Source organism: Callithrix jacchus, chromosome 8 (assembly GCF_049354715.1).
Source record: "Callithrix jacchus isolate 240 chromosome 8, calJac240_pri, whole genome shotgun sequence".
In the NCBI taxonomy this organism is placed as follows: Eukaryota; Metazoa; Chordata; class Mammalia; order Primates; family Cebidae; genus Callithrix; species Callithrix jacchus.
In genome coordinates, this window is record NC_133509.1 from 141,564,369 (window position 1) to 141,636,457 (window position 72,089).

Genomic DNA, 72,089 nt, shown 5'->3' on the forward strand with positions numbered 1-72,089 from the left:
TCCTTATTATACCCAAAAACTTGAAATGGCACAAAATGAACTGTTCATTACACATTATTGAGAGGAAACGACAACAAAAACAACCAAAAAGAAAAAGGACCGACTAATAGTTCACAAAGGGATTAAACGATTCTGGAAAATTGAGCAGGAAATAAAAGGCGGGTGTGAGAGAGGACAGGAGGGAGAAGAGCAAGCCAGCAATGGTTAACTGTAAAATCTTCATGAATTAAAAGACTGTCATATTTGACAGCTGCCTATTGGGCAGGCTTTTGATGTTAACTGTGTAATATAAGCCATGAACAACCTTTTAGAACACACAGTGGGAGCCCCTCAGAGAATCCACTCCCAGGAGAGGTCCCCCATCCAGTTGCCGTAGGGGCTGGGAATCCTCCCATGCTGTTCTCTGGTTCTCGCTCCTGAGGATACAAACAGCCAGCGATTCCTCCCTGGGGGGAATGGAGAGGGCCCTGGGGAGGGTGTCTCTGGCAGCTCCCTCTGCACCTGCTCTGTGGAGGGTTTTAGATGGGCCCAGTGCTGGTTTCTCACACTGTGTCTCTCGCACAGTAATACATGGCAGCGTCCGAGGCCTTCAGGCTGCTCCACTGCAGGTAGGCGGTGTTGCTGGACTTGTCGGCTGAGATGGTGACGTGGCCTTGGAAGGACGGGCTGTATCTGGTATCAGAGTCACCAGGATAGATCATCCCCATCCACTCCAGGCCTTTCCCAGGCATCTGTCGCACCCAGCTCATCCAGTGGTTGTTAAAGCTGTATCCAGAAGCCCTACAGGAGATCTTCACCGACTCCCCGGGCCTTTTCACCTCTGCTCCAGACTGCACCAGCTGCACCTCAGCACAGACACCTGTGTGGGAGACAGAACATTTGAATCAGGGAGTCCCTGTGCCCTCAAACCCTTCTTCTCGGTGACCTCAAACCCTGGGCAGGACTGACCTTGGAGAACAGCCATGAGAAGGGCGAGGACGGTGGTTGACCCCATCCTGGAGGAGGACAGGAAAGGAAGCCCTGAGATCCCAGCTGGGCGGTGAGGGAGACACACTGTGGAGGGGAGCCCTGAGTTTAAGAGGGGAGCCCCCACTTGAATTTGCATAGTTGACGCCCTGGCCTGACGGGAAGAGTCTACAGGGTTTATAACCCAGAAATGCGATTGCAGACAAAAGGCCGACTGTGCCTCCCGGGAGAGGCAGAACAAGGTCTGAATAATTCCTTACACCCTCCTCGTGCTCCTCCCACTCTGTCCGTGCTTCTGGAACAGCCATACAAGGGCAACCCTTCTTCCATTCTTCTCTGTGACATCGAGAAACTGGCAAATCTAGATGAAACTATGTGCATTTAAAAATTAGAAATTAAACCAGAGGCCATGAAGAGAAAATTCAAAGGCACATATGCCTGATAACAAGAACAACCAAAAACTACTCTATTCCCTGGCAATTTCCCATGACTGTGACTATGGCCTGGGCGCACAGTAAGGGCAGGACCACCCCAGGCCCACAACAGTCCTCAGCTTGATTAACTTGTCAGACCCTCACCCATGCAAAATCACACATCTTTCCTGGTCATTTTGTCTTCTGGATTTTACACTCTGCCAATTCACCATAAATAGGGAGACTTGTTTGGGTCTCTGAATTGCTGATGGACCTGAAGGGATTCCCATGGCTACACCCACTCCTGGCAGTGCTGTTTTAAGTCCTTTGTGTCAACCCCAGCTCCTTCTCGTCGAGTTCTTTCATTCTTTGCCTTTTATTTTATGGTACCCACATTGTGTGGAGGCCCTTAACTCTCCCCTGTGTCTGCCCCATTTTCCTGTGAACCACACTTATTTCCTTAGCATCTTCTGATCCAAATGGAAAGCCAAGGTGACAGAAACTGCACAGGTTCTAAAATGTTTGCAAGGTTATTCACAGGAATTGCACCTGGGGAGCAGAGCAAAAGGACTTCTCTTCAGCACAGCACAGGCCACGACCTGTGTAAGGTGCAGGCAAAGCAATGACCATCAGCATCACCAGAAACTCCCAGCAGCAGGTGATGCAGAATGTGCAGCATTGGCCTCCCCATCTGCAGAGCCCACTTTGTATTTCAAAGAGGGGAAAAGCAGACTCATCCTCCGGGCAGAGAAATTACACAATCTGGGATCCAGTGCACTGGGAAAGCTGTCCCATCCAAAGCATCCACGGGAGGTTGGGATCAGCTAAAGTCATGTGTGATGTTACTGTTTTGAGCTGTGGATCCAGCCTCCTCCCAGACATGCCCCTCCCTTCTGCAGCACAAGAAGCCAAACAGAATCTGCTATGTCAGCTCAGCCACTCGCAGTCCATTGGCTAATGTCATTCATGTTCTGATGAGAGTAATTAATGATATTAATCATATCACAAACAGCACCACTTTCTACACTGTCCTCCCTGTTCTAGTTGTCTAGTGGATTCCCCTGCCCATCCCAACCCCTGGGCTGCCTTCAGTGTGGCTACTGTGTGTTGTGTGTCTTTCTTCTGCACAACTGTATTCGGTGGTGGTGGAGGGGAGTCTAGCAGCCTTGGCTCACAGGGTACAGTGCAGGGCTGGATGCGGCATCTTTGTGTTTCATTTTAGCTGTCACAGATATGAGTTGCATAGTGAGGTTGTTCTCCTTTATTTTACTTTTCTTTATTCGGGGATCACCTCCTAGGGAGCTGTGTCTATCATTTCAAATTTCCATGGATTCCCTTTTCTTTCTGCTCCTTACTGGAGTGCACATGCCATCTTATGCCATGTGACTCAGTAACCATCCAGGCATTGGATGTCTTTTATGCCACCCTTTCTCATCGTTTGATATTATAAACAAGGCTCTAGCCATGTGTCAGTCATCACGGTCTTCCTAGGAATTTCCACCTCTGATGTAATTGTGCTGAGTGTCCCAAAACCGTCCTCAGGACCCATAATCGGTACAAATAAAGGACCCAGGACAAGCTGTTATTCTCATAGGTACAGCTTTACTCTAGCAGAGGAATATGAATTTTAATGAGCAAAGGCTCCAGGAGGAAGGTTCTGAGAATCCGGCATGAGCTCCCAGGTGTTCTTTCCCTGAGGAGTCTCTTGTCCCCATTTCTCCCAGAGGTGATGAATGGCAGCACATGTGAGGCATTGTTCACAGGGACGCTCACCTGAGTGCTGGTGCCCAGTGCTGTTTATTGAGGCCCTTCACAGATGTGTGTGGCACCTGCATACCTGACCTCCAGCACTCAGACAAGAGCTCCTTCAGCAATGATGGGTACTCACCATAAGTCATTATGGAACAGCTAGGGTACTGTGCACCCAGGATACACACACACACACACACACACACACACACACACAATTTTTAATAATAATAATAATAATAATAGGAATACAGGACTGCTTTGGAAGTGATTGCTGTGGTTACGTGTGGTTACGACCTTGATGGTGGTAATAACTTTGCAGGTATACACTTACTCCAAACTCAATGAGGTATGTTAATTAATGTATAGTTTTATAGATGTAAGCGTTTCCTTAACAAATTGGCTTCAAAAATATTACCAGGAGAGTATGCCAGAAAAACGGATATCATCTCCCAGGAGCTGGATGCGGACCTGGCTTGAGAAAGGACATTTTCAGGAATGTTCAGGGTTTGAACACCCCAAACCTGCTCAGTAAACCTTTCCTGTACACAAGTCCCGGTGAGATGTAAACAGGCTGCTGGGATAAAAGGCTCAGAAGGAAAGAGAGAGGAAGTGGTGGACAAGGTCTGACCCCATGTAGGGTCAGCGTGGATGGGAGGCGCTGCTGAGAGCCTGCGGATGGATAAGAATGTGGACCAGTGGCAGGAGAAAAACAAGGCAGGGGACTCTTCCTGAGCCAGGAGGAAGTTTCACGGAGGGTGTGGGCATGGGCCATGCACAGGCACAGGTGGTGTCATGGAGCAGGGGAGCCATCGGGGTATAGACTCAGGACAGAGCATAAGAAATGTGGACATTCCCAAGGGAGCAGGCACAGAAACAGCGACTGACAAGCCTCTGTCTTTGGCTCTTATCCATCTAACAAAGATGAAGTTAACTGGTGTTCCCACCTGGACAGAAATGACTGAATCTCAGACTGAGGACAGATATAAGTGGTGCCACCAGGGGAAGAAACACTGGACCTTCTGTCCATCTTCCTTTCTCACATTGCCCACCTATCTCCCATCCCCAGAGCTTGGAGGTTCTCATCCTTGTCCAGTGTGGGAGCCACACTCAGTCCCTAAAACCCTCAGGGGACTTCCTGACATGCTCAGCTAAGTCTAACAAAAATATGGCATTTACAAACAAGTTCTCTATCTGCATGTAGTCAATGTGTTTATGAGGCTTTAGCGTAAATGAAATAAGCTAAAAAGAGACTTTATAAGACTACAGAGAAATCAACAAATCTAAGAGTTTTTTTTCCAAACAAAAGAAAACAGACAAATTCTTATCTAGATTAAGAGAATAAGCGAGAATCCTTTAATAACCAAGATCTGAAACAATAGAGAAAGCATTAGAATTGATAAAGCTGACATTTAGAAGCAATTACAGATGATTGCTCTGACATTGTTCCAAGTTGTCTCAGTCTGCCAGGTCCTAATGGAATTCCTTGTCAGAGAAGCCAAGAAGGGGCATGAAACTCACAGTTGTTGGTGCTAATGGGTCTGGACAAAATATCAACAATGCAAAACACAGCAGCATAGAAATAAGGAAGAATCTGCTTCTGTGCAGTTTGCAAGTGTTCTAGACCATTTCAGGAGATTCTGACACTAGATTTATGCAGATTTATGGTAGCAATTTTGTCCTCCAAGGTACACTCCAATAATAATAATAAATGTGACAACAATTAGTGGTGTATTATTATTTCTATCTAGAATGATGGTAATTTTTGAGGCATGATAATTTAAATGTTCTAATTCTGAACCCACAATTCTAACAGCAGAATCACTGGCAGCTGAGCTCCCCCACATGGAGACACACCTGACTCCATAAAGCTGCCCTCGGGGGTCTCTGAAAGCTGTAACGTGTGGAGAAGCAGCTTTCAGCTCAGACACAGTCGGAAAAATCTCTGCTTTTTATCTGAGGAAGGTGAGGTTTAGCGTGTGCAAAGGACAAGATTTGCTCTACTCAGGATCTCTGAAGCTGAATGAAAAGCAAGGAGTGAGAACCACGTGGCTTCAGCTGGGACTGAGCAGTTTCTTACGAGAAAGCCCATGCTCTGCTGAACCCACACTCAGACTCAGACATAACGCAGTTACTCAGGAGAAATGTGGACACTGCAGTTGTTTGAAGACCGTCTTCTTGCTCCTCTGTGTCATCTGAGAGAAGCAAGAAAAATCATGGTTTCCATAGAAAAATACATGGACGGTGTGTTGGCCCTGGGACTGCACCTCCCGCTTCTCCACCATCAGGAAACCCATAGACCAGGTTCCCAGAGTTGATCTGTGACACCCACGACCTGGTTAATGCAAAGACACGTGTCCTGGGAGCTCCTCCAGGCAGTGACTACACACAGTGGAGACACTGAGGTGCGTCTGCTGCTGGGACATGGGACTGAGCCCTGATGGGCGGGTTTGGCTCAGGGAGGCATCGGCGGCTTTACTGGACTTAGAGTGGATCACAGGTAATTAGGAGGTTTTATCAGACTCCTCTGAAGTTTATGTCTCTGTCATCAGTTCTGCACCCACATCCCACAGTTTCCACAGCCCCTCAGCCTCCTGTGACATCTTCTGCCTCCATTAGTGATGCAGTCCTTAGGGGCATCCGAGAATGTTTTATTTTATATTTTCTAGTAATGAACTTTTCCAATCCAGAGGCCTCAGTGGTAGTCAGAGAACCATAAATACAGAGCGGCTCCCAGGAGAATGCTTTTGATGCAGAAGAACCACAGACCCTGACAGGAAAGCAGCCCTTGGAGTTTACCTGCCCCTGCCCCTGCCCCTGGGCTGCTCCTGTCTTCTCTGGGTGCTGAGCGCCCCCTGCAGCCAAGCCGCCTCCTGTGTCCTGCCGGGCAGTCTGGACGTCCCATCACGATGTCTCCCGGACAGTTATCCACTGCCGTGTTTTTGGTTCTCAGGCTGCTCATTTGCATGTACAGCATGAACTGGGTGTTGTCTCTGGAAATGGTGAGTCTGCCCCTAACATAGTCGGTTTCGTATTGATGACTTTTTCCACCCCAGGTAACTGCGACCCACTCCAGCCCCTTCCCTGAGACCTGGCAAACCCAGTGACTCTCATAGCTAGAGGTGAATCAAGAGGCTGCACAGGAGAGCCTCAGGGGCCCCTCTAAGCTGTACCAAGTCTCCCCCAAGCTCTGTAAGCTGCATCTCACACTAGAGGCTTTCTGGTTCAAAACTCTCACATAGCCACTATTTCTTTCACAAACATCCACTTGGCTTCCCAGGATGTGCTGGAACTCAAGGTCCAAGGTCACCTTTGGGGGCCGTGGTCTACTGCGAGGTCATGGCACTTGCTCTGTCTCCAGGAACCTGCAGCTGTGGGGAAGGGTCAGGAGAGTGGCTCCTTAATTTTTCTCACCAGATCTGATTTACATAAATTCAAGTGGACAGTTGGACATATTTAATTATGTGCAGGCACATGATAATATGAAAGAATACAAAAGTACACATATAAGGATTGATGAAAATAAAAGTTAATACTTTAAATTTTTAAAATTACATTAAAAACAATGCCATTTGGATTTAATTTTCTTTGAAAAATTAAAGGCAAATATTGGAAAATTACTATTTTAAATCATATGGGAAAATATTCCTAACCAGCCTGTGTTTGTGTGTGTGACAGGCAGAGAGAGAGAGAGAGAGAGAAAGAAAGAGACGGAGAGAGAAAATACAGACAGAAGGAGAAACACAAAAAAGGAGATACATCTGACATAAATATTATAATTTATAAGGTCCTTGAATAAGGTGGGACATGCCATCTTTAAGGGTCACATAAGGTGGCAAAAAAATTGTTACACTAAGTATGATTATACATCTATATAAATTCCATTTTCTAGTTGTACTATGCACGTACCTCAGCATAGACTAATGGTGAAATGTGAGGGTGACAGGAAACCCATTCTCCAGCTTGGGCCCTGTCTTCATGGAGCCCGAGTGCCCTTGGTGGTCCTGGGCCCCTCTCCAGGGAAGTTTGTGTCTGGGGTCACACTCATGTCTTCTATGTGTGTCCCTCAAAGTAATACAGGCTTTGGCATTGTTGGTCACAGAGCTCAGTGGCAAGAACATTTGGTTTTTGGACGTGGATCTGGAGATGGTGACTGAGCTTCTGAGGAGGGGGTTAGAACTTGTGCTCCCTCGTGACCTATGCCCGATCCACTCCCTTTCCTGAGGACTGGCGGATCCAGCTGCAGCAGGAAGTGCTGGTTGTGATGGAGAATCCAGAGACAGCACAGGTGAGGGAGGGGCCTTGGAGGCTGCACCAGGCCAGTAAATGACCATGACCCACAGTGGTCAGTGTGCATGGGTTCTGGACAATGCACTGAAGTTCCTACATACACATGTTTTGGTAAGAATGAAGAATTTACTTTTGTTAAACTTGTGAGATTTCTAGACAATTCAGTAGATTTGGAGAATAAATTCAGGCACATATATTGTATACTTGCAATCACGTTTTTAAAAACTCCTTTCAGAGGAATGAACATTGAACTATTTCCTTTTAGCATAAAGAGGGTGATTTTCAGAATAGAAGTGAAGCATGATACCCTAATAGCATGTTAACTCTGAAATCACAGGTAATCTTCAGCAGAAATCAGAGGCAGTGGAGGTCACCCCTCCTGAAGGAGAAAACCCCTGAGTCTATAAACCTGACTTGGCGGTCTCTGCAGGCTCTGAGTGTGCAGGACCAGCCCCTACCCCAGACTCAGGGATAGTGAAAGACTCTGCTCTTTCTGTGGGGACGTGAGGCTTAGTGTGTGGAAAGGTCCAACTTACTCTACTCTCAGTCTCTGTACATGGACAGAAACCAAAGAATATGAGAAACATGTGGACTCACTGTAGATGCAACAATTCCTCATGAGAAAGGGGACTCGTTGGTTGGATCCTGCACAGAATTAAGGATGAACCCATTTGGGGTCATTGTAGAGATTGTCATTATTTGCGGACTGTGTGCCTGCTTCTCTACATCCCCTGAGAGAAGCAAGTAAATTCGTGGTTTCTAGATAAAAATTTATAAACAGAGTCCTGTCACTGAGAATGCTCCTCCCATTCCTCCAACGTTAGGAGCCCATGACCTGGCACCGGCTGCTGCTCTCTGACGTCCATCACCGGGTTTGAGCCAAACACACACGTCCGGGGAGCTCCTCGCAGACAGTGACTGAGCACAGTGGGGATGAAAGGGTGCGGTGGCTGCGGGGCACACGGCCGATCCCTGATGGGCACCTATAGCCCAGGGGGGCCTGCTGGCCATGCTGGACTTAGTGTGGACCTCGTGGTGGTTAGGGAGCCCCATCGAATTCCCCATTTCCCCTTCTCTGCTTGTGAAACTTGAATCCGGGGCGGACACTGTCCACAGCCTCACCCGGCCTCCTGCACACTTTTCTTTCTCCCTCAGTGGCACCGGCCTTGGGGCATTTGGTCATGGCTGCTCCTATAGTTATAAACTTCACAAACGTAGATGCCACAGTAGCAGGGACATAACTGTAAATGCACAGACCCTCCCAGGGAACGGTAGATGCAGAGGAAGCCACAGGCCCCGAAGGAGAGCAGCCCTTGACCTCCACCTGCTCCTGCCCTGGGCTGCCCTGGTCGCTGTGTATCCCGAGCGCCCCCTGCTGGTTCCAGGCGCCCCTGCAGGAGGTTTGTGTCCGGGCTCACGCTGACTTCCCCTCACTGTGTCTCTCGCACAGTAATACACGGCCGTGTCCTTGGCTCTCAGGCTGTTCATCTGCAGATACAGCGAGTTCTTGGCGTTGTCTCTGGAGATGGTGAATCGGCCCTTCACGGAGTCTGTGTAGTATGTGCTACCACCATTATAACTAATATATGAGACCCACTCCAGCCCCTTCCCTGGAGCCTGGCGGACCCAGCCCATGTCACTGTTACTGAAGGTGAATCCAGAGGCTGCACAGGAGAGTCTCAGGGACCCCCCAGGCTGAACCAAGCCTCCCCCAGACTCCACCAGCTGCACCTCACACTGGACACCTGAAAACATAAAGACATTCTGGTCAGAAACTGCCACCCACATTCAGTTTCTCTCACTCATATTCACATACATTCAACTAATTTTCCATGAATCACCTTCTAAAATGGCAACGAGGAAAACCCAGCAAAGCCCAAACTCCATGGCGAGTCTCCTTTTTCAGCCCTGAAAACTTAGTGGAAACAGCTGTGAATTCTGGGGCTGGGGCTCCTCTCCCAGAGCTGCAGGGTCAGGGCTGGGCTGCTTTTCATCAGTAGAGGGAGGGCCCTATTTGCATGTCTCCTGCTATATAGCAGGTTCTGGGGTGAAACGCCTGAGGAGAGGGCAGGGCCCAGACCAGGTGAGAGTGTCCTGAGGGAGTTTGGAGATATTAATAAAATTTTGGCAAATGTAATTTCTTATTAAAACTTTGTTCTGTGATACACCCTTTAAACCTATAACTGTATTTGTATTTTTAATTTAAATACAGTTTTATTGAGGTGCAATGGACCTATGAAAACGGCATATATTAAACCTAGCTAGCACCAATCATCTTATCATGCTGTGTAGTATCAATGTTTTTCCCATGTTAAGATGTAAAATTACCAGCAGAAGCACAGATGGCGGATACAATGTTACCGGAACTCACATGTTGTCAGGGTGAGCCCGGGTATCTGGGCCTGTGTTTCTCACCACTGGGCCCGACTGCTCCCTTAGCCAAGCCCAGCACACGATGGGTCACCCGTAGTGACATTTTCAGAACTTTCTCCTTGTAATGAAAGTGTGGTGTGATGTGTGTGCGCTATTGTGTTTACATAATGAGTGTAAAGAGAAGCACATTTTATCCAGTATTTTCATACATGTCAGACTTTCTTCATGTTAATGTCTATTTTTCCATCATGCCATACTGAACAAATTATCCATTCATTTGTTTGTGACACTCTTCTTGAGATATTGTTGCTGTACGTAAATATTGCATAAAGTGTGCTGTTTAGTAAGTATGCAAGCTGAGCTCGGTGGCACAAACCTGTAGTTTCAGCTACTGAGATGGCAGATGCAGGAGGATTGTTGGGATCACAAGTTGGAGGATACATTGATCTACGATCCCACCACTGCAGTCCAGCCTGGGTCACAGAGTGAGACCAGATGTCTAAGGAGAAAAACAAACAAAATGGAACGTGATTCCACCGGTTCTCACCTGTGCCTCCACAAGAACCATCCAGATAATGAACAAACAATCCACACTTAAGGGTTTCCTTGTGCTCCTCTGCAATTCCTCCTTCCCAATTACTTTCTTCCCTCACCATATTCTGAATCAGTATTTCATATGTATTACTTTAGTTTTGATTTTCAAAAAATTATTATACAGAAATTATATAGTATGTGTTTTATCTGTGTGGCTTCTCCCTCATCTTGTGATACAACCGTGTTGACCCTCAACAGTGTGTTGATCCTAATGATGGATATTATTGCATTAAATTAGCGTGTCGTTACTGTTTATCTGTGTATCTTCTCTATATTTGTGTGTTTTCCAGTTTCTGAGTATTAAACGTAAATGTGCTACTTGGCTTGGAGATGTAGGCATCCTATAAAAATATGTTATTATGGCTGGACGCGGTGGCTCACGCCTGTAATCCCAGCACTTTGGGAGGCCGAGGCGGGTGGATCACAAGGTCAAGAGATCAAGACCAACCTGGTCAAAATGGTGAAACCCTGTCTCTACTAAAAATCCAAAAACTTAGCTGGGCATGGTGGCGCGTGCCTGTCGTCCCAGCTACTCGGGAGGCTGAGGCAGGAGAATTGCCTGCACCCAGGAGGCGGAAATTGCAGTGAGCCGAGATCGCACCATTGCACTCCAGCCTGGGCAACGAGAGCAAAACTCCATCTCAAAAAAAAAATGTTATTATTCTTACAACAATTACCAAATTTAGTCACCTGCAAATTAGTCCATTTTTTTTAAATACAACAGAGTTTTGATGTTATAGGACAAACAAGATGTCTGAAATCTGAAGAGAGATGAGGAATTGGAGGGAGAAAAAACAGGAGCAGAGTATAATCATATCTGGGGCAGAGGCTGCCAAATATCATTTAGGTTAATACAAGACTAAAGTAGACATGTTCATTGGATGGTCTAAATTTGAGTATGATAGGTGAATTATTCTTTAAATTCTCAGACTGTATGCAGTTGAGGAATTTCTCCTGCTACTGAAGTCTTTTTCCTCAGTACTGGGGAACGATCAGAAAATGGGGCAGTTCTGTCTGGGAAAACAAAACAGCAACTACAGCTGAAATGCATCCAACACACTCTGTGTCACCACTGCATTGCAAGAGAAATTATCAGAGGAGGTGAAGCACCGAAACCACTGTTCCAGAGACACCGGAGAGAGCAATAAGAACTAGGAGGGGAGAGAGGAATCCACCAAGGCTGTTTCCAGACCCACCTCCCGTCTTCCCTGAGGAATAACAGCTTTATTCTAAAGGAAAAGGTAGCACAGAGGAAACTGAAGAAATGAGTGGGAAGACACAGTGGCTGCTGAAGGAACATCTGGGGAACAGTGAAGAGACCCTCTTCCCAGGAATGGGAGTAAGATGCATGGATCAGCATCTCACCTGCAGGGGAAACAGGGACACTGGAAGGGCACACCCTGACTCAGGACTGTGATGCCTGCCTGGGTTTGGTTCCCCCAGAAGGACAGAGAATATCACATTCAGTCAACCCTTCCTGCCAGGCTGACAATTCCCATGTCCATGTGGCTCTAGGATGAACTGGGGAAGCTGAAAGATACAGACTCTCTCAGGTCAGCACAAGGATAAGGCCCAAAGCCAAGCAGGAAACAAAACCAAGGTGTCCCTGTGGGAATCTGAGTGTCCGATGGCTGCGGCAGAAATGCACTTTAATTCTGGCAGCCACTGCAAGAATGAGTTTCAAGTCACTGAGTCTCATTGATTAGATTCATGCGATTGCCCACAAGAAAGGCTTAGAAAAGGTAGAGTATAATCATCTACAAAAATCAAAATGTCATAAAATAAAATAATTATCCGATGCAAGAATTCCATAAAGATATTTGTGTCAACCACAATTTTGTAGTAACCTGGATAAGAACTTGGCAACATTTATACCTCCTAACACCACCATGTTGGGCTTAGAATTGCAACACAGGCATTGTGGGAGAAACAAAAATTCAGTCTATAGCAGCACATTTTATTAATCAATAATATTTATTTGCTGTATTTTCTCAGAATAATTCACATTGATTTTTAATGGTTGAGATTTTCATTTTTTATCCAGATGTGATTGTTTCAATGGAAAGGTTGGGGGTCCTCATGCCAGCACTCTGCTAATTAAATAACTCTGTTCCTATTTGTGTTTGAAGCTTCTCCACATTCTGAATGTTTCTCTCTTAAGCCGATTGCCGTGGTGGAATTAATCTGTCCTCCCTCTTTGGTGTCATCACGTGGTTATAAATACACTTCTCCAGGTTTAAGGTAGTGAATCCACCTGTCCTTTACTTGGCTTTATTATGGTACCTTCCTGTGTATTTTATACCCTTTAGGCAAATGATTTGTGTACATTTTGTTAGTTTCAGATTTTGAAGCGAGCTCCCTCTATTAGAGTGTGTCCTCATGTCCAACCTTCCCTGTCTCCCACTCACTGATCTGCACTCTACCAAGCCTGGGTCTCCTCCTGCCATCTGCGGGGCTCTCTCTCTGAACAGTGTTCTGCCACCCACCATGTTCTCTGGTCTTCACACATCTGGGCCTCTCTGGATTTCCAGCTCCCTTTCCTCAACTCCAAATCTACCTGGTTCTACTCAAACCCTGTGGCCTGGAGACTCCCTTAGGGAAGTGTCTGAGTGTGCATTCATCAAAGGGCTCCTTTCAATCATTTTTCCTCTCATTAGTCACTGCCTTTGCTGTCTGCTGTCAAACAGCTTAAAATGTGTTTAAGAAATTTTACTGTGAAAGAAACAATCAAACCCATCAAAAAGTGGGCAAAGGATATAAACAGACACTTTTCAAAAGAAGACGTATATGAAGCCAATGAACATATGAAAAAATGCTGAGCATCACTGGTCATTAGAGAAATGCAAATCAAAACCACATTGAGATACCATCTCACACCAGTTAGAATGACGATCATTAAAATCTCTGGAGTCAACTGATGCTGGAGAGGATGTGGAGAAATAGGAGCACTTTGACACTGTTGGTGGGAGTGTAAATTAGTTCAACCATTGTGGAAGACAGTGTGGCAATTCCTCAAGGATCTAGAAATAGAAATTCCATTTGACCCAGCAATCCCATTACTGCGTAGATATCCAAAGGATTATAAACCATTCTATTATAAAGACACATGCACATGTATGTTTATTGTGGCACTGTTTACAATAGCAAAGACCTGGAACCAACTCAAATGCTTATTGATGATAGACTGGATAGGGAAAATGTGGCACATATACACCATGGAATACTATGCAGCCATAACAAATAATGAGTTTTTGTCCTTTATAGGGAAATTGGTGAAACTAGAAACCATCATTCTCAGCAAACTGACACAGGAACATAAAATCAAACCCACATGTTCTCACTCATGGGGTTGTTGAACGATGAGAATGTGGACACAGAGAGGGGAGCATCACACACCAGGGACTCTTCTGCAGGGCTAGGGGAGGCATAGTGGAAGAGATAAAATGGGGAGAAATGTCAGGTATAGGTGATGGGGGAACGGAGGCAGCAAACCACCTTACCATGAATATACCTATGCAACAATCCTGCATAATCTGCACATGTACCCCAGAACCTAAAGTACAATTTTAAAAAAAGTTTTCACTGTGGTTTCCAGCTATTTCATGTGGAAAGATACATCTGTTCTCAGTTGTTACAACTTGTATGAAGGTGATCATCTTCAACACAGATACTCAAACTAATGTTATGATGTCTACTGAGGTTTATCTTGCAATATTTACATATAGATATCCAACAGACACTTTTGTAGAAATCATACAGCTTATATATATTATACATACATTATATATAACATATACTATATAGATAGTATTTGGCAAAACGGCCACATGGTTAGGGTTACACACGGAGGCTCTGCCCCATGTGGGTCCCTGCTTTGGCTGGTTAGGGTTAGTGTTTCCATCCTCAAAGACACTGGCGCCGTTGATGTTCATGGCCTGCCACACCCTCTGTCTGTCCCTCAGTGTCCAGAATGGTGAAGCAGCTCCACAAAGGAGGGATGATCTCAAATTTTCCTATGGAGGAGACAGAAAAATATACATGGTCTTTGGTAAAATTAGCTACAGACCAATATTCCTAATATACAGAAATAAACCACCTGCCCGATAATAATCGACTATCTTCCACAAGACTTAAAAATAATCGTGCACCATTACCAATTCAAATTTACTTTTTATATGAAGCAATAATTCAACGTCCTCAAATCAATAAATTTGGTACGCCAAATTAAGAGAATAAAAGAAAAAATTCCACTAACTTCTCACCAGACCCAAAAAATTACATTTCCAAATTCAAAGTTTCATGATAAAAACTCTATACAAAGTAGTCATACAAGAAAATAACCTGTAAATAATAAAAGTCATTATGAAAAACCATAGCTATTAACCTACTTACTGGTGAAAGATTAAAATATTTTGTTCCAATATTCATAACAAGGCAACAATAAACTTGGAGACATCTTACTTCTAAATTTCAAAATTAATGACAAAATTGAGTAATAAAAACAAGATGTTATGGGCATAAATATATGTAGAGAGGTCAGAAATAAGCTGATATATTAATGACAAATTAATTTCCAAGGTGAAAACCAAGAATATATAATGGCTAAGTCATAGTCTCTCCCAAAGAGGGTATTGGAAAAGCTGGATTTACACATGAAAAGAATTAAGAATTTTGGGTTAGAATTCATAAAAAATCAATTCTAAATGAGTTAAAGTGTTACATGTATGGCCTGCCATTGTAAAATTTTCTCTCCAGCCAAAAAAAAAATAGAAATGATTTTCTAGATTTTACCTTAAAAGCACAGACAACAAAAGCAAAATTGAACAACTGGGACAACATCAGAATAGATCCTACAAAGCAGGGAAAACATTCCAACCTACAGAAGGAAGAACATGGTTGTAAGTCACGCAACTGAAAAAGTGTGAACATCCAAACTATAGATATACATTTTAAAACTCGAAGGAAAAATTATCATAGCCTAATTGTAAGGTGTTCAGTTTTACACCTCACAAAACTGTAAGAACATAAATCTCATGTTAAAGCTCCTCTCCCTGGGCAGGTGTACATTTGAGGGTACATTTGGCTAGGTTAGACTTTGTAGTTAGTTAATCCAACACTAACCTAGGTGGTGCTGTAAATACACTTCATCAATGTTATTAAAAGTGTCATCAGCCGACTCTAGGTTAGGAAGATTGTCACTGATAACCTGGGTGGGCCTGATTCCATCAGCACAGAACTGGAGTAGGTGACATTCCATGGTGATTGTCACTTCAGCTCTCTCTGTGACGTCCAGCCTGCACTTACTGATGACTTGTCTCATGGACATAGTACTTCCCTTGCCATCCCCTCAAACTGTCATCCTCTTCATCTCACAGAAAAGTGGCACAACCATCAGTAGTTTGTCAAACCTGAAAAGTAGACAGAAATAAAAACAAAAAAAATATTTATTTGAGGATGGCCTCACAATGGGAACCTGCATGGTGCATTCATGGAAAGGAAGACTGGGGCTTTGAAGGAAAAATGAGGAGGGTTACATGAACAGTCTTGAGATAATTATCCTGAGCTAAAAGGACGAACAACAAGGGTGACGTCAGTGTGAGGTAGGACAGGCAGTTGCTGGGCAGATGTACTTGGAGAAGAAATTACTTTATAGCTGTCTTGGCCTTTGTGCAGGGTTGTGGTTTTGCAGTCTATTTACAAAAGTCCTTGTTATCAGGGATGAGGGTGAGAACCCTCCATCATGGCCTTCTCCAGCTTCATTCACTGGTGGCTCCATTTTAATTCTGACAACATTGACGCCCACTTCATGACGCTACTGCTGAAGAAGGTGACTCAATGAGAGTTTGCCCAGCACAGGATCAATCCCAGATCCACATCTCATGTTGACCGAGCAAGCTTATCCCCTGCAGTTTCCACCAGCCAAGTGGACTCTCTGATGAGTCTAAGCACAACTCAGTGCAGGGTCCTGAGCAATGAGGATGACTAAAGTCCCATCAGGCTTCCACATGTGGCTGCACGAGCCACAGCCAGAGACTCACCTGAGCTCCAGGAAATAGAGCATGAGCCCTGGAATTTAGACCATAGAAAGCACATTTTACTTTGCGGGAAGCAGGAAAAGCCAACGATAAAGGAAGAACAACAACTAAAAAGAAAGAGGAAAAACAGACGGCAGGCAAAAGCATCGCCAGATCAGTGCTGATTGTGATTTGCATACTTTACTGTCAGAAGGTTTGGAGGTGAAACCTGTGAGGGTCTATATGACACTGACCCTGGCCCAGCCTCTCTCCTGGCTGTAATCAGAATTTCTAAAGACTGTTCTAGTCAGAGAATCTTTCTGAAGTTCCTATCCTGACTCTGATTGGAGAAGACTCCCCAGGAAGCCCTGAGCTACCTCAGGACTCTGATCGTGCTGACTCTGGTGGAGGACTTTCCATCTCTGAAGGCGTCAATCTGCATTTTGTGCATCTGAGAACAGCTTCTTACAGTAAAATAATTATTTAAAAAATATGCAGAGATGACACTGGTAAGCACAGAATTCTGAACTTAGAGAAGTTCACTGAAGAAACTGTAAAAAGACAAAGTCCCACATCCTGACGGGAAATCAGCCTCCATCTGCACCCGCCTCTGGGGTTCACTCTGATCAGTGGCTCCTGAGCGCCCCCTGCAGCTCATTTCCCCGAGTGTTCCTGCAGGAGGTTTGTGTCTGGGCTCACACTGACTTCCCCTCACTGTGTCTCTCGCACAGTAATACACGGCCGTGTCCTCGGCTCTCAGGCTGTTCATCTGCAGATACAGCGAGTTCTTGGCGTTGTCTCTGGAGATGGTGAATCGGCCCTTCACGGAGTCTGCGTAGTATGTGCTACTACCATCATATCTAATGGCTGAGACCCACTCCAGCCCCTTCCCTGGAGCCTGGCGGGCCCAGCCCATGCCATAGCTACTGAAGGTGAATCCAGAGGCTGCACAGGAGAGTCTCAGGGACCCCCCAGGCTGAACCAAGCCTCCCCCAGACTCCACCAGCTGCACCTCACACTGGACACCTGCAAACACAGAGACATCCTGGTCAGAAACTGCCACAAATATCAACCGTTTATCTCACTCTTATCACTCACACTCAATTTCAACAGTTCTCCATGAATTACCTTTTAAAATAGCAACAAGGAAAACCCAGCTCAGCTGAGTCTTCATGGTGAGTGCTCTGTGTGCCTCCTGATCAGCAAGCAGAAGCACCTGGGAATCCTGGTGTGGGCTCCTCTCCCAGAGCTGCAGCGTCAGGGCTGTGCTGATTTTCATCAGCAGAGGGAGGGCCCTATTTGCATGTCTCCAGCTATATAGCAAGCTGTGGGGTGAGACACGTAAAGAGAAAGCAGGGCCCCGAGCAGATGAGGGTGTCCTGAGGAGAACTGGTGACAACACTGGGGTTTGAGAAAATGCACTTATTATTAAATTGTACTGTGATAGAAACTTTGCACTGATCACCTTATTTCAGTTTTATCTATGTGTGTAAATTATGTTCCCCAGGAGTCAATGTTCTCTATTTACAGATGTGAAAGTAAGCCCACACATGGACGGGCTTCGTATGTATCTCAGGGTTCATGTCTGGGATGAGCGAGTGCTGGTATCTGGGCCTGCGCTTCTCACCACCAGCCCTGACTCCTCCCTTAGCCAACTCCAGGACAGAGTTGCACATGCCTAGTGTGGTTTGCAGAAGATGCTGCTTGATCAGAATAGATGTGATTTTGCTGTATTCTCCTGTTTACCTAAAACTATGGGGAGAACTAGGGTTCAGATAGATCTCTGACAACGAACATACTGGCATCTATCTTTCTGCCACTCCTTCCTTGTCTGATACTCAACTTGTTTCTTTGTTATAAATTTTATAGGGTTTGACTGACAGATTATACACTTTACAGATTTAAAGTATAAAATTGATAATCATGACATAACTATTACCATTATCAAGAAAGTGAACAAGTTAAATCATCTCAACTTTTCTTCTGTCCTTCTACATTTTCTTATCCTTTCTCTTTCCCTTCTTCCAACATATTCACAGACAACTACTAATCTTTTTTTTTTTTTTGCTTTTTTTTATACTTTAATTTCTGTGGTACATGTGCAGATTATGCAGGATTGTTACCTTGGTATACACATGCCACAGTAGTTTGCTGCATCCATCTCCCCATCATCTACATTAGATATTTCTCCTGATGTTATTCCCTCCCCAATCCCCCACCTCCTGTTTCCCCAGCCCCCAGTCCCCCATCCCCTCCCTGTTTCCATATGTTCTCATTGTTCAACACTCACTTATGAGTGAGAACACGCAGTGTTTGGTTTTCTGTTCTTGTGTCAGTTTGCTAACAATGATTGTTTCAAGTTTCATCCATGTCCCTGCAAAGGACATGAACTCATTTTTTTAATGGGTGCATAGTATTCCATGTTGTATATGTGCCACATTTTCTTTATTCAGTCTATCATTGATGGGCATTTAGGTTGGTTCCAAGTCTTTGCTATTGTAAAAAGTGTCGCAATGAGCATACATATGCATGTGTCTTTATAATAGAATGATTTATAATCCTTTGGGTGTATACCCAGTAATGGCATTGCTGGGTCAAATAGTATTTCAATTTCTAGATCCTTGAGGAATTGCCACACTGTCTTTCACAATGTTGAACTTATATACACTCCCAGTAACAGTGTAAAAGTGTTCCTATTTCTCCACATCCTCTCCAGCATCTGTTGTCTCCAGATTTTTTAATGATTGCCATTCGACCTGGTGTGAGATGGTATCTCAATGTGGATTTGATGTGCATTTCTCTAATGACCAGTGATCATGAGCATTTTTTCATATGTTTCTTGGCCTCATAGTTGTCTTCTTTTGTAAAGTGTCTGTTCATATCCTATGCCCACTTTTGAATGGGTTTGTTTTTTTTCTGTAAATTTTCTTTTAGTTCTTTGTAGATTCTGGATATCAGCCATTTGTCAGATAGGTAGATTGCAAAAATCTTTCCCATTTTTTGGGTTGCTGCTTTCCTCTAATGATTGTTTCCTTTGCTATACAGAAACTCTGGAGTTTAATTAGATCCCATTTGTCTATTTTGTCTTTTGTTGCCATTGCTTTTGGTGTTTATACTCACTGTCCTACCAGACTCACACAATGCACCTGGTAACTCGTTTGGAATTGTGGAGACCACTCGGTTTCTGCACCTCTCTTGCTGGGAGCTGCTTTCTGGAGCTGCCTCTTATTCAGCCATCTTGGAATCGACCATTTCCTTTCTTTATAATTGGAACAGTCACAAAAATCTTCCCTTCCCAAAGTGTCTGTCTGAAAGAATATGAGAGACACTTCTGAAATGTGTCCAAGCCCAACTGTCTTGTCTTATCCCCACTACAGAACTAAGAAATTCCTCTGCAGGGGAAATCCACCAACACACGTACCCTAAAGGCACTGCTGCCACCTATCAGGAACGGAGATGGGAACGAGTTCCCCAACAAAATGGTACTGGGAAGCAGTTCCCCTGTTTCTTATGGGATCAGAGCCTTAGTCTGCAGGGCAGGGAAGTAGATCTGGAAGGTGATGGCACAGGTGGAGAACACTGGAGCTGTGGGAGGAAACACCTCGGGGAAAAAGGGAGACTCTACCCCAGGGGAAGGGGCAAGAAAACACAGACCAGCATGTCATCTAGAGAAGGGTCAGGAACAATCGCAAGCTCAGGCCCAGACACAGGGTCACAAAGCCTTCTTAGGAATATGGACCAAGGAATATGGACCTAGGGATATAGAGCCTTTAGTCTAATGCCTTGCACTGATTTAGAAATTGTCAGTAAACAAAACAAGTGCATGAACCTGAGGGAGCTGAAAGAGATTGTCTGGAGGACACACAAGGTGAAGAGACAAAGTCAGGTAGAAAAGACAAGGAAGATGCCATTGGAAGATCTGTAGTCTCTGGTGGACATAGAATAACAGACTTCAATTAGTTCTGAAAATTTTATGTCAGTCTTTAGTAATTTTATGTGATAAAACAGTCAGCCTCATCAATGGAATTCTTTTATGCCCATAACAGATGAGTATCTATGTGGCATGTGGTGAAGTTCTAGTCATGAGGACAGCAGAGATGGTCTGTTGAGGTGTTCCTAGACCTTCAGAGGAGAGTTGCAAAAATGTGTCTTCCCCACATCCAGCCAATATTTAATGCATGTGTGTGACCCCTGGGAATGCTGTCACCATTCAGTGCATAATGGGAGTCGCCTGGGAAGTGAAGCTGACTTCCGGATATATCAGTGTGGAAAGTTGAGAAATGAAACTTCCTGGGCACATGAGCTGTCAAATTATTCAATCCTGGAGGCTCTCACATCAAGCTTCGTGGATTGGCATAGTGGGCTGATACTGTCTACAGCCTCGCCTGGCCCCCTATGCCCTTTTCTGCCTCCTGCCTCTTCCCCAGACTCCACCACCTGCACCTCAGCCTAGACACCTACAAACATAGAGACATTTTGGTAAGAAACTGTTGCATATAATCATGTTTTTTCACTCATATCCACTCACACTCAATATCTCTAGTTCTCCATTATTTGCATTTTAAAATAGCAACAAGAAAAACCCAGCTCAGCCCTAACTCTGGTTAGCCATCTGTGTTCAGAGCTGATCATCAAATCAAAATTCCTGGTAATTCTGACTGGGGCTCTTCTCCAGAGCTGTAGGGTCAGGGCTGGGCTGGTTTTCATCAGGAGGGGGAGGGTCCTATTTGTGTCTCCTCCTCTGTAGCAAACTCTGAGGAGAGAGCGAAGCCCAGAGCAGACGTGAGACTCCTGAAGGAGTGTAGCGGTGATGGCATCATTCGGGAAACATAATTTCTTATTATGTGATTTTCCCATTAAAATTACTAAGCAATTATTTTATTTCTATTTTACATACTTGTAAAAATAGAAGTAAAAGTATATTGATCAGCTTAAAGAGATATGAAGGTAGAAATAGAAAACAATAAAAAAGAGGAGACTCCAACACCTCACCCTCAATAATGTATAGAACATCCACAAAAAATTCTTAGGAAGCCAGTGGATTTACCCAACGCTATTGAACAAACTGACATAATAGACATCTACAGAACCTTCCAACTAAGAGCAGCGTAATATGCATGCATCCTAAGCACACAATAAATATTCTTCATGATAGGTGTATGTTAGATAAAAAATGAATTTCAAAATTAAAAGAATAATAATGCCAACTATTCTCTAACTTTTTCAAAAATTGGTGAGGCTCCAACCTTCTCAACTCTCTCTAAAAGGCTACAATAACCATATTACCAGTAATAGACAATGGCAAAAGAAGAAAGTTACACTTCAAATTTTCTTAATATGCATAAATAAACTACTCCCAGTAATAGTCGATTACATTCTAGAGGACTTTAAAAGGATCATACACTGACTGGGTGCAGTGAGTCTCACCTGTAATAATAGCACTTTGGGAGGGTGAGCTGATGAACCACCTGAGGTCAGACATTTAAGACCAGCAGGGCCAATATGTTAAACTTGTCTCTACTAAAAATACAAAAATTAGCCAGGTGTGGTGGCACATTCCTGTAATCCCAGCTATTTGGGAGGCTGAGGCAGAAGAATCACTTAAGCCTGGGAGGCGGAGGGTGCAGAGAGCCAAGATTGCACCACTGCCCTCCAGCCTGGGCGACAGAGCAAAACTCTGTCTCAAAAATAAAAAGAGGGCATTATACATCATAGGAAACTAAAATTTATTTTTGAGATGCACAGATGACTCAACATCCTCAAGTCAATACATTTGGTGTGCTTATTTAAGAGAAAAAAGAAAAAAATTCCATTAACTTCTCACTAGACACAGAAAATAACATTTAAAAATCAAGATTTCATGATAAAAACTCTAAAAAGTAGAAATAAATGAATATAACCTGTACATGATAAAAGTCATCATAAAAAGCCATATCTGTTATCATACTTAATTAGTAAAATGTTAAAATATTTTGCTAGAGTATCTGTAACAAGGCAAGAATAAACTTGAAGGCATTTTACTTCCAGATTCCAAAAGTAATTACAAAAGTAGAGTAATATAAACAAGATGGGATAGGAAGAAATATATATTGAGAGTTCAGAAATAAACTGATACACCGAGGACAATCTGATTTTCAGCATGAGAACCAACAATATACAACGGATAAACCAAAGTCTCTCCCTAAGAGGGTGCTGGCAAAACTGGATTTACACATGCAAAGAGTTAAGAATTTTAGGTTAGAACAAACACAAAAATAAACTCTAAATGGGCTAAATAGTTAAATGCCTAACCTGCAGTTGTACAATTTCCCTCACCCAAAAATAATGTTAACAGAGATTTCCTATATTTCACATTAAAGGCACAGACAACAAGAGCAGATTTGAACAAGTGGATCTTCCAGCAGCCACTAAGACTTCCCACAGATGTCTTCAGCTTTCTATTTTCTGCCCCTCCCAGTAGACGAGGCTACTATTCCTGAGGAAATGAGAGGACATGGGAGATGAGGCTGTCATTCCTGAAAGAATGGACAGAGCTTTGAAGCTTTTCTTTCTTCTATCTCGATCTTTAAAAAATAAGGTAGAGATAATATTAGGAAGCACAGAATTCTAAATTTAGAAAGATTCACTAGAGAAACTGTAAGAAGATGAAGTCCCACATCCTGACGGGAAACCAGCCTCCATCTGCACCTGCCTCTGGGGTTGACGCTGATCAGTGGCTCCCGAGCGCCCCCTGCAGCTGATTTCCCCGAGTGTTCCTGCAGGAGGTTTGTGTCCGGGCTCACGCTGACTTCCCCTCACTGTGTCTCTCGTACAGTAATACACGGCCGTGTCCTCGGCTCTCAGGCTGTTCATCTGCAGATACAGTGAGTTCTTGACGTTGTCTCTGGAGATGGTGAATCGGCCCTTCACGGAGTCTGCGTAGTATGTGCTACCACCATTATAATTAATGTATGAGACCCACTCCAGCCCCTTCCCTGGAGCCTGGCGGACCCAATTCATCCAGTAGTAACTGAAGGTGAATCCAGAGGCCGCACAGGAGAGTCTCAGGGACCCCCCAGGCTGAACCAAGCCTCCCCCAGACTCCACCAGCTGCACCTCACGCTGGACACCTGCAAACAAAAAGAAACCCTGGTCAGAAAGTTCCATAAATATCCACCATTTTTCTCACTCTTATCACTCACACTCAATTTTAATAGTTCTCTATGAATTACCTTTTAAAATAGCAACAAAACCAACCCAGCTCGGCTCAAACTCTATGGTGAGTTCAGTCTCTGTCTTCAGTCGTGATCACCAAATGCAACCACCTGAAAATCCCATGACTGGGTTCTGCTCCCAGAGCTGCAGGGTCAGGGCTGGGCTGGTTTTCATCAGCAGAGGGAGGGCTCTATTTGCATATCTCCTGCTATATAGCAAGATCTGTGGTGAGAGGCGTGAGGAGAGATCGGGGCTCAGAGCATGGGACAGTGTTCTGGGGGAGATTTGTGACATTGATAGTATTGGGAAATTGTGGTTTCTTATTGTAAGTTTGTTCTGTGAAAAACCCTTAAAACCTATGAAACCTATATATTTTAATTTCTATTTTGAAACAGTTTTATTGAGGTACAATAAATCTATATAAATCACATATATTTAAATTTAGCACCAATCATCTTTTATGTTTACATATGCAGAGAAAACATGGTATGTGGTATCAATGTTATTTCCATGTTACAGGTGAAAAATTACCAGGAAAATCACAGGTGGGTGGCACAATGTCCCCAGAGCTCACATTTGGTCAGAGTGCACCTGTGTACCTGGGCCTGTGCTTCTCAACACTGGACCCAACTTCTCCCTGAACCAAGCGTAGCACACGGTGGGTGGCACCTAGTGAGGTTTGCAGAACCTTTTCTCTGTAATGAAAACATGGTGTGATGCGTACTCACTGCTGTGACTACCTAACAAATGTAAAGAAAAGCGCATTTTCTACAGTTGCATTTTCTCAAGTGTCATACATATTTTATATTTGTGTCTATCTTGTCATCAATCTTTAACAAATTACCCATCCGCTTATTGGCAATACCCTTATTGAGGCATTATTGCTTTAGAATAAATACTGCATAGTTAGTGTGTGCAGTTGAATGAGCACTGAAGCCGAGCCTGGTGGTGCACATCTGTGGTCCCAGCTATGCAGGGAAGAGGGAGCAGGATTGCTGCAGATCCAGGGTCTGAGGGTGCAGAGAGCTGTGATATCACCACTGAGCTAGAGCCTGGATGACAAAGCAAGACCATGTCTCCAAAGGAAAACACGTCACTTCACATGTGCTCACCTATGCAGCCCATATAACAATCAAGATACCAATGAACTACACTTAAAATCTTCCGTCTCTTCCTTTGATTCCTGCCTCCCAGTCATTTCCCTCTTATTACACTGAGACAGACTTTCATCTTTGTTACTTTAGATCTCTTTTTCAAGATTTGTTAAAGTGAAATCTTGTAGCTTCAATTTCATTTCTGTGGCTTCTTCCTCAGCCTAATTACATGTGAGTCAGTAATTTGGTTGTGTATAAAAAAAATGTGTCGATCCTAATGAGGAGCAGCATTGCAGTTAATGAGAGCACCCCTATTATTTCTTTATAAAGCACCATAATATTTGTGTTATTTCTAGTTTTTAGTATTAAAAATAAAGTTTATACTCAGCATGGAGATACAGGCATCCAAGAAAAGTATGTTATTTTACAACCGATCTTACCGAGCTGCAAATTGGCGTGTTTTCTTTGGTACATCAGATTATTGATGTTATAGGACAAACAAGAGACCTTACATCTTGAGAAACTCAGTGATTTACAAAAACAAACAGGGAGAGAATATGACCGTATGTAGGGCAGAGGCCAGCAAATGTCATATAAGAGAAAACAACATTAAACTGAACATTTTCTTTAAATTATTTAAAATTTAGTGCGGTGAAGTTATTGTTTAAATTTTCAGAGCACGCACAACTGAGGGATTCCTACGGCTACTGAAACCTTTTCTGCCAGGATTGAGGATATGTCACAGAAATCTCCACCCTCTACCTCCCGAGATGCTTCTGTGTGGGAAAACGGAAGAGCAGCTGTGGCTGAAATGCATCCAGACCCACCTCCCCTGCCACCACTGCATTACCAAAGCTCTCACCTGCAGGGGCAAAGGCGCTAACACCTCTGTGTTGCAGGCACTGGAGGAACTCATAGAAACTGGGATAGAAGAAAGAAAAGCTCCAAAGCTCTGTCCATTCTCTTAGAAATGACAGCCTCATCTCCCACCTCCTCTCATTTCCTCAGGAATAGCAGCCTCATGGAAGGGGCAGAAAAAAGAAAGCTGAAGACATCAGTGGGAAGACTTTGCGGCTGCTGGAAGATCTGGAAAAAAAAACAACCAAGGATAGACTCTCTCCAGGGAAGAAAGGAAGCCACATGGATCAGCATTGCACCTGCAGGAGGGGCAGGGATACTTGGAAGGACACACCCTGAGCCAGGACTGTGATGTCAGCCCGGAGTTTGCCCCCTCAGAAAAGCAGAGAGTGCCCGTTCGGTGCAACCCTTCCCACCTAATTGTCAACACTCAGGTCCACATGCCTCTGGCACGACCTGGGGGATCTGAAAGACAGAGTCTCTCTGTTTAGCACAGGATTAAGGCCCAAAGCCAAGCAGGAAATAAAATTCAGGTGCCACTGGAGGAATCTGAGTGTCTGGTGTCTGCAGAGGAAACACACTTCAGTTCTGGCAGCCACTGGGACAATGACTTTCAAATGTATCCCTGATTAGTTTCACACAATTTCCTACAATAAATGCCTAGATAAGATAGGGTGTGATCATCTACAAAAATTGCAAAAATCATAAAACAAATAATTAGAGGATATAAGGAATCTGAGAGAAGTATCTGGGGAACATTAATTTTAAATAATTTGCCTAAGTACTTTTAAACATTTACACTTGATCCCTCAGTCTATATGTAACTCTGTAAGGAATTGCCAATATGTGTTTAATTTTATTCATACTTTATTAATATCATGCTTGTGAATATATAAAAGACCAGAGAGTAGCTTTTCTTAGAAGTATTGATAAAAGTCCAACTTTGCAAAATACTTAGAGAGATTTATTCTGAGCCAAATGTGAGGACCATGCCCTGCAACACAGCCCTAGAAGATCCTGAGTAGCTTATAGGAACCTGTCTTTGCCAGGGTATTGGAAATTATTTGCTGAGGTAACCACATTGAAGTGGAGACTTGAAAGATGCCAGATTCCTCTCTGAAAACCTTTTCTCTTGACGCTAGAAGTAAACTTACCAGAAACAAATGTTAGCATTTCTTCTGTGTTCAAAATTGCCACCCATTGGGAACATAATTAAACGTGGGGGGCTTATCTTTACAAACAAATAGTCCAGTAGATTTCTAAAATCCATTACAAACCCAACGATTCTGATTCATTTGCAGATTATGCAGAACATCCCACCTAATAGGAATCTGCAGTTAACTGGATTCCCCTGCATTGGGGTTTTGTAATGTTTAAGTTATGTAGATACAGAATACTACAAAACCTGTAAGGGGTACATGTGATATTTTGATAAAAGATTATTATGTGTAGTGATCAAATCTGGATAACTGGAATATGCTTCAACTCAATAATCGATTATTTCTTTGTGTTAAGAACATTCTAAATATTGTTTTCTACTTTTCCTGAAGTATACACTAAAATATTAACTGTAGTTGTCTATGTGCCATTTCAGAATTTCCACCAGCAAGGAGTGAAAGTTCCTAGCAGTTTCTCAGCTTCCTCCTCACCATTTGGTATTTTCTATACTGCGTGTTTTACTCATCCTAATAGGCTGGTAGTATTTTTTGAATCTGTCTCGATAAATAACATGGTTTTTGTATTTAGTTTTGCTTACATGATGAATAACATTTACTGATTTGCATATGTTGAACCAACCTTGCATCCCAGGAGCAAAGCCTACTTGATCATGGTGGATTAGCTTTTCGATGTGCTGTTGTGTTCAGTTTGTCAGTATTTCCTTGAGCAGTTTTGCATTAGGAATACTGGCTTAAAGTTACCTTTTCTTTTTTTTTAATCGAGTCTCTGTCAGGGATTGTTATCCATACTCTTCCCATAGAATAATTCAGGGAGCGGTCCTTCCTCCTCAGTTTTTGGAAATAGTTTCAGTAGTATTGGTGCAACTCTTATTTATAAATCTGAAAAAAAAGTGGCTGTGAATCTTTCTGGTGCATGGCTTTTTCTGGTTGCTACCACCTGTCTATCTTGATGTCTGACCCCCACCTGAACCAGTAATAATCACATTGAATTCAGATAAAACTGAATCCAATCCAGTGTTTATTGTAGTTCTTAACAACTTTACTGGCTCACTTAACTTCAGGAACGTTTCTTCACCAAAAACAGTTTCGCTTCCAATAATATTTAAGAATTTCTGTTGGAAAATTTTTCATGTGATTTAGTGATGCAGTTTATTTTAAAACAACGTTGACTTCTCTACATGCCATAATGATCATTCCTACTATTGTTGAACCGGCCAGCAACCCTCTATTCCTGCTGCTTCCCTCTGCATACCTTACTGTCTACAAGACCTCCCTGGACCTCAGTTCTCTATTGTAGAGGGAAGCTTTGAGAAATGTCGGATCTACTCAGTGCTCAAAATAGAAAATGCTAATGGAAGCTCCTTTTCCCATTGACATGCTAGGCATGTATTCCAGAGGCTGCCTTTATCTCCACACCTGTCCCAGAGCCTCAATTAATGTCACTTCCAATGAATTTTGTGTTATTTTAAATATAATTATAATAGACAAATAATAATTGTAAATGTTCATGAGTCACACAGTGATGTCTTGATACATATAATGTATAGGAGCCAGATTAGTATAATTAGCATATCCATCATCACAATCCTTTTCTTTTTATTGAGAATAGTAACATACTTCTTTTAACTCTTTGAAACTCCATATTATTGTTAACTATATTCATCCCACAGTAGTAAATGACACTATAATCTATTCCTTCCATCTAACTCTAATGTTGCATTTTATAACAAATCTCTGCCTATCTCCCCCTTTCCACTACTTTTCCCATCCTCTAGAATCCTCTGTTCTACTCTTTACTTCTAGGAGATCTTTTTTTGTTTTTTTGGGGACGGAGTTTCGCTCTTGTTACCAAGGCTGAAGTGCAATGGCGTGATCTCGGCTCACCGCAACCTCCGCCTCCTGGGTTCCGGCAATTCTCCTGCCTCAGCCTCCTGAGTAGCTGGGATTACAGGCACGCATGACCATGCCCAGCTAATTTTTTGTATTTTTAGTAGAAACCGAGTTTCACCATGTTGACCAGGATGGTCTCGATCTCTTGACCTCTTGATCCACCTGCCTTGGCCTCCCAAAGTCCTTGGATTACAGGTGAGAGCCAACACGCTTGGCTTCTTGGAGATATCTTTTATTTTTTTTTTCTTTGTTTTTTGCTTCCACATATGAGTGAAAAAACAAGGTCTATTACTTTCTGCTCCGGGCTTACTTCATTTAACATAGTGTCTTCCATTTCCACCCTCATTGCCACAAATAACAGGATTTCATTTCTTATGGGTGACTAGTATTTATCATGTATTTGCACCGCATTATCCTGAACCATTCATCTCTTGTTCAGCACCAGGGTTGATTTCATATCTTGGCTATTGTGAAAGATCCTGCCATATACATTGGTGTGCAGAAATCTCTGACATAATGATAATGATTTTTATTTCTTTGGGTGAATTTGCACAACTGGAATTGCAGGATCATAAGGTAGTTTCATTTGTAGTTTTCTGAGTTACCTCCACACTGCTCTCCATAGTGACTGTACTAATTTACATTCTCCACAGCAATGCTTAACAGTTTTTTTCTCTGAATCCTTACTAGCATTTGTCAGGATTTGTCTTTTATTTCTGACAACAGCCATTTAAAGTGAGGTGAGATGATATCTCCTATCATTCTGCAGGTTGATTTCTCACCATGTTGATTATTTCTTATTCTGTGCAGAAGCTCTTTAGTTCAATTTAATCCCATTTGTCTATTTTTGTTTTCCCTGTATTTGCTTTTGAAGTCTTAGTCATATTTTATTTGCCTAGGCCAATGTCCTGAGAATTTTCTCCTACATTTTGTACAAGTACTTTTACAGTTTCTCCTTATACATTTAAATATTGAATTCCCAGTCAATTAAGATCTGTCTGTGCTGAGATGGAAGTCTGGTTTTATTCTTCTACATGTGGCTATCCAATTGTCCCAGCACCGGTTATTGAGCAGAGGGTTGTTTCTCCAGTACCATGCTGTGTTTCTGAGTATATCTGTGTAGTTTTATTTGAAGTCAGGCAATGTGGTGCTTCCAGCCTTGTTCCTTTTTCTTAGGATTCCTTTTGCTATTCAGGCTTTTTTTTTTTGATTCCATATATATTTTAGGATTTCTTAAACAACAGGTAAGCAATTATATTTGTTACTCAATAAAAATGCATTGCATATGCTTATTGCTTTGGGTAGTGTATTAGTCTATTTTGCATTGCTCTAAATCAATACCTCAGACTAAATTATTTACAAAATTAAGAGGCTTATTTGGCTTATGGTTCTGCAGGCTCTATGAGAAGCGTGGCCCCAGCATCTGCTCCTTGTGAGGGCCTCAGGAAGCTTACAATCCTGGTGGAAGGCAAAGGGGAAGCAGGGTGTGTCACATGGTGAGGGAGGCCCAGAAGAGTGGTGGAGGGTTGGCAGATGGTGTTGAACAAGAAGATATCACAGTAGTTAATATAGAAATAATTCACTAATTACCATGGGGTAGATACCAAGCCATCCCTGAAGGATGTCTCCCCATGACACAAAAACTCCTAGTGGGCCCCACCTCAAATATTGTAGATTACATTTCACCATGAGATTTGGAGGGGACAATCATCTAAACTATATCATTTTACCATTATGCCCTATCATCTCAAGTCCTTCTTAGATTGCAAAATCATCTTTTTAAAAAACAGTTCTCAAAACCTTAACTTGCTCAACCTCCAACTGAAAATTCCAAAGTCTCGTCTGAATCTTAAGGCAATTTCCTCCAGCTGTGAGCTGGCAAAATGTTTTCAAGAGTTATTTACTTTCAAGGTGCAATATTGCCACAGGCATTGGGTAAATATTGTCAATAAAAAAGGAATAAATTGGGCAAAGGCACAGTCAACAGGCCCCTCACACACCTAAAGCCTAGCAGGACAGATATTAAATCTTGAAGCTGCAAAATAATCTATCTTGACTTTATTTACTTCAATCAGGGCACACTGGGAAATAGGGGGTCCTAAAAACCTCAGGCATCTCATCCCTACCGCTGGGCACAGCCCATGTGGCCACTTTCACAGGCCAGAGTAAAGTGCCAGGAATTGCTCCAGGCTAAGAGTGCAAGCTGCATCTGTCTCCACCATTCTGGGGTCTTGAGGGTTGTGGCCACATTCCCACAGCTTTACTATGAAATGCCCTAGTGGAGACTCTGAATGGGGGCTCCAGCCACATCTTTCCCCATCTTTGGCACCGCCTTAGTAGAGGATGTTTGAGGTGGAACCAACCCTGCAGCAGGCTTCTTCCTGGGCATATAGGATTCCCTACACATCTTCTAAAATCTCGATATAAATTGCCCAGCCTCTTTTACTCTTGCATTCTGCATATTAGTTAGAATCCAGCTATCCCAACATCATTTACTGAATACAGGAGAACGTCCTAGTGCTGTCTGGTCTCGCACACACACGTGGGACTCACGGGTGGGCCCAGGTCTTGACAGCCCTAGCTATTGGTGCCCAGCTTGGGGAGGCCTGGGCGGAAGTCGGGCGGGTCATCGAACTTCCGGTCCAGCAGCTCTGGGAAGTTCTTCGCTTCCACCTCCAGGTGGCGCTGTGGACGTTTGCTCTCCTCAGTGTCTTTAGGGAGCAACCTCTGTCTTCCGGGTTTTCTTATTTGAGACGGAGTTTCGCTCTTGTTACCCAGGCTGGAGTGCAATGGCGCGATCTCCGCTCACTGCAACCTCCGCCTCCTGGGTTCAGGCAATTCTCCTGCCTCAGCCTCCTGAGTAGCTGGGATTACAGGCACGCGCCACCATGCCCAGCTAATTTTTTGTATTTTTAGTAGAGACAGGGTTTCACCATGTTGACCAAGATGGTCTTGATCTTTTGACCTCGTGATCCAGCCGCCTCGGCCTCCCAAAGTGCTGGGATTACAGGCTGAGCCACCGCGCCCGGTCCCGGGGTTTTCATTGTCTTGGCCGCCTCGAGCCTCTCAGAGACACAGCCGCGCTCTGACAGAAGCTGAGGTGGGATTTCACTTTGTTTTCAGGGACCTTTCAGCTCCGTCTCCTGTTCTCGGAGCTCCGCCTCCAGCTCCTCCATCCTCCTCTTGAGCAGCGTGTTCTTCTGCTCCTCCCTGCTGGTGTCCCGGCCTCTTCCCGGCTCCGTGCCGGCCGCGGCCTCCTGCAGCGCCGTGGTCCGCGGGGCGTGGCTCTCCTCAGGGGCTGCAGCTGCAGCTTCCGCTCCTGCGCGGTGGCCGCGCTCTGCGTCACGGCGATCTCAGCGCGTCCTTCTCAGACTTCCGGTGCGTGTCGGCTGCCGCGGCTGAGAGGCCTTTTCATCGCGGCCCTCGACACTGGATGCCGCAGCCGCAGATGGGGCTTCACGCCCAGATCACTGGGAACCGTGACTCCAGGTCTCGGTTTTCTCCCGGGCCTTGTCTTTGGGCATCTCGGCAGCTTCCTCCAGCTCCTGGAATTTCTCTGCAAACGTTGTCAGCTGCTGCTCAGAGGAAAACCCCAAAGCAAACACCGTGTGGGCTCCGCTGTCGGCCCTGCCCAGACTTCTGTGGCGTTTTGGGGAAGGTCGTATTTGGTGCGATTGTGCTGTTGATGGTCGCCTTGGCTCCGCCCACGCTGACGATCTGACGGCGGTTCCTTGTGATGTCATAGAAGGAGGAAACGGTGACCGCTGAGCTCGCAGGATCCGGTTCTTTCTGATGTTGGGGTCGATCTGGAAGCCATGGGCTCAGGTGAGAATGGGCTGTTCTGTCTCCGGCGCCATCAGACCAGGCGTCTCATGCTCTCTCTCCACCACGTCTGCATCTGCTCCCGGCATGGAAGATGTGGCGGCTGGCTCTGGGGTCAGCCCGACACCGCCCCATTCCGTGGGGTGCACTGGGTGGCCAGGGCTCTGGATACAATGATTCTAAGAGATAAATTAAGAGTAGTCTCCAATAAGGAGACGTCCTCTATGTCATCTGAGAGAAGCAAGAAACATCATGGTTTCCATATAAAAATGCATGGACGGTGTGTTGGCCCTGGGACTGCACCTCCCGCTTCTCCACCATCAGGGAACCCACAGATCAGGCGCCCAGATCTGATCTGTGACACCCACGACCTGGTTAATGCAAAGACACGTGTCCTGGGAGCTCCTCCAGGCAGTGAGTACACACAGTGGAGACACTGAGGCGAGTCTGCTGCTGGGACCCGGGACTGACCCCTGATGGGCAGGTTTGGCTCAGGGAGGCATCAGCGGCTTTACTGGACTTAGAGTGAATCACAGGTAATTAGGAGGTTTCATCAGACTCCTCTGATGTTTATGTCTCTGTCATCAGTTCTGCACCCACATCCCACAGTTTCCACAGCCCCTCAGCCTCCTGTGACATCTTCTGCCTCCATTAGTGATGTGGTCCTTAGGGGCATCTGAGAATGTTTTATTTTATATTTTCTAGTAATGAACTTTTTCAGTCCAGAGGCCTCAGTGGTAGTCAGAGAACCATAAATACAGAGCGGCTCCCAGGAGAATGCTTTTGATGCAGAACCACAGACCCTAAGAGGAAAGCAGCCCTTGGAGTTTACCTGCCCCTGCCCCTGCCCCTGGGCTGCTCCTGTCTTCTCTGGGTGCTGAGCGCCCCCTGCAGCCAAGCCGCCTCCTGTGTCCTGCAGGACTGTCTGGATGTCTTATCACGAATGTCTCCTGCAGTTATCCGCTGCCGTGTTGTTGGTTCTCAGGCTGCTCATTTGCATGTACAGCATGAACTGGGTGTTGTCTCTGGAAATGGTGAGTCTGCCCCTAACATAGTCGGCTTCATATTGATGACTTTTCCCACCCCTTGTAACTGCGAACAACTCCAGCCCTTCCCTGAGGCCTGGCAAACCCAGTGACTCTCATAGCTACAGGTGATTCAAGAGGCTGCACAGGGGAGCCTCAGGGGCCCCTCTAAGCTGTACCAAGCCTCCCCCAAGCTCTGTAAGCTGCATCTCACACTAGAGGCTTTCTGGTTCAAAACTGTCACATAGCCACTATTTCTTTCACAAACATCCACTTGGCTTCCCAGGATGTACTGAAACTCAAGGTCCAAGGTCACCTTTGGGGGCCGTGGTCTTCTGCGAGGTCATGGGACCTGCTCTGTCTTCAGGAACCTGCAGCTGTAGGGGAGGATCAGGACAGTGGCTCCTTAATTTTGCTCATCAGATCTGATTCACATAAATTCAAGTGGACAGTTGGACATATTTAATTATGTGCAAGCACCTGATAATATGAAAGAATACAAAAGTACACATATAAGGATTGATGAAAACAAAAATTAATAATTTAAATTTTTAAAAATTACATTAAAAACAATGACATTTGGATTTAATTTTTTTGAAAAATTAAAGGCAAATAATGTAACATTACAATTTAAAATCATATGGAAAAATATTCCTAACCAGCCTATATACTGCCAACCACTGTGTGTGTGTGTGTGTGTGTGTGTGAGAGAGAGAGAGAGAGAGAGAGAGAGAGAGAGAGAGAGCGAGAGAGAGAGGCAGAGAGAGAAAGAGAGAGAGGGAAAGAGAGGGAGAAAGAAAATACAGACAGGAGAAACACAAAAAAGGAGGCACATCTGACATAAAGTATTATAATTTATAAGGTCCTTGAATAAGGTGGGAGATGCCATCTTTAAGGGTCACATAAGGTGGAAAAAAATTGCTACACTAAGTATGATTATACATCTATATAAATTCCATTTTCTAGTCGTACTATGCATATTACAACTCAGCATAGCCCTAGTGTATTGTATCTAATGGTGAAATGGGAGGGTGACAGAAAACCCATTCTCCAGCTTGGGCCCTGTCTTCATGGAGCCCGAGTGCCCTTGGTGGTCCTGGGCCCCTCTCCAGGGAAGGTTGTGTCTGGGGTCACACTCTCGTCTTCTGTGTGTCCCTCACAGTAATACAGGCTGTGGCATTGTTGGTCACAGAGCTCAGTGGCAAGAACATTTGGTTTTTGGACGTGGATCTTGAGATGGTGACTGAGCTTGTGAGGAGGGGGTTAGAACATGTGCTCCCTAGTGACCTATGCCCCGATCCACTCCCTTGCCTGAGGACAGGCGAATCCAGCTCCAGCAGGAAGTGCTGGTTGTGATGGAGAATCCAGAGACAGCACAGGTGAGGGAGGGACCTGGGAGGCTGCACCAGGCCAGTAAATGACCGTGACCCACAGTGGTCAGTGTGCATGAGTTCTGGACAATACACTGAAGTTCCTACATACACACGTTTTGTTAAGAATGAAGAATTTACTGTTGTTCAACTTCTGTGATTTCTAGACAATTCAGTAGATTTGGAGAATAAATTCAGGCACATATATGGTAAACTTGCAACCAAATTTGTAAAAACTCCTTTCAGAGGAATGAACATTGTACTATGTTCTTATACTATAAAGAGGGTGATATTCAGAATAGAAGTGAAGCATGATACCCTAATCGCGTGTTAATTCTGAAATCACAGTTAATCTTCAGCAGAAATCAGAGGCAGTGGAGGTCCCCCCTCCTGAAGGAGAAAAACCCTGAGTCTATAAACCTGACTTGGCAGTCTCTGCAGGCTCTGAGTGTGCAGGACCAGCCCCTACCCCAGACACAGGGATAGTGAAAGACTCTGCTCTTTCTGTGGGGACGTGAGGCTTAGTGTGTGGAAAGGTCCAAACTTACTCTACTCTAAATCTCTGTACATGGATAGAAACCAAAGAATATGAGAAAGATGTGGACTCACCGTAGATGCAACAATTCCTCATGAGAAAGGCAACTCGATGGTTGGATACTGCACAGAATTAAGGAAGAACCCATTTGGGGTCATTGTAGAAATTGTCATTATTTGCCAACTGCGTGCCTGCTTCTCTATGTCCCCTGAGAGAAGCAAGTAAATTCGTGGTTTCTAGATAAAAATCCAAAAACAGAGTCCCATCCCTGAGAATGCTCCTCCTATTCCTCCAACGTTAGGAGCCCATAACCCGGCGCCAGCTGCTGCTCTCTGACGTCTGTCACCGGGTTTCAGCCAAACACACACGCCCTTGGAGCTCCTCGCAGACAGTGACTGAGCAAGGTGCGGTGGCTGCGGGGCACATGGCTGATCCCTGATGGGCACCTATAGCTCAGGAAGGCCTGCTGGCCGTGCTGGACTTAGTGTGGAACTCGTGGTGGTTAGGGAGCCCCAGCGAACTCCCCATTTCTCCTTCAATACTTGTGAAACTTGAATCCTGGGCAGACAATGTCCACAGCCTCACCCGGCCTCCTGCACACTTTTCTTTCTCCATCAGTGGCACCTGCCTTGGGGCATTTGGTCATGGCAGCTCCTATAGTTATAAAGTTTACAAACGTAGAAGCCTCAGTAGCAGGGACATAAGTGTAAATTCACAGCTTCTCCCCAGGGAAGGTTAGATGCAGAGGAAGCCACAGGCCCTGAAGGAGAGCAGCCCTTGACCTGCACCTGCACCTGCCTTGGGCTGCCCGGTCCTCTGTGTATCCTGAGGTCCCCCTGCTGGTTCCAGGCGCCCCTGCAGGAGGTTTGTGTCTGGGCTCACACTGACTTCCCCTCACTGTGTCTCGTACAGTAATACACAGCCGTGTCCTCGGCTCTCAGGCTGTTCATCTGCAGATACAGCGAGTTCTTGGCGTTGTCTCTGGAGATGGTGAATCGGCCCTTCACGGAGTCTGCGTAGTATGCGGTACTATCACTATTAATGTATGAGACCCACTCCAGCCCCTTTCCGGGAGCCTGGCGGACCCAGCTCATGCGATAGTTACTGAAGGTGAATCCAGAGGCTGCACAGGAGAGTCTCAGGAACCCCCCAGGCTGAACCAAGCCTCCCCCAGACTCCACTAGCTGCACATCACACTGGACACCTGCAAACACAGAGACACCCTGGTCAGAAACTGCCACCGACATCCACTGTTTCTCTCACTCATGTCCACACACACTCAGTCTCTGTAGTTTTCCATGAATCACCTTCTAAAATAGCTACAAGGAAAACCCAGCAAAGCCCCAACTCCATGGCGAGTCTCCTTTTTCAGCCCTGAAAACTTAGTGGAAACAGCTGTGAATCCTGGGGCTGGGGCTCCTCTCCCAGAGCTGCAGGGTCAGGGCTGGGCTGCTTTTCATCAGCAGAGGGAGGGCCCTATTTGCATGTCTCCTGCTATATAGCAAGTTCTGGGGTGGGATTCCTGAGGAGAGGGCAGGGCCCAGAGCAGGTGAGAGTGTCCTGAGGGAGTTTGGATATATTAATAAAATTTTGGAAAATGTAGTTTCTTTTTAAAACTTTGTTCTGTGATACACCTTTTAAACCCATAACTGTATTTCTATTTTTAATTTAAATATAGTTTTATTGAGGTGCAATGGACCTATGAAAACTGCATATATGAAACCTAGCTAGCACCAGTCGTCCATCATGCTGTGTAGTATAAATGTTATTCCCACATTACAGATGTAAAATTACCAGCAGAAGCACAGATGGCGGGTACAGTGTTACCGGAGCTCACATGTAGTCAGGGTGAGCCCGGGAATCTGGGCCTGTGCTTCTCACCAGTGGGCCAGACTGCTCCCTTAGCCAAGCCCAGCACACAGTGGGTCACCCCTAGTGACATTTTCAGAACTTTCTTCTTTTTTTTTTTTTAATTTTTTATTGGATTTTAGGTTTTGGGGTACATGAGCATAGCATGCAAGACAGTTGCGTAGGCACACACATGGCAGTGTGCTTTGCTTTTCTTCTCCCCTTCACCCACATTTGGCATTTCTCCCCAGGCTATCCCTCCCCACCTCCCCCTCCCACTGGCCCTCCCCTTTTCCCCCCAATAGACGCCAGTGTTTAGTACTCCCCTTTCTGTGTCCATGTGTTCTCATTTTTCATCACCCGCCTATGAGTGAGAATATGCGGTGTTTCATTTTCTGTTCTTGTGTCAGTTTGCTGAGGATGATGTTCTCCAGATTCATCCATGTCCCTACAAACGACACAAACTCATCATTTCTGATTGCTGCATAATATTCCATGGTGTATATGTGCCACATTTTTCCAATCCAGTCTATTATCAATGGGCATTTGGGTTGATTCCAAGTCTTTGCTATTGTAAACAGTGCTGCAATGAACATTCGTGTACATGTGTCCTTATAGTAGAACGATTTATAGTCTTTTGGATATATACCCAGTAATGGGATTGCTGGGTCAAATGGAATTTCTATTTCTAAGGCCTTGAGGAATCGCCACACTGTCTTCCACAATGGTTGAACTAATTTACACTCCCACCAACAGTGTAAAAGTGTTCCTTTTTCTCCACATCCTCTCCAGCATCTGTTGTCTCCAGATTTTTTAATGATCGCCATTCTAACTGGCATGAGATGGTATCTCAATGTGGTTTTGATTTGCATCTCTCTGATGACCAGTGACGATGAGCATTTTTTCATATGATTGTTGGCCTCATATATGTCTTCTTTCATAAAGTGTCTGTTCATATCCTTTGCCCACTTTTGAATGGGCTTGTTTTTTTCCTGTAAATCTGTTTGAGTTCTTTGTAAATTCTGGATATCAGCCCTTTGTCAGATGGGTAGACTGCGAAAATTTTTTCCCATTCTGTTGGTTGCCGATCCACTCTAGTGACTGTTTCTTTTGCCGTGCAGAAGCTGTGGAGTTTGATTAGGTCCCATTTGTCTATTTTGGCTTTTGTTGCCAATGCTTTTGGTGTTTTGTTCATGAAGTCCTTGCCTACTCCTATGTCCTGGATAGTTTTGCCTAGATTTCCTTCTAGGATTTTTATGGTGCCAGGTCTTATGTTTAAGTCTTTAATCCATCTGGAGTTAATTTTAGTGTAAGGTGTCAGGAAGGGGTCCAGTTTCTGCTTTCTGCACGTGGCTAGCCAGTTTTCCCAACAACATTTGTTAAACATGGAATCCTTTCCCCATTGCTTGTTTTTGTCAGGTTTATCAAAGATTGTATAGTTGTATGTATGTTGTGTTGCCTCCGGTGCCTCTGTTTTGTTCCATTGGTCTATATCTCTGTTTTGGTACCAGTACCATGCTGTTTTGATTACTGTAGCCTTGTAGTATAGTTTGAAATCCGGTAGTGTGATGCCCCCTGCTGTGTTCTTTTTGCTTAGAATTGACTTGGCTATGCGGGCTCTCTTTTGGTTCCATATGAAGTTCATAGTGTTTTTTTTCCAGTTCTGTGAAGAAAGTCAATGGTAGCGTTGATGGGGATAGCGTTGATTCTGTAAATTACTTTGGGCAGTATAACCATTTTCACGATATTAATTCTTCCTAACCATGAACATGGAATGTTTCTCCATCTGTTTGTGTCCTCTCTGATTTCGTTGAGCAGTGGTTTGTAGTTCTCCTTGTAGAGGTCTCTTGCATTCCTTGTGAGTTGTATTCCAAGGTATTTTATTCTTTTTGTAGCAATTGCGAATGGCAGTTTGCTCTTGATTTGGCTTTCTTTAAGTCTGTTGTTGGTGTAGACGAATGCTTGTGATTTTTGCACATTGATTTTATATTCTGAGACTTTGCTGAAGTTGCTTATCAGTTTCAGGAGTTTTTGGACTGAGGCAATGGGGTCTTCTAGGTATACTATCATGTCGTCTGCAAATAGAGACAATTTGGCTTCCACCTTTCCTATTTGAATACCCTTTATTTCTTTTTCTTGCCTGATTGCTCTGGCTAGAACTTCCAGTACTATATTGAATAGGAGTGGTGAGAGAGGGCATCCTTGTCTAGTGCCAGATTTTAAAGGGAATGCTTCCAGTTTTTGCCCATTCAGTATGATATTGGCTGTTGGTTTGTCATAAATAGCTTTTATTACTTTGAGATACGTTCCATCGATACCGAGTTTATTGAGGGTTTTTAGCATAAAGGGCTGTTGAATTTTGTCAAATGCCTTCTCTGCGTCGATTGAGATAATCATGTGGTTTTTGTTTTTGGTTCTGTTTATGTGGTGAATTACGTTTATAGACTTGCGTATGTTGAACCAGACTTGCATCCCTGGGATGAATCCTACTTGATCATGATGAATAAGTTTTTTGATTTGCTGTTGCAATCGGCTTGCCAATATTTTATTGAAGATTTTTACATCTATGTTCATCATGGATATTGGCCTGAAGTTTTCTTTTCTTGTTGGGTCTCTGCCGGGTTTTGGTATCAGGATAATATTGGTCTCATAAAATGATTTGGGAAGGATTCCCTCTTTTTGGATTGTTTAAAATAGTTTTAGAAGGAATGGTACCAGCTCCTCCTTCTGTGTCTGGTAGAATTCGGCTGTGAACTTGTCTGGACCTGGGCTTTTTTTGTGTGGTAGGCTGTTAATTGCTGCCTCAACTTCAGACCTGGTTATTGGTCTATTCATAGTTTCAGCTTCCTCCTGGTTCAGGCTTGGGAGGACACAGGAGTCCAGGAATTTATCCATTTCTTCCAGGTTTACTAGTTTATGCGCATAGAGTTGTTTGTAATATTCTCTGATGATGGTTTGAATTTCTGTGGAATCTGTGGTGATTTCCCCTTTATCATTTTTTATTGCATCTATTTGGTTGTTCTCTCTTTTCTTTTTAATCAATCTGGCTAGTGGTCTGTCTATTTTGTTGATCTTTTCAAAAAACCAGCTCTTGGATTTATTGATTTTTTGAAGGGTTTTTCGTGTCTCAATCTCCTTCAGCTCAGCTCTGATCTTAGTTATTTCTTGTCTTCTGCTGGGTTTTGAGTTTTTTTGATCTTGCTCCTCTAGCTCTTTCAATTTTGACGATAGGGTGTCAATTTTGGATCTCTCCATTCTCCTCATATGGGCACTTATTGCTATATACTTTCCTCTAGAGACTGCTTCAAATGTGTCCCAGAGGTTCTGGCACGTTGTGTCTTCGTTTTCATTGGTTTCGAAGAACTTCTTTATTTCTGCCTTCATTTCGTTGTTTACCCAGTCAACATTCAAGAGCCAGTTGTTCAGTTTCCATGAAGCTGTGCGGTTCTGGGTCGGTTTCTGAATTCTGAGTTCTAACTTGATTGCACTATGATCTGAGAGGCTGTTTGTTATGATTTCAGTTGTTTTGCATTTGTTGAGCAGTGCTTTACTTCCAATTATGTGGTCAATTTTAGAGTAGGTGTGATGTGGTGCTGAGAAGAATGTGTATTCTGTGGATTTGGGGTGGAGAGTTCTGTAAATGTCTATCAGGTTTGCTTGCTCCAGGTCTGAGTTCAAGCCCTGGATATCCTTGTTGATTTTCTGTCTGGTTGATCTGTCTAGTATTGACAGTGGAGTGTTAAAGTCTCCCACTATTATTGTGTGGGAGTCTAAGTCCTTTTGTAAGTCATTAAGAACTTGCCTTATGTATCTGGGTGCTCCTGCATTGGGTCCATATATGTTTAGGATCGTTAGCTCTTCTTGTTGTATCGATCCTTTTACCATTATGTAATGTCCTTCTTTGTCTCTTTTGATCTTTGTTGCTTTAAAGTCTATTTTATCAGAGATGAGAATTGCAACTCTTGCTTTTTTTTGCTTTCCATTAGCTTGGTATATCTTCCTCCATCCCTTTATTTTGAGCCTTCGTGTATCCTTGCATGTGAGATGGGTTTCCTGGATACAGCACACTGATGGGTTTTGGCTTTTTATCCAATTTGCCAGTCTGTGTCTTTTGATTGGTGCATTTAGTCCATTTACATTTAGGGTTAATATTGTTATGTGTGAATTTGATACTGCCATTTTGATGCTAAGTGGCTGTTTTGCCTGTTAGTTGTTGTAGATTCTTCATTATATTGATGCTCTTTAGCATTCAGTGTGATTTTGGAATGACTGGTACTGGTTGATCCTTTCTATGTGTAGTGCCTCTTTTAGGAGCTCTTGTAAAGCAGGCCTGGTGGTGACAAAATCTCTGAGTACTTGCTTGTTCGCAAATGATTTTATTCTTCCTTCACTTCTGAAGCTCAGTTTGGCTGGATATGAAATTCTGGGTTGAAAGTTCTTTTCTTTAAGAATGTTGAATATTGGCCCCCACTCTCTTCTGGCTTGTAGTGTTTCTGCCGAGAGATCTGCTGTGAGTCTGATGGGCTTCCCTTTGTGGGTGACCCGACCTTTCTCTCTGGCTGCCCTTAGTATTCTCTCCTTTATTTCAACCCTGTTGAATCTGACGATTATGTGCCTTGGGGTTGCTCTTCTTGCGGAATATCTTTGTGGTGTTCTCTGTATTTCCTGCAATTGAGTGTTGGCCTGTCTTGCTAGGTGGGGGAAAGTTTTCCTGGATGATGTCCTGAAGAGTATTTTCCAGCTTGGATTCATTCTCTTCATCCCCTTCTGGTACACCTATCAAACGTAGGTTAGGTCTTTTCACATAGTCCCACATTTCTTGGAGACTTTGTTCATTCCTTTTTGCGCTTTTTTCTCTAATCTTGGTTTCTCGTTTTATTTCATTGAGTTGGTCTTCGACTTCAGATATCCTTTCTTCTGCTTGGTCAATTCGGCTATTGAAACTTGTGTTTGCTTCGCAAAGTTCTCATATTGTGTTTTTCAGCTCCTTTAATTCATTCATATTCCTCTCTAAGTTATCCATTCTTGTTATCATTTCCTCGAATCTTTTTTCAAGGTTCTTAGTTTCTTTGCATTGATTTAATACATGATCTTTTAGCTCACAAAAGTTTCTCATTATCCATCTTCTGAAGTCTAATTCCATCATTTCGTCGCAGTCATTCTCCATCCAGCTTTGTTGCCTTGCTGGTGAGGAGTTTTGTTCCTTTCTAGGAGGCAAGGTGTTCTGGTTTCGGGTGTTTTCCTCCTTTTTGTGCTGGTTTCTTCCCATCTTTGTGGATTTGTCCACTGGTCGTCTGCGTAGTTGCTGACTTTTCAATTGGGTCTCTGAGTGGACACCCAGAATGTTGATGATGAGGTATTTCTGTTGCTTGGTTTCCCTTCTACCAGTCTAGCCCCTTCACTGTATGACTGCTGAGGTCCACTCCAGACCCTGCTTGTCTGGGGTGCACCTCTAGCAGCTGTGGCACAGCGAGGGATGCTACCAGTTTCTTTTTCTGCTCTCTTTGTCCCAGGATGATGCCTGCCTAATGTCAGTCTTTTGGATATAGAGGGGTCAGGTAACTGCTTGAGGAGACAGTTTGTACTTTATATGGGCTTAATTGCTGAGCTGTGAGCTCTGTTGTTCATTCAGGGCTGTTAGGCTGCTATGTTTGATTCTGCTGCAACAGAGCTCATTAAAAAACCCTTTTTTTTCTCAAATGCTCTGTGTTGAGGGGTTTGGGCTTTACTTTTGGATGTTCGATGAGGTGTCTTGCCCAGCTAGAAGGCAGACTAGCCACTGTTTGGCTGCCGAGGCTCCGCCCTGCTGTTGTGTGATTCGCCCTGTTCCTGCAGGCTCTGCTGTGCTCTCCGCCATGCCCTGTGTAGGAGTCTTTTCATTGTATCGTGTTGCCTCGGCAATGGCAGGCTTCGTTAGCAGTGGGCGTGTATCTCAGTAGGGACGGGTTGCCTCGGCAATGGCTGGCTGCGTCAGCAGTGGGCGTGTATCTCAGTTGAGGTGGGTTGCCTCCGTAGTGGTGGACGCCCCTCCCCCACAGAGCGTCTCAAACCGTCTGCTATGGATAGTTTGAAATCGCGGTTTTGTTTGTCCCACTGCGTATCCCAAACGATATGATCCTGCAATCCCCTGGGCTGGCCTACTGTCCAAGTCTCGTCCAGTCTCAAGTCCAGCACTCTCAAGTCTCAGGTTGCCGGTTCAACAGGGCACCCGGACAAGCACGCCCTATGGGGATTGCTGGGAAGGGCCGGCCGCCACCGCCCCGGCTGCCAGCTTCACCAGGCAGACGTACTGCCTGGCGTCCCATGTCTTTTTTATACTTGGGAATTTCCCCGTTCTGTGGGCAACAACGATCAGTCTGGAAATGCAGCTCGGACTCACCATTTGCGGATTCAACGCGAGCTCCAATCCTGGGTTGTTCTCACAGCGCCATCTTGAGTCCTCCCGCCTCAGAGCCATTTTCTTTTAACTTTGGGGCGCCTAGATATTATTTAGATTTTTTTCGATTCGTGTAAAATTAGAATTTCGGTATTTTACATGAGAGAGCAGATTGAGTTGGTGTATATACTACAAAACAAAGTTGAAAAGGGCATTGTAAATTTTTTCTGAGAGATTATATTCAGAGCAATTTTGCTATTAACAATCGGGTGCCTAGATAATATTTAGATTTTTCTGGATTCACGTTAAATTATAATATCGGTATTTTACTTGAGAGAGCATACTGAGTTTGTGTATATACTCCAAAACAGAGTAGAATAAGAAATTGTTTATTTTCTCTAACAGACTATATTCAGAGCCATTTTCTTTTTACTTTGGGGCAACTACGTATTTTTAAGATTTTTTTGGATTCGCGTAAAATTAGAATTTCTGTATTTTACATGAGAGAGCATATTGAGTTGGTGTATATACTCCAAAACAGAGTAGAACAGGGCATTGTATATTTTTTATGACAGATTATATTCAGAGCAATTTTGCTTTTAACATTGGGGTGCCTAGATAATATTTAGATTTTTTTCAATTCACGTAATATTAGAATTTTGGTATTTTACATGAGAGAGCATACTGAGTTGGTGTATATACTCCAAAAAAGAGTAGAATAAGACATTGTATATTTTTTCTAACATACTATATTCAGAGACATTTTCTTTTAACTTTGGGGCGCCTAGATAGTATTTAGATTTTTTTGATTTGCATAAAATTAGAATTTCGGTATTTTACATGAGAGCATATTGAGTTGGTGTATATACTCCAAAAAAAAGTAGAAAAGGGCATTGTATATTTATTCTGACAGATTATATTAAGAGCAATTTTGTTTTTAACATTGGGGTGCCTAGATAATATTTAGATTTTTTTCGATTCACGTAAAATTAGAATTTGAGTATTTTACATGAGAGAGCAAACTGAGTTGGTGTATATACTCCCAAACAGAGTAGAATAGTTCATTGTATGTTTTTACTGACAGATCATATTCAGAACAATTTAGTTTTTAACATTGGTGTGCCTAGATAATATTTAGATATTTTCGATTCGGGAAAAATTAGAATTAATGTATTTTATATGAGAGAGCATATTGAGTTGGTGTATATACTACAAAACAGAGTAGAAGAGGGCATTGTATATTTTCTCTGATAGATTATATTCAGAGCAATTTTGCTATTAACATTGTGGTGCCTAGATAATATATAGATTTTTTTCGATTTGCTTAAATATAGAATTTCTGTATTTTACATGAGAGAGAATATGGAGTTGGTGTATATACTCCAAAACAGAGTAGAATAGGGCATTGTATTTTTTTTTTGAACAGATTATATTCAGAGCAATTTTTCTTTTAACACTGGGGTGCCTGGATAGTATTTAGAATTTTTTGGATTCACGTAAAATTAGAATTTCGGTATTTTACATGAGAGAGCATACGGAGTTGGTGTATATACTCCAAAATAGAGTAGAATAAGGCATTTTATATTTTTTCTGACAGACTATATTCAGAGCCATTTTGATTTAACTTAGGGGCGCCTAGATATTATTTAGATTTTTTTCGATTCGTGTAAAATTAGAATTTCGGTATTTTACATGAGAGAGCATATTGAGTTGGTGTATATACTCCAAAACAGAGTAGAAAAGGGCATTGTATATTTTTTTCGACGGATTATATTCAGAGCAATTTTGCTTTAACATTGGGGTGCCTAGATAATATTTAAATTATTTTCGATTCACGTAAAATTTGAATTTCGGTATTTTATATGAGAGAGCATACTGAGTTGGTTTATATACTCCAAAACAGAGTAGAATAGGGCATTGTATATTTTTTATGACAGATTATATTCAGAGAAAATTTGCTTTTAACATTCAGGTTCATAGATAATATTTAGATTTTTTCGATTCCGGTAAAATTATAATTTCTTTATTTTACATGAGAGAGCATACTGAGTTGGTGTATATACTCCAAAACAGAGTAGAATAAGGTATTGTATATCTTTTCTAGAAGATTATATTGAGAGCCATTTTCTTTTAACTTTGGGCGCCTTGATATTACTTAGATTTCTTCGATTCGTGTAAAATTAGAATTTCAGTATTTTACATGAGAGAGCATATTGAGTTGGTGTATATACTGCAAAACAGAGGAGAAAAGAGCATTGTATATTTCTACTGACAGATTATATTCAGAGCAATTTTGCTTTTAACATTGGCGTGCTTAGATAATATTTAGATTTCTTTTGATTCGCTTAAATATATAATTTCTGTATTTTACATGAGAGAGCATATGCAGTTCGTGTATATACTCCAAAACAAAGTAGAATAGGGCATTATATATTTTTTCTGACAGATTATATTCAGAGAAATTTTGCTTTTAACATTGGGATGCCTAGATAATATTTAGATATTTTTCGTTTCACGTAAAATTAAATTTCGGTATTTTAAATGAGAGAGCATACTGAGTTAATGTATTCCCTGCAAAACAGAGTAGAAAAAGGCATTATATATATTTTCTAACAGACTATATTCAGAGACATTTTCTTTTAACTTTGAGGCGCCTAGATATTATTTAGATTTTTATCGATTTGCGTAAAATTAGAATTTCGGTATTTTAAATTAGAAAGCACATGGATTTGGTGTATAGACTACAAAACAGAGTAGAATAGGGCATTGTATATTATTTCTGACAGAATGTATTCAGAGAAATTTTGTTTTTAACACTGGGGTGCCTAGATAATATTTATATTTTTTCGATTCCGGTAAAATTAGAATTTCTGTATTTTACATGAGAGAGCATAGTGAGTTGGTGTATATACACCAAAACAAAATAGAATAAGTCATTGTATATTTTTTCTAACAGACTATATTCAGGGCCATTTTCTTTTACATTTCAGGCGCCTAGATATTATTTAGGTTTTTAACGATTCACGTAAAATTATAATTTCTGTATTTTATATGAGAGAGTATATTGAGTTGGTGTATATACTCCAAAACAGAGTAGAATAGGGCATTGTATATTTTTTCTGACAGATTATATTCAGAGCAATTTTGCTTCTAACATTGGGGTGCCTAGATAATATTTAGATTTTTTCTTTTCACGTAAAATTAGAATTTCGGAAATTTACATGATAGAGCATACTGATTTGGTGTATATACTCCAAAACATAGTACAATAGTACATTGTATATTTTTTCTGACAGATTATATTCAGAGCAATTTGTTTTAAACATTGGGGTGATTAGATAATATTTAGATTATTTTCGATTCGCTTAAATATAGAATTTCTGTATTTTACATGAGAGAGCATATGGAGTTGGTGTATATACTCCAAAACAGAGTAGAATAAGGCAATGTATATTTTTTCTGACAGATTATATTCAGAGCAATTTTGTTTTTAATATTGTGGTACCTAGATAATATTTAGATTTTTTCAATTCGGGTAAAATTAGAATTTCTGTATTTTATATGAGAAAGTATATTGAGTTGGTGTATTTATTACAAAACATAGTAGAAAAAAGCATTGTATATTTTCTATGACAGATTATATTCAGAGCAATTTTGTTTTAACATTGGGTTGCCTAGATAATATACAGATTTTTTTTCATTTGCTTAAATATAGAATTTCTGTATTTTACATGAGAGAGAATATGGAGTTGGAGTATATACACCAAAACAGAGTAGAAATGGGCCTTGTATGTTTGTTCTGACAGATTATATTCAGAGCAATTTTGCTTTTACATTCGGGTTCCCAGATAATATTTAGATTTTTTTCATTTCACGTAAAATTAGAATTTCGGTATTTTACTTGAGAGAGCATACTGAGTTGGTGTATATACTCCAAAACAGAGTAGGAAAAGGTATTGTATATTTTTTCTAACAGACTATATGCAGAGCCATTTTCTTTTAACTTTGGGGCACCTAGATATTATTTAGATTTTTATCGATTCGCGTAAAATTAGAATTTCGGTATTTTACATGAGAGAGTATATTGGGTTGGTCTATATACTACAAAAGATATTAGAATAGGGCATTGTATATATTTTCTGACAGATTATATTCAGAGCAATTTTGCTTTTAAAATTGGGGTGCCGTGATAATATTTAGATTTTTTTCGTTTCACGTAAAATTAGAATTTCGTTATTTTACTTGAGACAGCATACTCAGTTAATGTATATGCTCCAAAACAGAGTATAATAAGGCATTGTATATATTTTCTAACAGACAATATTCAGAGACCTTTTCTTTTAACTTTGGGGCGCCTAGATATTTCTTAGATTTTTATCGATTCACATAAAATTAGAATTTCGGTATTTTACATAAGAGAACATATTGAGTTGGTGTATATAATCCAAAACAGAGTAGAATAGTGCATTGTATATTTTTTCTGACAGATTATATTCAGAGCAATTTTGCTTTTAATATTGGGGTGCCTAGATAATATTTAGATTTATTTCGTTTCACGTAAAATTAGAATTTCGGTATTTTACATGATAGAGCATACTGAGTTAATGTATATACTCCAAAATAGAGTAGAAAAAGGCATTGTATATATTTTCTAACAGACTATATTCAGAGACATTTTCTTTTAACTTTGGGGCGCCTAGATATTATTTAGATTTTTATCGATTTGCATAAAATTAGAATTTCGGTATTTAAATGAGAGAGCATATTGAGTTGGTGTATATACTACAAAACAGAGTAGAAAAGGGCATTGTATATTTTTTCTGACAGATTATATTCAGCGCAATTTTGCTTTTAACATTGGGGTGCCTAGATAATATTTAGATTTTTTTCGATTCTCTTAAATATAGAACTTCGGTATTTTACATGAGAGAGCATATGGATTTGGTGTATATACTCGGAAACCGAGTAGAATAGGGCATTGTATATTTTTTTCTGACAGATTATATTCAGAGCAATTTTGTTTTTAACATTGGGGTGCCTAGATAATATTTAGATTTTTTCGATTTGGGTAAAATTAGAATTTCTGTATTTTACATGAGAGAGCATACTATGTTGGTGTATATACACCAAAACAGCGTAGAATAAGTCATTGTATATTTTTTCTAACAGACTATATTCAGAGCCATTTTCTTTAATTTTTCAGGCTCCGAGATATTATTTAGATTTATTTCGATTTGTGTAAAATTAGAATTTCGCTATTTTACATGAGAAAGCATATTGAATTGGTTTATATACGCCAAAACAGAGTAGAATAGAGCATTGTATATTTTTTTGACAGATTATATTCGGAGCAATGTTGCTTTTAACATTGTGGTGCCTAGATAATATTTAGATTTTTTTCGTTTCATGTAATATTAAAATTTTGGTATTTTACCTGAGAGAGCATACTGCGTTGGTTTATATCCTACAAAAAAGAGTAGAAAAGGTCATTGTATATTTTTTTTGACAGATTGTATTCAGAGCAATTTTGCTTTTAACATTAACGTCCGTGGATAATATTTAGATTTCTTTCGATTCACGTAATATTAAAATTTCGGTATTTTACCTGAGAGAGCACACTGAGTTGGTTTATATCCTCCAAAAAAGAGTAGAAAAGGTCATTGTATATTTTTCTTACAGATTATATTCAGAGCAATTTTGCTTTTAACATTCGGGTGCCTAGGTAATATTTAGATTTTTTTCGATTCACGTAAAATTAGAATTTCGGCATTTTACATGAGAGAGCATACTGAGTTGGTGTATATACTCCAAAACAAAGTAGAATAGGGCATTGTATATTTTTTCTGACAGATTATATTCAGCGCAATTTTGCTTTTAACATTGGGGTGACTAGATAATATTAAATTTTTTTCGATTCGCTTAAATATAGAACATCTGTATTTTACATGAGAGAGCATATGGAGTTGGTGTATATACTCCAAAACAGAGTAGAATAGGGCATTATATATTTTTTCTGAAAAAATATTTTCAGAGGAATTTTGTTTTTAACATTGGGGTGCCTAGATAATATTTAGATTTTTTCGATTCGGGTAAAATAAGAATTTCTGTATTTTACATGAGTGAGCATACTGAGTTGGTGTATATATTCCAAAACAGAGTAGAATAAAACATTGTATATTATTTCTTACAGACTATATTCAGAGCCATTTTCTTTTAAATTTGGGGCGCCTAGATATTATTTAGATTTTTTTCAATTCGCTTAATATTAGAATTTCGCTATTTTACATGAGAGAGCATATTGAGTTTGTGTATATACTCCAAAACAGAGTAGAAAAGGGCATTGAATATTTTTTCAGACAGATTATATTCACGGCAATTTTGCTTTTAACATTGACGTGCCTAGATAATTAGATTTTTTCGATTCGGGTAAAATTAGAATTTTGATATTTTACATGAGAGGGCATACTGAGTTGGTGTATATACTCCAAAACAGAGTAGAATAAGGCATTGTATATTTTTTCTGAAAGATTATATTCAGAGCAATTTTGTTTTTAACATTGGGTTGCCTAGATAATATTTAGATTTTTTTCAATTCACATAAATTTTGAATTTCGGTATTTTACATGAAAGAGCATATTGTGTTGGTGTATATACTACAAAACCAAGTAGAATAAGGCATTGTATATTTTTTCCAACAGATGATATTCAGAGCCATTTTCTTTTAACTTTGGGGCCACTAGACATTATTTAGATTTTTTTCAATTCGCATAAAATTAGAATTTCGGTACTTTTCATAAGAGAGCATATTGAGTTGGTGTATATACCCCAAAACAGAGTAGAAAAGGGCATTGTCTATTTTGTCTGACAGATTATATTCAGAGCAATTTTTCTTTTAACATTGGGGTGCCTAGATAATATTTAGACTTCTTTCGATTGGCTTAAATATAGAATTTCTGGATTTTACATGAGAGAGCATATGGAGTTGGTGTATATAATCCAAAACAGAGTAAAATAGGAAATTGTATATTTTCTCTGAAAGATTATATCTAGAGGAATTATGTTTTTAACATTGGGTTGCCGAGATAATATTTAGATTTTTTTCTATTCACGTAAATTTAGAGTTTCGGTATTTTAAATGAGAGAGCATACTGAGTTGGTGTATATACTCCAAAACAGAGTAGAATTAGGCATTGTATATTTTTTCTAACAGACTATATTCAGAAAAATTTTCTTTTAACTTTGGGGTGCCTAGATATTATTTAAATTTTTTTCGATTCGCGTCAAATAAGAATTTCGGTATTTTACATGAGAGAGCATATTTAGTTGGTGTATATACTCCAAAACAGAGTAGAATAGGCATTGTATATTTTTTCTGACAGATTATATTCAGAGCAATTTTGTTTTTAGCATTGGGGTGCCTAGATAATATTTAGATTTTTTTCGATTTACATAAAATTAGAATTTCGGTATTTTAAATGAGAGAGCATAGTGAGTTGCTCTATATACTCCCAAACAGAGTAGAAAAGGGCATTATATATTTTTTCTGACAGGTTATATTCAGAGCAATTTTGCTTTTAACATTGGGGTGCCTAGATAATATTTAGATATTTTTCGATTCGCTTAAATATAGAATTTCTGTATTTTACATGAGAGAGCATAAAAAGTTGGTGTATATACTCCAAAACAAAGTAGAATAGGGCATTGTATATTTTTTCTGACAGATTATATTCAGAGCAATTTTTTTTTATCCTTGGGGTGCCTAGATAATATTTAGATTTTTTCGATTCGGGTAAAATTAGAATTTCGGTATTTTACATGAGGGAGCATATTGAGTTAGTATATATACTACAAACCAGAGTAGAAAACGGCATTATATATTTTTTTGACACGTTATATTCAGAGCAATTTTCCTTTAACATTGGGGTGCCTAGATAATATTTAGATTTTTTTCGATTCGCTTAAATATAAAATTTCTGTATTTTATATGAGAGAGCATATGGAGTTGGTCTATATACTCCCAAACACAGTAGAAAAGGGCATTGTATATTTTTTTATGACAGATTATATTCAGAGCAATTTTGCTTTAATATTGGGGTGCCTAGATAATATTTAGATTTTTTTTTATTCACATAAAATTAGAATTTCTCTATTTTACATGAGAGAGCATATGGATTTGGTGTATATGCTACAAAACAGAGTAGAAAAGGGCATTGTATATTTGTTCTGACAGATTATATTTAGAGCAATTTTGCTTTTAACGTTGGGGTGCCTAGATAATATTTAGATTTTATTTGATTCGCTTAAATATAGAATTTCTCTATTTTAAATGGTTGAACATATGGAGTTAATGTATATACTGTAAAATAGAGTAAAAGAGGACATTGTATATTTTCTCTGACAGATTATATTCAGAGTAATTTTGTTTTTAACATTGGGGTAACTAAATAATATTTAGATATTTTTCGATTCACGTAAAATTAGAATTTCGGTATTTTACATGTGAGAGCATACTGAGTTGGTGTATATACTCCAAAATAGAGTAGAATAAGGCATTGTATTTTTTTCTAACAGACTATATTCCCAGCCATTTTCTTTAACCTTTGGGTCGCCTAGATATTATTTGTATTTTTTTTCATTCATGTAAAATCAGAATATTAGTATTTTACATAAGAGAGCATATTGAGTTGGAGTATATACTGCAAAATAGAGTAGTAAAGGGCATTGTATATTTTTTATGACAGATTATATTCAGAGCAATTTTGTTTTTAACATTTGGGTGCCTAGATAATATTTAGATTTTTTTCGATTCACTTAAATATAGAATTTCTGTATTTTACATGAGAGAGCATACTGAGTTGTTGTATATACTCCAAAACAAAGTAGAAGAAGGCATTCTATATTTTTTCTAACAGACTATATTAAGAGCCATTTTCTTTTAACTTCGGGGCGCCTAGATATTATTTAGATTTTTTTCGATTTGCGTAAAATTAGAATTTCTTTATTTTACATGAGAGAGCATATTGAGTTGGTGTATATAATCCAAACCAGAGTAGAAAAGGGCATTGTATATTTTTATGATACATTATATTCAGAGCAATTCTACTGTTAACATTCCAGTGCCTAGATAATATTTAGATTTTTTTCGATTCACGTAAAATAAGAATTTCGGTATATTACATCAGAGAGCATACTGGGTTGGTCTATATACTCCAAAACAGAGTAGAAAAAGGAATTGTATATTTTTTATAACAGACTATTTTCAGAGCCATTTTTTTTTAACTTTGGGGCGCCTAGATATTATTTAGATTTTTTTCGATTTGCGTAAAATTAGAATTTCGGTAATTTACATGAGAGAGCATATTGAGTTGGTGTATATACTACAAAACAGAGTAGTAAAGGGCATTGTATATTTTTTATGACAGATTATATTCGCAGCAATTTTGCTTTTAACATTGGGGTGCCTAGATAATATTTAGTTTTTTTCGATTTGCTCAACTATAGAATTTCTGTATTTTACATTAGAGAGCATATGGAATTTGTGTATATACTCCAAAACAGAGTAGAATAGAGCATTGTATATTTTTTCTGAGAGACTATGTTCAGAGCCATTTTCTTTTAACTTTGGGGTGCCTACATATTATTTAGTTTTTTTTCGATTCACGTATAATTAAAATTTTGGTATTTTACATGAGAGAGCATATTGAGTTGGTGTATATACTCCAAAACAGGGTAGAAGAGGGCATTGTATATTTTATCTGACAGATTATATTCAGAACAATTTTGTTTTTAACATTGGGTTGCCTAGATAATATTTAGATTTTTTTCGATTCGCTTAAATATAGAATTTTTGTATTTTACATAAGACAGCATGTGGAGTTGGTGTATATACTCCAAAACCGAGTAGAATAAGGCATTGTATATTTTTTCTGACAGATTATATTCAGAGACATTTTGTTTTTGACATTGGGGTGCCAAGACTATATTTATATTTTTTCGATTCGGGTAGAATTTGAATTTCTGTATTTTACATGAGAGAGCATATGGAGTTGGTGTATATACTCCAAAACAGAGTAGAATAGGGCATTGTATATTTTTTCTCACAGATTATATTCAGAGCAATTTTTTTTAGCATTGGGGTGCTTAGATAATATTTAAATTGTTTTCGATTCGCTTAAATATAGAATTTCAATATTTTACATGATAGAGCATATGGAGTTGGTGTACATACTCCAAAACAGAGTAGAATAGTGCATTGTATATTTTTTTCTGACAGATTATATTCAGAGTAATTTTGTTTTAACATTGAGTTGCCTAAATAATATTTAGATTGTTTCGATTTGGGTAAAATTAGAATTTTTGTATTTTACATGACAGAGCATACTGATTTGGTGTATATACAACAAAACAGAGTACAAAAGGGCATTGTATATTTTTTCAACAGATTATATTCAGAGCAATTTTGCTTTTAACATTGGGGTGCCAGGATAATATTTAGATTTTTTTCGATTTGCTTAAATATAGAATTTCTGTATTTTACTTGAGAGAGCATATGGAGTTCGTGTATATACTCCAAAACAGAGAAGAATAAGGCATTGTATATTTTTTCTTACAGACTATATTTAGAATCATTTTCTTTTAACTTTGGGGCGCCAAGATATTATTTAGATTTTTTTCGTTTCGCGTAAAATTAGAATTTCAGTATTTTATATGAGAGAGCATATTGAGTTGGTGTATATACTACAAAACAGAGTAGAAAAAAGCATTGTATATTTTTTCTGACAGATTCCATTCAGAGCAATTTTGCTTTTAACATTGGGGTTCCTAGATAATATTTAGATTTTTTTCGATTCGCTTAAATATAGAATTTCAGTATTTTACTTGAGAGAGCATATGGAGTTCGTGTATATACTCCAAAACAGAGAAGAATATGGCATTGTATATTTTTTATTACAGACTATATTTAGAACCATTTTCTTTTAACTTTGGGGCGCCAAGATATTATTTAGGTTTTTTTGCATTTCACGTAAAATTATAATTTCGGTATTTCATAAGAGAGAGCATATTGAGTTGGTGTATATACTACAAAACAGAGTAGAAAAGGGCATTGTATATTTTTTCCGACAGATTTCATTCAGAGCAATTTTGTTTTTAACATTGGGATGCCTAGATAATATTTAGATTTTTTTCAATTTGCTTAAATAAAGAATTTCTGTATTTTACATGAGAGAGTATATGGAGTTGTTGTATATACTCGAAAACAGTAGAATAGGGCATTGTATATTTTTTCTGACAGATTATATTCAGAGCAATTTTGTTTTTAACATTGAGGTGCCTAGATAATATTTAGATTTTTTCGATTCGGGTAAAATTAGAATTTCTATATTTTACATGAGTGAGCATCCTGAGTTGCTGTATATACTCCAAAAAAGAGTAGAAAAGAACATTGTATATTTTTTGACAGATTTTATTCATAGCAATTTTGCTTTTAACATTGGGGTGCCTAGATAATATTTAGATTTTTTTCTATTTGCTTAAATATAGAATTTCTGTATTTTACATGAGAGTGCATATGGAGTGGTTGTATATACCCTAAAACAGAGTAGAATAGGGCATTGTATATTTTTTCTGACAGATTATATTCAGAGCAATTTTGTTTTTAACATTGGGATGCCTAGATAATATTTAGATTATTTTTGATTCACATAAAATTAGAATTTTTGTATTTTACCTGAGAGAGCAGACTGAGTTGGTGTATGTACTTCAAAAAAGAGTAGAATAAGGCGATGTATTTTTTTTTCTTACAGACTATATTCAGAGCCATTTTCTTTTATCTTTGGGGCGTCTAGATTTTATTAAATTTTTTTCGATTCACGGAAAATTTGAATTTCTGTATTTTAATTGAGAGAGCGTACTGAGTTGGTGTATATACTCCAAAACAGAGTAGAATAGGGCATTGTATATTATTTCTGACAGATTATATTCAGAGAAATTTTGCTGTTAACATTGAGGTGCCTAGATAATATTTAGATTTTTTTCAATTCGCTTAAATATAGAATTTCTGTATTTTACATGAGAGAGCATCCTGAGATGCTTTATATACTCAAAAACAGAGTAGAATAAGGCATTGTATATTTTTTCTAACAGACTTTATTCAGAGCCATTTTCTTTAAACTTTGAGGCGCCTAGATATTATTTAGATTTTTTTCGATTGACGTAAAATTAGAATTTCTCTATTTTACATGAGAGAGCATACTGTCTTGGTGTATATACTCCAAAACAGAGGAGAATAGGGAATTGAATATTTTTTCTGCCAGATTATATTCAGAGCAATATTGTTTGTACCATTGGGTTGCCTACATAATATTTTGATATTCTCGATTCGGTCAAAATTAGAATTTTGGTATTTTACATGAGGGAGCATACTGAGTTGGTGTATATACTCCAAAACAGAGTAGAATAGGGCATTCTATATTTATTTTGAAAGATTATATTCAGAGCAATTTTGTTTTTAATATTGATGTGCCTACATAATATTTAGATTATTTCGATTCGGATAAAATTAGAATTTCTGTATTTTACATATCAGAGCATATTGAGTTGGTGTATATACTACGAAACAGAGTAGAAAATGGCATTGTGTATTTTTTCTGAGAGATTATATTCAGAGAAATTTTGCTTTTAACATTGGGGTGCCTAGATAATATTTAGATATTTTTTGATTCGCTTTAATGTAGAATTTCTGTATTTTAGATGAGAGAGCATATGGAGTGGGTGTATATACTCGAAAACAGAGTAGAATAGGGCATTCTATATTTTTTCTGACAGATTATATTCAGAGCAATTATGTTTTTAACATTGGGTTGACTAAATAATATTTAGATTTTTTCGATTTGGGTAAAATTAGAATTTATGTATTTTACATAAGAGAGCATACTGAGTTGGTTTATATACTCCAAAACAGAGTAGAATAAAGCTGTGTATATTTTCTCTAACAGACTATATTAAGAGCCATTTTCTTTTAACTTCGTGGTGCCTAGATATTATTTAGATTTTTTTCGATTCACGTAAAATTATTATTTCTGTATTTTACATGAGAGAGCATATTGACCTGGTTTATATACTCCAAAACAGAGTAGAATCGGACATTATATATTTTTTCTGACAGATTATATTCAGAGCAATTTTCCTTATAACATTGGGGTGCCTAGATAATATTTAGATTTTTTTCGATTCACGTAAAATTAGAATTTCTGTATTTTACATGAGAGAGCATACTGAGTTGGTGTACCTACTCCAAAACAGAGTAGAATAAGGCATTGTTTATTTTTTCTGACACATTATATTCAGAGGAATTTTGATTTTAACATTCGGGTGCCTAGATGATATGTAGATTTTTTTCAGTTTGCTTAAATATGGAATTTCTGTATTTTACATGATAGAGCATATGGAGTTGGTGTATATACTCCAAAACAGAGTTGAATAGGGCATTGTATATTTTTTCTGACAGATTATATTCAGAGCAATTTTGTTTTAAACATTGGCTTGCCGAGATAATATTTAAATTGTTTTCGATTCGCTTAAATATGGAATTTCTGTATTTTACATGATAGAGCATATGGAGTTGGTGTATATACTCCAAAACAGGGTAGAATAGTCCATTGTATATATTTTCTGACTGATTATATTCAGAGCAATTTTGTTTTTAACATTGGAATGCCTAAATAATATTTAGATTTTTTCGATTCAGGTAAAACTAGGACTTCTGTATTTTACATGAGAGAGCATACAGAGTTGGTGTATATACTCCAAAACAGAGTAGAATAAGGCATTGTATATTTTTTCTAACAGACTATATTAAGAGCCTTTTTTTTTAACTTCGAGGCGCCTAGATATTCTTTAGATTCTTTTCGATTCTTGTAAAATTAGAATTTGTGTATTTTAAATGAGAGAGCCTATGCAGTTTGTGTATATACTTCAAAACAGAGTAGAAAAGGACACTGTATATTTTTTCTGACAGATTATATTCAGAGCAATTATGCTTTTAACATTGGGGTGCGTCAATAATATTTAGATTTTTTTCGATTCACGAAAAATTTGAATTACATTATTTTACATGAGAGAGCATACTGAGTTGGTGTACATACTCAAAAACAGAGTAGTATAGGGCATTGTTTATTTTTTCTGACAAATTATATTCAGAGCAATTTTGATTTTAACATTGGGGTGCCTAGATAATATTTAGATTTTTTCGATTCGGGTAAAATTAGAATTTCTGTATTTTACATGAGAGAGCATATTGAGTTGGTGTATATACTACAAAACAGAGTAGGAAAGTGCATTGTATATTTTTTCTGACATTATATTCAGAGCAATTTTTCTTTTAACATTGGGGTGCCTAGATAATATTTAGATTTTTTTCGATTCCCTTAAATATAGAATTTCTGTAGTTTACATGAGAGAGCATATGGAGTTGGTGTATATACTCCAAAACAGAGTAGAATAGGGCGTTGTATATTTTTTCTTACAGATTATATTCAGAGCAATTTTATTTTTTACATTGGGGTGCCTTGATATTATTTAGATTTTTTTGGATTCACGTAAATTTAGAATTTCTGTGTTTTACATGAGAGAGCATATTTAGTTGGTGTATATACTACAAAACAGAGTAGGAAAGTGCATTGTATATTTTTTCTGACATTATATTCAGAGCAATTTTTCTTTTAACATTGGGGTGCCTAGATAATATTTAGATTTTTTTCGATTCCCTTAAATATAGAATTTCTGTAGTTTACATGAGAGAGCATATGGAGTTGGTGTATATACTCCAAAACAGAGTAGAATAGGGCGTTGTATATTTTTTCTTACAGATTATATTCAGAGCAATTTTATTTTTTACATTGGGGTGCCTTGATATTATTTAGATTTTTTTGGATTCACGTAAATTTAGAATTTCTGTGTTTTACATGAGAGAGCGTACTGAGTTTGTGTATATACTCCAAAACAGAGTAGAATAAGGCATTGTATATTTTTTCTAACAGACTATATTCAGAGACATTTTCTTTTAACTTTGGGACGCCTAGATATTATTTAGAATTTTTTCGATTCACTTAAAATTAGAATTTCGGTATTTTACATGAGAGAGACTATTGATTTGGTGTATATACTACAAAACCGAGTAGTAAAGGGCATTGTATATTTTTTCTGACAGATGATATTCAGAGCAATTATGCTTTTAACATTGGGATGCCTAGATAATATTTATATTTTTTCGAATCGGGTAGAATTAGAATTTCTGTATTTTACATGACAGAGCATATTGAGTTGGTGTTTATACTACAAAACAGAATAGAAGAGGGCATTGTATATTTCTTCTTTCAGATTATATTCAGAGCAATTTTGCTTTTAACATAGGGGTGCCTAGATAATATTTAGATTCTTTTCGATTTGCTTAAATATAGAATTTCTGTATTTTACATGAGAGAGCATACTGAGTTGGTGTATATACTCCAATACCGAGTAGAATAGGGCATTTTATATTTATTGTTACAGATTATATTCAGACTAATATTTTTTTTAACATTGGGTTGCCTAGATAATATTTAGATTTTTTTCGATTCACGTAAAATTAGAATTTCTTTATTTTACATGAGAGAGCATACTGAGTTTGTGTATATACTCCAAAACAAAGTAAAATAAGGCATTGTATATTTTTTCTAGCAGACTATATTCAGAGGCATTTTCATTTAACTTTGGGGCGCCTAGATATTATTTAGATTATTTTGATTCACTTAAAATTAGAATTTCGGTATTTTACATGAGAGAGCATATTTAGTTGGTGTATATACTCCAAAACAGCGTAGAAAAGGGCATTGTATATTTTTCCTGACAGATTATATTCAGAGCAATATTGCTTTTAACATTGGGGTGCCAAGATAATATTTAGATTTTTTTAGATTCGGGTAGAATTAGAATTTCTGTATTTTACATGACAGAGCATATTGAGTTGGTGTTTATAGTACAAAACAGAATAGAAGAGGGCATTGTATATTTTTTCTGACAGATTATATTCAGAGCAATTTTGCTTTTAACATTGGGGTGCTTATATAATATTTAGATTTATTCGGTTGGGGTAAATTTAGAATTTCTGTATTTTACATGAGAGAGCATATTGAGTTGGTGTATATACTACAAAACAGAGTAGAAAAGGGCATTGTATATTTTTTCTGACAGATTATATTCTGAGCAATATTGCTTTTAACATTGGGGTGCCTAGATAATATTTAGATTTTTTTTTTTTTACCTAAAATTAGAATTTCGGTATTTTACATGAGAGAGCATATTGAGTTGGTGTATATACTACAAAACAGAGTAGAAAAGGGCATTGTATATTTTTTCTGACAGATTATATTCTGAGCAATATTGCTTTTAACATTGGGGTGCCTAGATAATATTTAGATTTTTTTTGATTCGCCTAAAATTAGAATTTCGGTATTTTACATGAGAGAGCATATGGAGTTGGTGTATATACTCCAAAACAGAGTAAAAAAGGGCATTGTATATTTTTTCTGACAGATTATATTAAGAGAAATTTTGCTTTTAAAATTGGGGGGCCTAGATAATCTTTAGATTATTATAGATATTTTTTGATTCGGGTAAAATTAGAATTTCGGAATTTCACATGAGAGAGCACAATGAGTTGGTGTACATACTCCAAAACAGAGTAGAAAAGGGCATTGTATATTTTTTCTGAGAAATTATATTCAGAGAAATTTTGCTTTGAACATTGTGGTGCCTAGATAATATTTAGATTTTATTCGATTCACGTAAATTTAGAATTTCGGTATTTTACATGAGAGGGCATATTGAGTTGGTTTATATACTGCAAAACAGAGTATAAAAGGGCATTGTATATTTTTTCTGACAGATTATATTCAGAGCAATTTTGCTTTCAACATTGGGGTACATAGATAAGATTTAGATTTATTTCGATTAGCGTAAAATTAGAATTTCGGTATTTTACGTGAGAGAGCATTTTGAGTTGTTGTATATACTCAAAAACAGAGTAGAATATCGCATTGTATATTTTCATTGACAGATAATATTCAGAGCAATTTTGCTTTTAACATTGGGTTGCCTAGATGACATTTAGATTTTTTTCGATTCGCGTAAAATTAGAATTTCGGTATTTTACATGAGAGACCATATTGAGTTGGTGTATATACTCCAAAACAGAGTAGAAAAGGGCATTGTATATTTTTTCTGACAAATTATATTGAGAGCCATTTTCTTTTAACATTGGGCTGCCTAGATAATATTTAGATTTTTTCGATTCGCGTATAAATAGAACTTCATTATTTTACATGACAGAGCATATTGAGTTGGTTTATATACTCCGAAACAGAGTAGAAAGGGGCATTGCATATTTTTTCGGACAGATTATATTTAGACCCATTTTGCTGTTAACATTGGGGTGCGTAGATAATATTTAGAGTTTTTATGATTCGCGTAAATTTAGAATTTCGGTATTTTACATGAGAGAGCATATTGAGTTGCTGTATGTACTCCAAAACGGAATAGAAAAAAGCATTGTGTATTTTTTTGTGACAGATTATATTCAGAGCAATTTTGGTTTTAACATTGGAATGCCTAGATAATATTTAGATATTTTCGGTTCGTGTAAAATTATAATTTCTGCAATTTACATGGGAGAACATATTGAGTTGGTGTATATATTTCAAAAGAGATTAGAAAAAGGCATTTTATGTTTCTTCTTACAGATTACATTCAGAACAATTTTGCTTTTAACATTGAGGTGCCTATATAATATTTAGAATTTTTTTAATGTGCGTAAATTTATAATTTCGGTATTTTACATGAGAGAGAATATTGAGTTGGTGTATATACTCCAAAACGAAGTAGAAAAAGTCATTCTATATTTGTACTTACAGATTACATTCAGAGCCATTTTCTTTTAACATTAGGGTTCCTAGATAATATTTAGTTTTTTTTCGATTTGCGAAAAATTTGAATTTCGGTATTGTTCATGAGAGAGGATATTGAGTTGGTGTATATACTCCAAACAGAGTAGAAAAGGGCATTGTATATTATTTCTGACAGTTTTTATTCAGAGCAATTTTGCTTTTAACATTGGGGTTTCTAAATAATATTTAGATTTTTTTCGATTCCCGTAAAATTAGAATTTTGGTATTTTACATGAGAGAGCATATTGAGTTGGTGTATATACTCCAAAACAGAATAGAATAGGGCATTGTGTATTATTTCTGACATATAATATTCCGAGAAATTTTGCTTTTAACATCGGGATGCCAAATTAATATTTAGATTTTTTTCAATTCGAGTGAATTTAGAATTTCTGTATTTTACATGAGAGAGCATATTGAGTTAGTGTATATCCTCCAAAACAAAGTAGAAAAGGGCATTGTATATTTTTTCTGACATTTTATATTCAGAACAATTTTGCTATTAACATTGGGGTGCCTAGATAATATTTAAATTTCCTTTGATTAACGTAAATTTATAATTTTGGTATTTTACATGAGAGAGCATTCTGAGTTGGTATATGTACTCCAAAACAGAGTAGAAACCGCATTGTATATTTTTTCTGACAGATTATATTCAGAGCCATTTTTTATCAACATTTGGGTGCCTAGATAATATTTAGATTTTTTCGATTGAGTATATATAGAATTTCAGTGTTTTACATGGGAGACCATATTGGGTTGGTGTATATACTCCAAAACAGGGTAGAAAAAGGCATTGTATATTTTTTTCTGAAAAATAATATTCATAGCAATTTTGATTTTAATATTGGGGTGCGTAGATAATATTTAGATTTTTTTAGATTCGCGTAAATTTAGAATTTCGGTATTTTACATGAGAGAGCATATTGAGTTGGTGTATATACCCCAAAACAGAGTATAAAAGGGCATTGCATATTTCTTCTGACAGATGATACTCAGAGCAATTTTGCTTTTAACATTGGGGTGCCAAGATAAAATTAAATATTTTCGGTTCATATAAATTTGAATTTCGATATTTTACATGAGAGAGCATGTTGAGTTGGTGTGTATACTCCCAAACAGAGTAGAAAAGGCCAGTTTATATTTTTTCTGATAGATTATATTCAGAGCAATTTTACTTTTAACATTGGGGTGCCTAGATAATATTTAGATTTTTTTCGATTCACGTAAAATTAGAATTTCAGTATTTTACATGAGAGAGCATATTGAGTTGGTGTATATACATCAACACCGTGCAAAAAAGGGCATTGTGTGTTTTCTCTGACAGACTTTATTAAGAGCAATTTTACTTTTAACATTTGGGTGCCTAGATAATATTTAGATTTTTTTCAATTGGCGTAAATTTAGAGTTTCGGTATTTCACATGAGAGAGCATATTGAGTTGGTTTATATACTCCAAAATAGAGTAGAAAAGGGCATTGTAGATTTTCTCTGAGAGATTATATTCAGAGCAATTTTGCTTTTAACATTGGTTTTCCTAGATAATATTTAGATTTTTTTCGATTCGCGTAAAATTAGAATTTCCGTATTTTACATGAGAGAGCATATTGAGTCGTTGTATATACTCCAGAAAAGAGTAGAAAAGGGCATTGGGTATTTTTTCTGACGGATTATATTCAGAGCAGTTTTGCTTTTAACCTTGGGATTCCTAGATAACATTGAGATTTTTTTCAATTCGCGTAAATTTAGAATTTTGGTATTTTACATGAGAGAGCATATTGAGATAGTGTATATACTCCAAAACTGAGTAGAAAAAGCATTGTATATATTTTCTGACAGATTATATTCATAGCAATTTTGCTACTACCATTGGGTTGCCTCGATAATATTTATATTTCATTTGATTAGCGTAAATTTAGAATTTTGGTATTTTACATGAGAGAGCATATTTGGTTGGTGTACATACTCCAAAACACAGTAGACAATGGCATCGTATATTTTTTCTGGAAGATTATATTCAGAGCAATTTTGCTTTTAACAATGGGTGCCTAGATAATATTTAGATATTTTTCGATTCACTTAAATATAGAATTTCTGTATTTTACATGAGAGGGCATATGGAGTTGGTGTATATACTCCAAAACAGAGTAGAAATGGGCATTGTATATTTTGTCTGACAGATTATATTCAGAGAAATTTTGTTTTTAACATTGCGGTGTCTAGATAATATTTAGATTTTTTCGATTCTGGTAAAATTAGAATTTCTGTATTTTACATGAGAGAGCATACTGAGTTCGTGTATATACTCCAAAATATAGTAGAATAAGGAATTGTATATTTATTCTAAGAGACTATATTCAGAGCCATTTTCTTTTAACTTTGGGGCGCCTAGATATTATTTAGATTTTTTTCAATTCGTGTAAAATTAGAATTTGGGTATTTTACATGAGAGAGCATATTGAGTTGGTGTATATTCTCCAATACAGAGTAGAAAAGGGCATTGTATATTTTTTCTGAAAGATTATATTCAGAGCAATTTTGTTTTTAACATTGGGGTGCCAATATAATATTTAGATTTTTTTCGGTTCGCTTAAATATAGAATTTCTGTATTTTACATGAGAGAGTAAAAGTAGTTTGTGTATATAATCCAAAGCAGCGTAGAAAAGGGCATTGTATATTTTTTTTGACTGATTATATTCAGAGCAATTTTGTTTTTAACCTTGAGGTGCCTAGATAATATTTAGAATTTTTTCGATTCACTTAAATATAGAATTTCTGTATTTTACATGAGAGAGCATATGGAGTTGGTTTATATATTTCAAAACAGAGTAGAATAGAGCATTGTATATTTTTTCTGACAGATTATATTCAGAGCAATTTTCATTTTAACATTGAGGTGCCTAGATAATATTTAGATTTTTTCTATTCTGGTAAAATTAGAATTTCTGTATTTTACATGAGAGCGCATACTGAGTTGGTTTATTTACTCCAAAACAGAGTAGAATAAGGCATTGTATATTTTTTCTATCAGACTATATTCATAGCCATTTTCTTTTAAATTTGGGGCGCCTAGATATTACTAAATTTTTTTCGATTCGCGTAAAATTAAAATTTCGTTATTTTACATGAGAGAACATATTGAGTTGGTGTATATACTACAAAACAGAGTAGAAAAGGGCATTATATATTTTTATTCACAGATAATATTCAGAGCAATTTTGGTTTTCACATTGGGGTACCTAGATAATATTTAGATTTTCTTCGATTCACTTAATATGGAATTTCGTTATTTTACATGAGAGAGCATATGGAGTTGGTGTATATACTCCAACATAAAGTAGAAAAGAGCATTGCATATTTTTTCTGAAAGATTATATTCAGAGAAATTTTTTTTTAACATTGGGTTGCCTAGATAATATTTAGATTTTTTCGATACGGGTAAAATTAGAATGTTTTTATTTTACACGAGAGAGCATACTGAGTTGGTGTATATAATCAAAAACAGAGTAGAATAGGGCATTTTATATTTTTTTGACAGATTATATTCACAGCAATTTTGTTTTTAACATTGGGGTGCCTAGATTATATTTAGATTTTTTCGATTTGGGTAAAATTATAATTTCTGTGTTTTACATGAGGGAGCATATGGAGTTGGTGTAAATACTCCAAAACAGAGTAGAAGAGGGCATTGTATATTTTTTCTGACAGATTATATTCAGAGCAATTTTGTTTTTAACATTGGGGTGCCTTGATAATATTAAGATTGTTTTCGATTCGCTTAAATATAGAATTTCCGTATTTTACATGAGAGAGCATATGGAGTTAATGTATATACTCCAAAACAGAGTAGAAAAGGGCATTGGATATTTTGTCAGACAGATTATATTAAGAGCAATTTTGCTTTTAACATTGGGGTGCCTAGATAATATTTAGATTTTTGTCGATTCGCTTAAATATTGAATATCTGTATTTAATATGAGAGAGCATATGGAGTTGGTGTATATACTCCAAAACAGAGTAAAATAGGGCATTTTATATTTTTTATGACAGATTATATTCAGAGCAATTTTGTTTTTAACATTGCGTTGCCTAGATAATATTTAGATTTTTCGATTCGGGTAAAATTAGAATTTTTTTATTTTACACGAGAGAGCATACTGAGTTCGTGTATATACTCCAAAACATAGTAGAGAAAGGCATTGTATATTTTTAATAACAGACTATATTAAGAGCCATTTTCTTTCAACTTTGGGGCGCCTAGATATTATTTAGATTTTTTTCGATTCTCGTAAAATTTGAATTTGGTTATTTTACATGAGAGAGCATATTGAGTTGGTGTATGTACTCCAATACGGAGTAGAAAAGGGCACTGTATATTTTTTATGACAGGTTATATTCAGAGCAGTTTTGCTTTTAACATTGTGGTGCCTAGGAAACATTTAGATTTTTTTCGATTCCCATAAAATTAGAATTTCGATATATTACATGAGAGAGAATACTGAGTTGGTGTATATAATCGAAAACAGAGTAGAATAGGGCATTTTATATTTTTTTGACAGATTATATTCACAGCAATTTTGTTTTTAACAATGGGGTGCCTAGACTATATTTAGATTTTTTCGATTTGGGTAAAATTATAATTTCTGTATTTTACATGAGAGAGCATATGGAGTTGGTGTATATACTCCAAAACAGAGTAGAAAAGGGCATTGTGTATTTTTTCTGACAGATTATATTCAGAGCAATTTTGTTTTTAACATTGGGGTGCCTTGATAATATTTAGATGGTTTTCGATTCGCTTAAATATAGAATTTCCGTATTTTACATGAGAGAGCATATGGAGTTGGTGTATATACTCCAAAACAAAGTAGAAAAGGACATTGTATATTTTGCCAGACAGATTATATTCAGAGCAATTTTGCTTTTAACATTGGGGTGCCTAGATAATATTTAGATTTTTTTCGATTCCCTTAAATATTGAATATCTGTATTTAACATGAGAGAGCATATGGAGTTGGTGTATATACTCCAAAACAGAGAAGAATAGGGCATTGTATACTTTTTCTGACAGATTATATTCAGCGGAATTTTGTTTTTAACATTGGGGTGCCTAGATTATATTTAGATTTTTTCGATTTGGGTAAAATTATAATTTCTGTATTTTACATGAGGGAGCATATGGAGTTGGTGTATATACTCCAAAACAAATTAGAATAGGGCATTGTATATTTTTTCTGACATATTATATTCAGAGCAATTTTGTTTTTAACATTGGGGTGCCTTGATAATATTAAGATTGTTTACGATTCGCTTAAATATAGAATTTCCGTATTTTACATGAGAGAGCATATAGAGTTGGTGTATATACTCCAAAACAGAGTAGAAAAGGGCATTGTATATTTTTTCTGACAGACTATATTCAGAGCAAATTTGCTTTTAACACTGGGTTGCCTAGATAATATTTAGATTTTTTTCGATTCACGTAAAATAAGAATTTCGTTATTTTACATGAGAGAGCATATGGAGTTGGTGTATGTAATCCAAAACAGAGTAGAATAAGGCATTGTATATTTTTTCTAACAGGCTATATTCAGAGCCATTTTTGTTTAACATTGGGGTGCCTAGATATTACTTAGATTTTTTTCGATTCACGTACAATTAGAATTTCGATACTTTACATGAGAGAGCTTTTTGAGTTGGTGTATATACTACAAAACGTAGTAGAAAAGGGCATTGTATATTTTTTCTGACAGATTATATTCAGAGCTATTTTTCTTTTAACTTTGGGGTGCCTAGATAATATTTAGATTTTTTTCGATTCACTTAAATATAGAGTTTTTGTATATTACATGAGAGAACATATCAAGTTGGTGTATATACTCCAAAACAGAGTAGAATAGGGCATGGTATAATTTTTCTTACAGACTATATACAGAGCAATATTGTTTTTATCATTGGGGTGCCTAGATAATATTTAGATTTTTTCGACTCGGGTAAAATTAGAATTTCAGCATTTTACATGAGAGAGCACACTGAGTTGGTGTATATACTCCAAAACAGAGTAGAATAAGGCAGTGTATATTTTTTCTAACAGACTATATTCAGAGCCGTTTTCTTTTTACTTTTGGGTGCCTAGATATTATTTAGATTTTTTTCAATTCGCGTAAAATCAGAATTTCGGTATTTTACATCAGAGAGCATACTGAGTTGGTGTATATACTCCAAAACAGAGTAGAATAAGGCATTGTATATTTTTTCTGACAGCGTATATTCAGAGCAATTTTGCTTTTAACGTTAAGGTGCCTAGATGATATTTAAATTTTTTTCGATTCGCTTAAATATAGAATTTCAGTATTTTACATGAGAGAGCATATTGAGTTGGTGTATATAGTCCAAAGCAGAGTAGAATAGCGTATTGTATATCTTTTCTGACAGATTATATTCAGAGAAATTTTGTTTTTAACATTGGGGTGCCTAGATCATGTTTAGATTTTTTCGATTTGCGTATAATTAGAATTTCGGTATTTTACATCAGAGAGCATACTGAGTTGGTGTATATAATCCAAAACTAAGTAGAATAAGGCATTGTATATTTTTTCTAACAGTCTACATACAGAGTCATTTTCTTTTAACTTTGGGGCACCTAGATATTATTTAGATTTTTTTCAATTCCCGTTAAAATAGAATTTCGGTATTTTACATGAGAGAGCATACTGATTTGGTGTATATACTCCAAAACGGAGTAGAATATGGCATTGTATATTTTTTCTAACAGACTATACACAGAGCCATTTTCTTTTAACTTTGGGGCGCCTAGATATTATTTAGATTTTTTTCGATTCATGTAAAATTAGAATTTTGGTATTTTACATGAGAGAGCATATTGAGTTGGTGTATATGCTCCAAAACAGAGTAGAATAGGGCACTGTATATTTTTTCTGACAGCGTATATTCAGAGCAATTTTGCTTTTAACATTGAGGTGCCTAGAGTATATTTAGATTTTTTCGATTTGGGTAGCATTAGAATCTGTATTTTATATGAGAGAGCATACTGAGTTGGTGTATATACACCAAAACAGAGTCGAATAAGGCATTGTATATTTTTTCTAACAGACTATATTCAGAGCCATTTTCTTTTAACTTTGGGGCGCCTAGATATTATTTAGATTTTTTTCGATTCACGTAAATTTCGAATTTCAGTATTTTACATTAGAGAGCATATGGAGTTGGTGTATATAGTTTAAAGCAGAGTAGAATAAGGCATTGTATATTTTTTCTGACAGCGTATATTCAGAGCAATTTTGCTTTCAACATTAAGGTGCCTAGATAATATTTAGATTTTTTTCGATTCGCTTAAATATAGAATTTCAGTATTTTACATTAGAGAGCATATGGAGTTGGTGTATATAGTTTAAAGCAGAGTAGAATAGCGTATTGTATATTTTTTCTGACAGATTATATTCACAGCAATTTTTTTTTTAACATTGGGGTGCCTCGATCGTATTTAGATTTTTTCGATTTGGGTAAAATTAAAATTTTGGTATTTTACATGAGAGAGCATACTGAGTTGGGGTATATACTCCAAAAAAGAGTAGAAATAGGCATTGTATATTTTTTCTTAGAGACTATATTTAGAGACGGTTTCTTTTAATTTTGGGGCACCTAGATAATACTTAGATTTTTTTGATTCACGTAAAATTAGAATTTCCGTATTTTACAAGAGAGAACATATTGAGTTGGTGTATATACCCCAAAACAGAGTAGAAAAGGACATTGTATATTTTTTCTGACAGATTATATTCAGAGCAATTTTACTTTTATTATTCAGTTGCCTAGATAATATTTAGATTATTTTCGATTCACGTAAAATTAGAATTTCTGTATTTTACATGAAAGAGCATACTGAGTTGGTGTATATACTCCAAAACAGAGTAGAATAAGGCATTGTATATTTTTTCTAAGAGACTATATTCAGAGCCATTTTCTTTTAATTTTGGGGCACCGAGATATTATTTAGTTATTTTTCGATTCACGTAAATGTAGAATTCCGTTATTTTTCATGAGAGAGCATATAGAGTTGGTGTATATACTCCAAACCAGAGTAAAAAGGGGCGTTGTATATTTTTTCTGACAGATCATATTCAGAGCAATTTTGCTTTTAACATTGGGGTGCCTAGATAGTATTTAGATTTTTTTTGATTTGCTTAATTATAGAATTTTTTTATTTTACATGAGAGAGCACATGGAGTTGGTGTATATAATCCAAAATAGATTAGAATAGGGCATTGTATATTTGTTCTGACAGATTATATTCAGAGCAATTTTGTTTTTAACATTGGGGTGCCTAGATAATATTTAGATTTTTTCGATTCGGGTAAATGTAGAATTTTTGTATTTTACATGAGAGAGCAAAGTGTGTTGCTGTATATACCCCAAAACAAAGTAGAATTAGGCATTGTAAATTTTGTCTAACCGACTATATTCAGAGCCATTTTCTTTTAACTTTGGGGCGCCTAGATATTATTTAGATTTTTTTCGATTCGCGTAAAATTAGAATTTCGGTATTTTACATAAGAGAGCATATGTAGTTGTTGTATATACTCCAAAACAGAGTAGAATAGGTCATTGTATATTTTCCCTGACAGATTATATTCAGAGAAATTTTGTTTTTAACATTGGGGTACCTAAATAATATTTAGATTTTTTTGATTCGGGTAATATTAGAATTTCTCTATTTTACATGAGAGAGCATACTGAGTTGGTGTATATACTCCAAAACTCAGTAGAATAAGGCATTGTATATTTTTTCTGACAGAGTATATTCAGAGTCATTTTCTTTTAACTTTGGGGCGCCTAGATATTATTTAAATTTTCTTCAATTCGCGGAAAATTACAATTTCGGTATTTTACAAAAGAGAGCATATTGAGTTGGTGTATATACAACAAAACAAAGTAGAAAAGACCATTGTATATTTTATCTGATAGATTATATTCTGCGCAATTTTTCTTTTAACATTGGGGTGCCTAGATAATATTTAGATTTTTTTCGTTTCTGTTAAATATGGAATTTCCGTATTTTACATGAGAGAGAATATGGAGTTGGCGTATATACTCCAAAAAGAGTAGAATAGGGCATTGTATATTTTTTATGACAGATTATATTCAGAGCAAGTTTGTTTTTAACATTGGTGTGCCTAGATCATATTTAGATTTTTTCAATTCTGGTAAAATTTGAATTTCTGTATTTTACATGAGAGAACATAGGGAGTTGGTGTATATACTCCAAAACGGAGTAGAATAAGGCGTTGTATGTTTTTTCTAACAGACTATATTCAGAGCCATTTTCTTTTAACTTTGGGCGCCTAGATATTATTTAGATTTTTTTCGATTCGCGCAAAATTAGAAATTCGGAATTTTACATGAGAGAGCATATTGAGTTGGTGTATATACTACAAAACAGAGTAGAAAAGGGCATTGTATATTTTTTCTGACAGATTATATTCAGAGCAATTTTGCTTTTAACATTCGGGTGCCTAGATAATATTTAAATTTTTTTCGATTCACGTAAAATTAGAATTTCGGTATTCTACATGAGAGAGCATAATGAGTTGGTGTATATACTCCAAAACAGAGTAGAATAAGGCATTGTATATTTTTTCTGACAGATTATATTGAGAGCCATTTTGCTTTTAACATTGGGGTGCCTAGATTATATTTAGATTTTTGTCGATTCGCTTAAATATAGAATTTCTGTATTTTACATGAGAGAGCATATGGAGTTGGTGTATATACTCCAAAACAGAGTAGAATAGGGCACTGTATATTTTTTCTGACAGATTATATTCAGAGCCATTTTGTTTTTAACATTGGGGTGCCTAGAGTATATTCAGATTTTTTCGATTTGGGTAGCATTAGAATCTGTATTTTACATGAGAGAGATACTGAGTTGGTGTATATACTCCAAAACAGAGTAGAATAAGGCATTGTATATTTTTTCTAACAAACTATATTCAGAGCCATTTTCTTTTCACTTTGGGGCGCCTAGATATTATTTAGATTTTTTTCGATTCACGTAAATTTCGGATTTCGGTATTTTACATCAGAGAGTATACTGAGTTGGTATATATACTCCAAAACAGAGTATAATAAGGCATTGTATATTTTTTCTGACAGCGTATATTCAGAGCTATTTTGCTTTTAACATTAAGGTGCCTAGATAATATTTAGATTTTTTTCGATTCGCTTAAATATAGAATTTCTGTATTTTACATGAGAGAGCATATGGAGGTGGTGTATATACTCCAACACAGAGTAGAATAAGTCATTGTATATTTTTTCTGACAGATTTTGTTCAGAGCAATTTTGTTTTAAATATTCAGGTGCCTAGATCATATTTAGATTTTTTCGATTCGGGTAAAATTAGAATTTCTGTATTTTACATGAGAGAGCATACGGAGTTGCTTTATATACTCCAAAACAGGGTAGAATAATCTATTGTATATTTTACCTAACAGACTA

General features: G+C 38.4%; 1 pseudogene and 1 gene segment (V, D, J or C); both read right to left on the reverse strand.

Moving 5' to 3' along the window:
- Nucleotides 1–542: 542 nt before the first annotated feature.
- On the reverse strand, nucleotides 543–1,052 carry LOC128931021 (immunoglobulin heavy variable 5-51-like). The segment is given in 2 exon segments: nucleotides 543–859; nucleotides 949–1,052. Coding segments are annotated over 2 exon segments (363 nt in total).
- A 29,424-nt stretch (nucleotides 1,053–30,476) lies between these two features.
- On the reverse strand, nucleotides 30,477–33,807 carry LOC144577255 (homer protein homolog 2 pseudogene; annotated as a pseudogene).
- Nucleotides 33,808–72,089: the final 38,282 nt, after the last annotated feature.